Genomic DNA, 71,459 nt, shown 5'->3' with positions numbered 1-71,459 from the left:
GATTTTGTGATATCTCAGCCAGAATCCCAGCCAAAGCTCTATATATCGACGTTCTCTCACATGGGGGATGATTCTCTCATGGCTGGAGTCCTTAATTAGTCAAAGTGAACAAGACATCAACCTGGGAGGAATGTAACTAGTTCCCACTGTCCAAAAGCAACCTCACGCCCCTGCCCCAACCATGACTCATCCTCCTCGCCCATAAGAACAAATGCCCTAAGTTCCACCTGAAGGTCTGATGCAGGCTAACAGCCAGTGGGCACTGAACTTGTTACAATTACATGAAGACTTCAAAGTCTTCACAAAATTGTCCCTAAAAGGATGGCCACCTCATCTCCTGTGGTATAAAAAGTAGGTAGACTGTGAAAGCCCCCAAATGTCAAATTTTAGGCTAGATTTCAACTCAGCCTCCTGAAGCACAGACTCCCTGCGTCTGACAAGAAGCACATTTGCTCAGGGTCTCAGGGAATACATTTAAAGGGGAAAAAAATAAAGTACTGATCATTAAAACTAAAAAGGAGGTCAACAGAAAACATACACACCAAGGTTTGCTGCTTCAGTCTGAATCTCGTCTGACTTCACTTCTTTTACCCAAAGAGCTCTTCTTTCCTTCTGGATTCCCCGCTGTATTCCTGGTCACATTAGTTGGTCTGCTCATGAAGTCAGTCGTTTTCTGTGAGGAGCTGTCTTCTTATGGAATCACTGGTGTCAGCAGAACTCCTTTCTCCCAGAGTCATGTCCTCTAGCACAGAGACCCTACTTGGACACTAAGTAAACCCAAGGCTACACTGTTTGATAAAAATCAAAGAACTGGTGTAGCATTTTTCTCTTCCCTAAATGGCTGTAGTTTTCAGCTCACCAAATTGTCTTCTATCTCTTGCCTTACAGGAGTAGTGGAAAATATCTGTTTAGAAAAGAAGCGAGTAAAATTTTAGGTTGGGACATGTTCCATAGAAGTGAGATGAACATTTTTATGCATTACCTTATATTCCCAGAAGATAGAACTCATGTTATGTGGGTACCACCATTTTTTTTTCCATCCCCAGAGAAGAGATGAGGTCAAGCATATTAACTCTTTTCCTTTGAGATGGAACATAGCTTGGTGGTTTCAGTAGTGGATATTGGATCCCTAGGAGATTCAGTCTAGACCGTTTAGACACAGTCGCCTGAGACAGAATTCTCAGAGGCCTGATAATGTTCCTGTACATGTGATATTCTTGAATTAGTCTATTTGGTTAAACTTGCACCAATATTGTATAAGCACAATTAAAGGTTTCTAGTCTCGATATTGAAATTTTCAACTTTTTCTTCAAAAAATTTCTTACTCGGGGGAGCCTGGATGGCTCAGTTGATTAAGCATCTGACTCTGGATTTGGGCTCAGGTCATGATCTCAGGGTCGTGAGATTGAACCCCACGTGAGCTTGGGATTCTTTTCCTCTCTCACTGACCTTCTCCCCCATCCAAAAAAAAAAAATTCTTAGCTGTTCTTTGCATTTTACATTGCCAAAAATTTATAAGCTGTTTCTACATTTACAACCACACACACTTAGAGTTTTTGTTTTGATTGCATTGAATCGGTATATCAATATGGAAATATCTGATACCTTTATAATACTGTATCATTATATTATAAATATGATATACTATATTATTAATGTAGTCTTTTAATTTCCCTAATAATAAGTTTAAAAACTAACTCAAAAAGATATCTGTATATCCATATTCATTGCAGGAATATTCATAATAGCCAAGATATGGAACGTGTGTGTGTGTGTGTGTGTGTGTGTGTGTGTGTAATATTATTCAGCCATGAAAAATAATGTAATCTTGCCATTTGTGGCAACACAGATGGACCTCGAGGGCATGTTGAAATATGTCAGAAAGTGTGAAATATTGTGAAATATGTCAGAGTAAGACAAATATCATATGACCTAACTTATAAATACACAGAACAGACTTGTGGTTGCCAGAGGCAAGGAGTGAGGGGTGGACAAAATGGGCAAAGTGGTCAAAAGATACAAACTTCCAATTATGTAATAAATAAGTCTTGGAGAAGTAAGGTACAGCAAGGTGACTAAATTATAATTACTAACTAGACTTATTGTGGTGAACATTTGCAGTGTATACAAATATTGAATCATTGTGTTGTACACTCGAAACCAATATAATGTTATATGTCAATTATAACTCAGTTAAAAATACATATACTCTTTTTTTGTGGGATGCAGAATATTTGCTCTTTATAACTATTATAAAAAATTACCACAGATTCCATGGCTTCAAATGCCATAAATCACAGTAATTATCTTATAGTTTTGTAGCTTACTTCAGCCTAGGTCTAAATGAGCTAAAATCAAGGTGTTGAAAAGGCTGCTTCTTTTTTTGGAAGCTCTAGAAAAGAAACTCTTTCCTTCCTTTTTCTGGTATCTAGAAGCCCCCTTCTTCCATCTTTAAAGAAAACAATATTACTTCTGCCCTTCTTCTGTATTCAGTTCCCCTCCGATTCTCCCCTTGAGCTTTCCTCTTCCACTTTTAAGAATCTCTATGTTTACATTTGATCCAGCTACATATTCTGAAATGATCTCCGTATTTTAAGGTCTACTGATGAGTTTCATCTGATAGTCATCTTAATCCCTCGTGGCTATGTAACCTAACATAATCACAGAGGTTTAAGATGGGGACATCTACCACACAAAGCTTCAGAATTTGCAAATTATGTTTGTCAAACAAACTTACTGTTCTTGATTAATTTAATATCTAGTTATATTGACAATAATAGATGCATTTAAGCATCTATTTTGTTTTGTTCATTTCTCCTTGCTTCTTAGTGAGTATTTTGCATATTGAGGGTATATTGTAGTGTGCATATATAATGCCTCTTTTCACAAGTCCTGGTAGTTTGCAGCATGGTTCTGAGGGGGAGATTCCCTCTGACTTTTCTCTTTCTTTTTGACTTCTTTGGTGTGCTCATTCTTCTAGTTACCTCATCTGACTCTCCTAAGCACTCTGTCCTGAGCCAAAGCTTAGTGTGTTGTCTTCTGATCCTGATCAGCAATCATTTAATGGAGATCACTGATGGTCCTCGGGACAGATAGAAGATTTGTTCAGTTCCTTGGGGCAGAATGTGTCTCTATCTTGTCACATCCCTAAGTAAACCACTTCCTATAAATGTAGTTCTAGAAAGTGGTTTGATGCCAGTTTTTGGATGTGTGTGTGTGTTTAATTTAGATTTAGGGCAGGAATCCAATCCCTCATTCTTAGCCTCAAGTACTGACCTCAGTTTTCATCTTCTATGTGGAAGAACTGGTCAAAATCTACAGGAGCTAAATTTCTTTTTAGGCTACTACCTTTTTCTAGATCTGGAACACAGAATATTTAGGGATTTGTGAACCCTCTTACCCAAAATCCTTGTTTTATTTTTTTCTCTTGACCCACAAAATGTCATTAGTGTTTACATATCACAATTCCTCAGTATTTATTTTCCTGGAGCCTAAAAACAAATGTTTAATCTATTTTCCCCTTTTTTCTATTAATTTAAGGTGAGAGAGATAGTTCCATTTGTACTATTTACTTCTCATAGACTAAAGACAAAGTACCTGTGTTCATATCTAAAATGACCACTATCAAACCTCTCAGCTCTCCTTCCCCACTAGAGTGATGCCTTTGGGTACAGGGAGTGCAGTAGAGGAATAGCTAAAGTGTTCAGAAAAGTCTTCTCTTGCTTTCCAGGACATCATGTGTCTGATCTCACCTGCCACATTCTCAGTTTCCTATTGCTATTTCCTCTGCCACGTTGGAGCTGCTTACAATTTCTTTGAGAACTAAATCAGGTCCATATATAATGTCAAGGTGTCTTAGTGTCAGAACATGGGATGAATAGGAGGCAAACATTATGTTTCCTACGAATAGAATGTGACTGAAAGAGCCACAAGCAATGTGACTGCATGCCAAGATAAAAGCCAATGCTCTATAAGGAAAGTCACTAAAACAGATATTAAAAGTGAAAAATACAAATACAAAGTCTCTAGAAGAAAGCATAAGAGACCATGTTTACAATCTTGAGTAGTTAAAGATCTTTAAAAAAAATTTTTTTAAGCCCAAGATGGAGCCACTCCTGCCCCAGGTTCTGCAATAAGGCACGGAGACTTAGACAACTTTCATGTCCCTGTAAATGTTCTACTTGACCATACACAGTATATCCGGTCAGCCAGATCCCAAACATCAAGCTAACACTGGGCCTTCTCAACTTACACAAGGTTGAGTATGTGGTCCCTGGCCAGTCAGATATTTTTTATTTGCTTCTTCCTTGTTATTTATTCTTTGTCCCATGAAAGCTTTTTGCCTTCAGCTCCATTTTGTGGTTGTCTGAAAGGAGACTATCCACTTCATGAAGTATTTAAAAAGTTTGTATCACACATAATCACTAAATTGTTTTCTTTGTTTAAAAATTTTTTAAAGATTTTTATTTATTTGAGAGACAGAGACACACACACACACATATAGGCACACACACACACACACACACACACACTAGCACGAGAAGGGGAAGGGGCAGAGGGAGAAGCAAACTCCGTCATGAGCAGGAAGCTCAAAGCCAGGCTCAGCTGGTGGGGTCAACCCCAGAACTCTGAGATCATGACCTGAGCTGAAAACAGACACTTAACTGACTGAGCCACCCAGGCACCCCACTCAATTGTCTTCTTATTTTATTTTTTTAAAGATTTTATTTATTTATTTGACAGAGAGAGAGATCACAAGTAGTCAGAGAAGCAGGGAGAGAGAGAGAGAGTGGGAAGTGGCTCCCCACTGAGCAGAGAGCCCTATGTGGGATTCTATCCCAGGACCCTGGGATCATAACCTGAGCTGAAGGCAGAGGCTTAACCCACTGAGCCACCCAGGCACCCCCTAAATTGTCTTCTTTAATCATTTTTTCAACCAAGATTTTCTGAAAGGTAAACAGAAATAATTAACTTTTAGAAAATGATAAATTGCATAAGGAGTATAATCAATAATATCATAATAACTTCGTGTGGTTACAAAAGGTAACTACACTTAATGGTGAGCATTTTATAATTATGTAATTGTTAAATCACAGTGTTATACACCTGAAACCAATATAATATTATACATCAACTGTACTCTAAATCAAATTTTTTAATACTCCAATTCAAAAAAATTTTTTAATGGAAATATTTAGCAAAGGTTCTGATAATCTTTGCTTCTTTGTTGGGTTGATCTCCCACCCTCTGTCCCCCAAGTCAAACACAATCTCCCCCCCTTTTTTTTTAAAGATTTATTTTATTTATTTATTTGACAGACAGAGATCAGAAGTCTGTGAGAGGCAGGCAGAGAGAGAGGAGGAAGCAGGCTCCCCACAGAGCAGAGAGCCCTATGCGGGCTCAATCCCCGGGATTGGTCCCCGGGACCACCACCCGAGCTGAAGGCAGCGGCTTAATCCACTGAGCCACCCAGGCTCCCCATCCAATTCAAATTTTTTAAATGATAAATTAAACTTCAAAAATGTGAAAGTTCTTCTCAACCACAGGCACCTTTAAAAACATGCATATGTAAGCCAAAGAGAAGAAAATAGTCCAATATTCATCAAACATCTATTTGACAAAGGTCTTGTAGCCAGAATCTATATAGAACTCCACAAATTAATAATAAAAAAAAAACCCAAACAATCTAATTTTAATATGGACAAATGATTTGAATAGACATGTCATTGTAATTTTAAAATTGAGGAAGATTTGAACAGACCTGACGTAAAGTTATGAATGGCCAATTTGCACATGAAAAAGTGCTTGCCCCTATGAGTTCAGGAATATGCACATGAAAATCATAAGGAAGTAGAACTAAAAGTCACTACAGTGCTTACAATTACTATGACTTACAGTTTCACACATTGGCAAGGATACCCAGCAATCTGAAACTTCATATGTTTTTGGTGGGTGTTTAGGATGCTGTGACAACTTTGTAAGAAAATCTAACACTTGTCTTAAAGTGGAAATATATATCTACACAGCAACAAAGAAATGCAAATTTCAGGTATATTCTATAAAGAATTAAGCACATGTCCACCACAAGAAGACTTGTATAAAAATGTTCATAATAACTTGATTCATAATATCTAAAAATTGAAAGCACTTCAAATGTGTCTCAATAGGAGAATGGATAGACGGCATATATTCATACAATGTTATGAATGTTAATCAGCAGTAGAAGAGAACAAACCACTGATACAGAAAAGGATAGGAATAAAGAACAAAAATGTTAAGTTAGGTGAAAGAAAGTTTATACAATGAAGTTTATACTGTATGATTCCATTCATAAGAAAATCCAAACTGGAAAATTGAGACTCAACTTCAAGCAGTTGAGGAATTCATTCTATCAAGATAATCTTCCCATAGACAACTTAAAATCACATGGGGGGCGGGTATTGAGGGGAGAAGGGAAAAGAATCTGAAATCACTGTAAAATAATAAAAGAGAGTCAGAAACCAGAAGTGACTATGCTCTCAGTAAAAAGGAAATAACTGTGGGTGAGTTTCCTGTTTTTGTGTCTTTTCAACTGAGAGGTACAAGGTAACACAATTAATATTTATAGGAAAGCTCAATTTGTTGACTAGAAAAGTAATTTAAAAAAGAAAATGCAAGCATACCACATATGCTGGAAAGTGAAGAGAAATACCACAAAAGAAAGAGTTGAAAAATTCTATGTATAAATGCTGCCCACATATCTGAACTACATGTTTGAGGAAGACTCCATACAATCTAAGCAAACTTACAAGAGCTGAAGAGGTATTTTAGCTACCACATACTGAAGAAAAGAAGACGGAATTTGAGATCAGCCAAGCAAGTGGCCTGAAAAAAATAAATTTAATCCAGAAAACTACAACAGAATCCAGATTTTTTTTTTTAACAACATACCATTCACAATTTCTGGAGTACAGTATGCAATCTAAAATTATTAGCCATACAAGAAAAATAGAAAAAATATGACCAAAAAATATGACCAGGCACCAAAAAAAAAAAAAAAAGACAATGGAGAGTGATTCCAAGATGAGTCAGACGTTTGAATTAGTGGACACAGTTCTTTTCATTTCTTTTTTTTTTTTTTTAAGATTTTATTTATTTATTTAAAAGAGAGAGAGGGAAAATGACCATGAGTGGGGGAGGGGCAGAGGAAGAAGCAAGCTCCCAGATGATCAGGGAGCCAGATGTTGGGCTCTATCCCAGGACCCTGAGCAGAAGGCAGATGCTTACCTGACTGAGCCATCCAGGCACCCCAGTGGCCAGATTTTAAAGCAGCTGCTTTAACTATACTCAAAGACACAGGATAAATTTGTTTCTAATGAATAAGTAGGAAATCTCAGAAGAAAAATAAAAATTATTTTAAAATAATGAAAAGAATAAAACTACAAAAAGATTAACTGAAACTTTAAAACCACTAAATGGACTAAGGGAATGCTAAGAGATGAGGGAAGAAAGAGTAGGGAATTTGAAGATAGATTAATTACAATTATCCAATCTGAAAAAAGAAAAAAAAAACAAAAAAACCTGTATACCCGCCTGCAAAAGAAGGAAACTGGACCCCTGTCTTACACTATATGCAAAAATCAACTGAAAATGGAATAAACACTCATTTATATACCTTGAAATTGTGAAGCTCTTGGAAGAAAACATAGGGGAAAATCTCTCTGTCATTGACTTGGTCCTGATTTGTTTTGGATATGACACCAAAAGCACAGGAAACAAAAGTGAAAAATTACAAGTGGGATGGGAATGGGGAAAAACCATTACAAATCACATCTCTAATAAGAAGTTAATACCCAAAGTAGTACAGGAGGTTCAAACAATTTGAGAAACAAAAACAAACAAACAAACAAAAAAACCATTTTTAAAATAAAATAACATTCCCATAGATAACTTCAAATCGTGTACTTGTGTGGGGGAGTTAGAGTTGCCAGCAGCTGAGGGCTGAGGGAAATGAGGAGATGTTGGCCCAAGGGTCTAAACTTATAGTTATGTGGTGCAGATAAGTTATGGGGAGCTAATCAGGGCATGGTGACTATAGTTAATAATACTGTATTGCAGGGGTGCCTGGGTGGCATGGTTGGTTAGGCATCCGACTTTGGGTTTCAGCTCAGGTCATGATCTTGAAGTCCTGGAATCAAGGTGCCTTGTGGGACTCCAACTCAGTGGGGGAGTCTGTTCAAATTCTTTCTCCCTTTGCCTCCTCATTTACTCTTCACCTGCTCATGTCCTATCTCTCTCTCTCAAATAAAAAAAAAAAGTTTTAAAAATACTGTATTGTGTACTTGAAATTTGCTAAGAGAATAAATCTCAAGTATTCTCACCACACAAAAAAAGTAACTCTGTGAGGTGACAGATATATTAATCAGCTTGATGGCGGTCATCATTTCACAGTATATACGTATATCAAAACACTATTTTGTAGACCCTAAATATATATAATTTTTATTTGTCCATTATATCACAATAAAGAGGGGAAAAAATCCAACTTGAAACGGAAGAGGAAAAAAAGGAAACCAGTCTCAGTGACTTGTGGGATAAAATAAGAGAAATAATACACATTTAATTGGGAATTTAAAGTAATCCAGAATTTAAAGTAAAGGAAAACAATATATATTTTAAAATATTTAAAGCAATATTAGCAAAAAAAAAAAAAAAGTCCTCATTTTATGAAAGACCCTAATTAGAATAAATACAAAGAAAATCAGAGGTCGTGCAAAGGGCAAAGCCTGACAAGGGACACCTGGAAGATGAGAGGATCTGGAGCTCGGACGATCTGGGGAGGGCTAAGCATTCAGGCATGAGAGTAGCTGATTAAAAGCAATAAGGCAAAATGAAAGTAATGGTGAAGCCTTTAGTAGCATCAGGAAGAGGCTCAAACAGGTGGAAGTGCTCTTCACGTTCATTAATAACAGAAGTAAAACTGGTGAATTACTGAAGCGGTCATCAGTAGAAGTTTTTCGTGCACACATCAAAAAGACGGTTTGCAAACCAGGAACACTCAAACCAAAACATGGTATGAGGCATGGGAGTGTATGAAGCAGCTTATATGGGGGAAAGCTTTGACTGTTGATTCTTCACAGTGATTAGTTACAATTTTAGAATTGCCTTATAAATTGCAGGGAATTGATCAGTGGTTACCTGATATCAACCCAGGGAGAACAGTTCAGGTTTTGCTTATGATTTCCAAAAGCCTCAGCAAGAAGCGACCCGGATCAAGGTAGCCTTGCAAAATAAGCTAAATTCGACTTTCCATGGCTAACCTGGTTTTGTCTGCTTAGACAAAGGCTGAATCTATTACTGATTTTAATAGTGCCAACTTCCTCATTCCATCTCCCCCTCTGGGGTCAGAGAGATCAGGGCAGACTGCCAAAGAACCCTGAATGCAAGTCTCCTGCTGTTTTATGAAGCCCATGCCTGAGGGAACTTGAAGAGGGAAGGGCTAGGAGAGGAAGAGTACTGAGAACTGAGCCGGAGTAAAGTGTCCTCCCAGGTTCCCAATAAGGGGACGGCCAAGTGAAGCCTGCTGGGCTAGCCCAAGAGTGGCCTGCCAGGGGGGCCGGGTCCCTGAGCACAGCTTTCTCCTGAGACTGCCATGCATGGCTGTGCACCACATCATGTGTGGGAGGGGGTTTTTGCCCTGGGAGGCCTGCCCTCTGTAGTAGAGTTTTCTCAATCGCCAAGGGACAGGCCTGAGAAATTACACATAGGATGTCGGCCTGAGCTAAAATCCTTCATTTCATTCCTTAAATTTTCAGGACCCAACCAAGAAACAGGCTACCCCATCACGAACCCTAATGGGTGAGACTTGGAGGGGTTCTGTCAGGACCTGAGTAATTAGTCTGGGGTAGCAGGGAACCCGACAAGTATCAAGACCCCTCTGAGTAGGATGAGACTTGTCTGAAGAACTGAATGCAACCATGAGTCTCCACAGTTACCACACCAGAGAAAGATGTCTCATAGCCAATGGAGTTTACTTTAGAGAGCCAGGACGCTTCTATTATGCCCATGTTTTCACGTCCGAGAGACCACCAAGGAGCCAAGCACCGATGCAATCACAAGAGGGTTTATTTGACAAGCTTAAGCTTGGGCCCAATTATTCCTGACACAGCAGAGTAGGGACTTGGACCCCGAGCCAGATTATAGTCAGAGTTTTTGAAGGCAGAGTAGGGGTGGACTCGGCGGTGGGTGAGGACAAAGAGGGAGTTTAGAAGGGCTATCAGGGTAAAGAAGACTGTCAGGATATTGAAGGCCTGGTTACTATCAAGCCAAGGCCATTTTTCCCTTTAATGAGGCACTAGCATGAAGACAATTGGGAGTTTCCTGGTGGAATGTCACATTCTTGTTATCAAGCGTCCCCTCGTTAGTGAGATTTGGGTTTAGAAGAAATTTAACTTTATTTAGGGCTTGAGGAACTGAGTTATTTGCCTCTGGAAATTGTGCTATTGTTAGATAGATTCTTTGTTTGTAGATCTCTAGGACATTTGTAAACCAAGGGAGACTCCAGTCTTGCAGGATTGTGATCTCTGCAAGTTAACTATTTGTTTTTCTTTTAGGGCAGTTAGAGGTGGTTGAGGAATGTCACACATACTGCTGAGGGGAGGGGAGCAGGTGGAGAGGGGGTGCAAGGTGCCGGCTTTTGCTTTGCCAAGATGGCTGTACTTATGTCAGGGCTAGACTCAAGGTGGGTACAGCCCTGTTTTTCTTGGCCTCCGCACTTCCTCCCTGTTTCTATAGGAATCCTTTCCCATCTGGTCCAAGGCATTGAGTCAAGCACAGCACAGCTTTGGGCACAGCACAGCGTTCAGAGGGATTGAGGTGAGATCAGGATGGTCACGTTCACATACAAGAAGTATAATCCCAGGGGGCCCATGTGGTCACTTTAGAAACAGGGTTTACAGAGTGAGGGCACCCCAAGCAGGACATCTATCATCGTGCAGCAGGCTGACAGAGCTCCTGCCTTGTGGTTCCCAGTCCAGACCTAATCATTCCACTTAGAATTGATTGGTTTCAGAATGACCACAGATGGTCAGTTTCAGTCTGGTTTATGCGTGGTCCTGTTAGGGAACGGAGTCGACCACCCCTCAATTAGACAGAGAGCACTCTTGATAATGCAAGTCACACAGCAAGGTTTATTTCCAGCTAGCTGGGGTCCAAGTATCTGCCCGGCACAGCGGGTTTCAACAAGGACCCCGAGCACTCAAAGCCAAGGGTTTATATAGCATTTTCAAGGCACGTTTTCATAGCTACATACAGATCTTGTGCCCCACTTTGACAGTTTAACCTTTTTTTTGCCCCTCCCCCCCCCCACACCCCCGTGTCACCCAGGCACCATCCTGGCGGTTAAGTGTGATTTAGGTATAGAAGAAATTTAGCTTTATCTACATTTCCTTCTGCCTCATCCTTCCTCAGTTTTATGGTGGGGAGGAGAACCTTATGCCTTGAGGAACCTTGTGCCTTGACGAGAACCTTACGCCTTGACGAGAACCTTTCGCCATTTGTCTCTGGAAATTGAGGCACTGAAAAGATAGCCTTTTTGTGGTAAATCACCAGGACATTTGCAAACCAAGGGAAACTCCTGTCTTGCAGGATTGTGATCTCTGCAAGTTAACTATCTATTTTTCTTTAACATTTGGTCCCTGTGGCACCACCACCTCTTATCTCAAGTCTCCTACACAGTGTCAGCCTGTTAGGGACACTCAGTAAAATGGCTTCCTGGCCTACAGGATGGCCATTCTTATGCTAACCCACTCTTACAGTGCAAGGTGCCAGCTTTTGCTTTGCCAGGATGGCTGTACTTATGTCAGGGCTAGACTCAAGGTGGGTACAGCCTTGTTTTTCTTGGCCTCCACACCTGGAGCTGGTTTCCGGGAATTGTTTTTAAGTTCCCTGGGGGAAGGGGAGCAGGGACAGTAAAATAGGTCCTTACAGTACCAGTTCATCAGCCTCATGGCATGAATGACATCTGTGTGTTCTGTTGTGTGACTGCTGGCCCCACAGTCAGTCTGAATCCTGAGGTCCTCACAAGAGCTCAGAAAGGCAGTACCCTGAGCTTTCAATTCAGGAACAGGGCAAAGCTTTCAGGGTCCATTCTGAAAGATCAGAAAGACCACTGATGTCTTTCCCCCATTATCATGCCTCCCTAGGTCTCAGAGTTTAGGATTTTTGTCTGTTGTTTGTTATTCATTTTCCTATATTGTTGCTATCGAGTCGCTTTTTAAAAATGAACTTTATATTTCTTAAAATGCCCTATTTTCATCCAAAATTTTAGTCCAGAAGGATTCTATGTAAGGTGACAAAAGCATTTATACAGGAAACCATTTTTCCCATCTTAGTCAGCAAGACACATCATGTTAAAGGATTGGTTAGCACAAAAGTCTTAAATCTCTCGTCCCTTGCTGTCATATTAATCTTGTATCTGCTTGAATCTTTAGAAAGGGGTTGAAGGGATTCGATGGCCCTTGTAGAGTCCTCCACAAACACCAAGACATTAAAATTGTAAAAGAAGGATATACAACTGAAGGAAAGGAGCAAAAACCTGACCAAACTTGAGGTGCAAGTGAGAAACGTCCTTTTGGGGGAAGTGCGAAGCCAGATTGTTTATCTGAGATGTGTAGTCCAGGCTGGGGTTGTCTTATCTCTTACCATCAGCTGCAAAATCCCATCCATTAACTGTCCATGGAAATCCTCAGTTTCCCCTGTGGCTTGAGTGTGGCATGAAGCATGAAGAGTCCATTACACGTCCCATGATTAGGTCCATGATTAGGTCCATGATTTGTAGCTTGGGCTGCAAACCCAGGGCCATTATCAGAGACAACAGGAAACAAATGTGACATTGTAGGGTCTGGAGAGAGGCGCTTGAGTCAGTGGAAATCATGGAATGGCCAGGACACATGGAATGAAAGTGTCAAGTATAGGCAGGACCAGATGAGACCTCTGATGAGCCATGAGGTTTGATGTGGGGCAGGGCATTCTATCTGCCAACAATATACTCCACCCCTTAGTCTGGGGAATCTGTCCTTGGGCAGTGATGTAGTCTGAGAGGTGGGATGGGACAGGCTTTTTGCACTCTTTCAGCATCTTCTTGTCCCCCAGCAGTCTGCGTGGGTAGGACTGATGTAAGACGGTGTCTAGATTTTCAAAGGCCATCCTCACCTGAATTCAGAAGATTGGACACATACCTGTTGGCTCTGGGGTGGAGGACACTTTAGTCTCCACATTTAGTTGACAGTCAGGGTCTGCTCACTGATTGCTCCCTTGGACAAGTGTGGGGGCCTCTCTGCTGAGCATCCATATGAATCATAAAAACTTAGTAGGAGCAGAACAGGTTTTTCTCTAAATGCCCCATCTCCATGGGGAGGCTTGTTTTATATGCCAGCCTAAAGCTCTCTAGAGGCCCAATGAAAAAGCCAGACCATTTGCTATAGCCCCCAAATCAGGGAGGTTTGCAGTCCTCCACATGTCCACAAAAACGTCCCTTTGGTGGCTTGGGTGCAAAGGATTAGCAAAGATGTACACAGACAATTTATCTATACCAGTAATACATTCAGCAGTGGGGGACATCACAATATAAGGCTGCAGGGGCCCAGAGACACCTGCCCATTGTCAGGCTTGGGCAAAGTCTTGCGTGGTGACAATTCTCTCCTTGATCGAACTCAGTCAGGAGCCTCTGAACTCTCTTCTCGGCTGGGCCCTAACTTTCAGGCTTCCAGTGTCCTTCTCCCATTGTCTAGAATCCTGCTGCATTTTCTAGAAATTCCTACCCCTGGTCTGAACACCCTTCAACATCTTATCACCCTGGCCTGCCTTCAGCAAAAATTCTGTTGGTCATTTCAGCAATATGTACCCTTTTAGTGATTTTCTTAGTAACGTTAGTAATTTTCCATCTACTAACATCTGATCCTGCTCCTTGGCTATAAATCCTCACTTTCCCTTATTGCATTCAGAGTTAGGCGAATCTCTGTCCCCAACTACAGCACCCCATTATAGTAGCCCCCTTGGAATAAAGTCCTCCTTACCTTCCATCTTAACAAGTGTCCTGAATAGTTTACTTTATTTAAATGGTGGTGGCTTCTGACCCCAAATCAGACAGTATTATCTGTTTTTCCTTCATTTTGCTGCCGGGGATCACAGTACCCAGTGCATGGCTCTATAAAATACCTGAAAAATGCAATTCTCTTTAATCTTCCTATTGAGTTCTAACCTTGGCAAAGAGGATCTGGTCCTTACTAGGGACAGAAGGCCATCCACTGAACACCTAGTCTTGGTGATATATAAAAGCAGAAACATGCGGGCAAAGTGGCAAGGCCCTCCCACCACCCTGGGGACCACGGGAAGGCCTGGTCCCTGGATGAGTCACAGGGGTGGCCCTCAGGATTGGGACATAGGTCGGGACTGGAAAGCAGGTGGCACAGAGGGGGCAGACTGATGTGAGCTGAGCCCAAGCCTCCCCCATGCTTTGCTGGCCATGCCGGGGAGCACTGGCTGCTGCTGGTGTTCTGCTGGGCCAGCAGCTGCTGTCAGGGCCGCTAATGCCCTCTCAAGGACAGGGTTGCACTCAGGCAGCCACACAGTACCTCTCATGCTTACAAACTGCAGCAACATTCCCTGCCTCCAGAGAGGATCTAATTAAGGCTCTAACATCTCTTTAGGGTGGCTCGGTGAATGGATCCCAAAGGACTCTTTCTTTTGTTCTGAAGTATCAGCATCTGCCTCCCCTGCAGAGTGCCTGTCAGGGCCTGGGGTCTGTGTTCAGTCATTCAGCTCCTGGACACCCATGGGCTGTCCCCACATGGCAGAGGGCCCTGGGCAGTGGCTGAGAGACAGTTTCCCTAGCTGTCTTCAAACCCCTCTGGCTGAAGAGACCCCTGGTGTTCATGACTTTGTGCAATCCCTTCCCCTAGAGAGAGGGCAGAATTTGTGAATTCCTTGTGGTCAGTGGAATGTGGCAAAGGTGATGGGCCGTCACTACAGTGGGTAGGTGACGTTATCTAAGGCTCTCTCCCCAGAGGTGCTGTCTTTCTCCTGCTGGCCTTGAAGAAGTAACAGTCACATTAAGAGTTTCCTATGGAAGTTTGGACCCTCTGTACAAGCTGAGGATCTCAGTCTTGCAAGTGCAAGGAACTGAATGCTCCAAAATCACAAGTTAGTTTAGATCTAGGCCCTTCCCTGCTCTCGCCTGTATCTCAGGAAGCACCTTGTACACATCCCAGGGAGACACTAAAGGACAGAACCCAGAAAACTGTGCCCAGACTGCCGATCCACAGAAACTGTGATAGAATAACTGTGCATTCTTTTAAACCTAAAAGTTAAGCCCGTCAGGGAATTTGTGTTAGTTTGTTGCAAATCAGGAGAATATGAATACATTTTTACCTAATACGTTAAGTTGAAGGGGCTTACTATGATTATAGGAGATGAGGAGAATGAAGTTATTTTTACAATACTATTTACTTTAAAACTGGATAGAAGGAAATTTGAAAGATTGTGTTTTGTTACTCAAATTATTCTATTTCTTGAAATAGAGCAAAGTTAATGATTTTTAGAATGAATGAATGTGCTTTCCTAAAATCATTTATTTCAAGTCAGAAAAGAAACCAATAAAAAGCACAGATTGGCATGACTCTGGGGAAATGTTTATGTACTAGAAAACAGCAGATTATCACAAATATCCTAGTATTTAAATCCCACAACATCCCCATCTGGTAAGTTTTATTATTTTTATTTATTTTATACAGGAGAAATTGAATCCCATAGAACTTCATTAATTTGATAAGGGCCACAAAGGAGCTATATCATCATGATACAAAATTTGATCTGTTTTCATAGTCCCGCCTTAGGACCTCCAATGCCAATGTTCACCATCTACACAAAGGGCGGGGATATTGTCTTCATGTCATCTGCAGTAACACGCTGACCATGAAGAAGCTCACCATAATATTGTCTATGGTCATGACCTACTTCTGTCTCACTTAGGCTAGATGCACTGAGCATATCAAATTGCATTTCATGGCCCCTCCGGTTTTCCCTAAGCTGCACCGGGCTTCCCCTGCAGGTAACATTTCCTGGCTCTCCCTTCTTCCCCACACCCTGGGAGTCAGACTGCTGCTTTCTCTGTGGTGTGCTGCACAGGAGAGCCACAGGTGCTGGAGTAACACACAACTGGTACTAATTCTGCCCCTCCTACTCATTAGCCGTTGGACCATAGGAGAAAATTTTAATGGTTTATAAACTCCTTTTTTTTTTTTAGTGTATAAATTCTTCTAATCTCTTGATGTAAATTTCTCCCTCTTAGGATATTTGTTAGGACTAACCAGGATAATGTTAATATATGTACATGTATTTATACAAATGATTCTATGTATATATACCCATGTGTATATATGCACACACACATAGATAGACATACACAGATATATACATTGCTCCCATGCCAGACATATTCATTTTCATCCAGCATGGCCAAGATTCTCATCTTTCTGTCATGTCCTTCAAATCTTGATTCAAATTTTGTATAGTGGCCTAGCCTGTCCTAATTTATAAAGCATGCTTCTCAAAGAACAATCTGTGTTTTCACTCTCTTAGGTAGTTCTATCGTTCATTCATATTCTCTAATGAAGGAGAAGGAGGAGAAGATGGAGAAGGGGAAGGGGGAGAAGGAGAATGAGTAGAAGAGGGAGGAGTAGGGGGAAAAGGAGGTAATGGGGAAAGGGGAGAGGACAAAGGGGGTGACAAGAGATAAGGAGAAGGAGGAGAAGGGAAAGGGGGAGAAGAAGAAGGGAGAGAAGGCGGAGAAGCAGGTGAAATGTGCAGAGGGTGGTAAATGCAGTGGCATATTCATGTTTTGCACCATGAGGAAGAAGACTGAGCACCAGAAGGCTGTCTCTCATAAGCACAGATGATCCTAGTCCTGACCCTCTCTAGAGGACACATCATGAAAACTCATACTGTCTGCATGGGATTTGGGGACCTGAGAAATGAGACTTCAATAGAGTCAATTATCATTTATTAAAGCAAGACCAAACCCAAACCAAAAAAAAAAAAAAAAAATTCCATCAATACAGCTTATATTTTTCCAGCAATAACAGATATTTATTCTTACATATAAGACTCTTAGGTAAGTGCTTCACCTCTAATAAAATTTGATTTCTCAATGTGACCCTACGAAATAGGTACAATCTTTAACATCAATTTTTTTTTTTTAGGAAAATGAGACCAAGAGGTGCTAAGTGACTTGTTCAAATTTACACAGCTTATAACAGACAAGATTTGACCTTAGAAACTCTGAGTACCAAAAATCTACTCTTAGTATATATTTTACTTATGCACTTCTGCTTTAACTTTGTGATACATAAAGGGGTGTTATTGGTAAAGCAACACACTCTGAAGGATTCATTACCTAGTGACAGATTCCTATATACTGTTCTATGCCCTATGCACTTGGATAGAATTTATAAGTTTTCCTTTGTTAATTCCCTTAAACAACAGAGGGAACGAGGAAAGGAGATGTCAGAGGAGGTACAGCAATACTACTCTTTCTATAAAAGGGATTAGATGTGTTCCTTTTGCAAATAAGCATTCTCTCCTATTACTAAGTAAAAACTAATAAGGAAAAATAAAGCATTCTCCCCTAATGAAGACAAAATATTAGGAAGGAAAAGCTCAAGCTTTCACTGCATGGTAGGGATGTCTAAAAGACTGTTGAGTTGACTTGTGTTCCACCCAAATTCATGTGTTACAATCCTAACCTCCAATACTTGAGAATGTGACCCTTTGGAAATAGGGTCTTACAGGGGTGACTACATTAAAATGATGTAATTAGGGAGTGTCCTTTTCCAATCTGACTGGTGTCCTTAGAAAAAGAGAAATTTAGGCACATGGAAATGCACACTGGGAAGATGAGAATATAGCTTTCTACAAGGTGAGGAATAGATTCTTCCCTCACAGCCCTCAGATAAAACCAACTCTGCTGACACCTTGGTCTTAGACTTCCAGCCACCAGAACTGTGAGACAAGAAATTTCTGTTGTCTGAGCCACCCATTCTGTGGTATTTTGTGACAGCAGTCCTAGCAGACTATCTCAAAAACATTCTAAAATGAAAGATGGAGAAAAGAAGGAAGACATGTTCAGAATGGTGCAGATGAGCTCAGTTGTAGATGAACCCCAGGACAAGGGGACCTACACAGAAATGGGTGAGGGACTGAGAAAGTTTAGGAACTCGGTGGGCACAAGGTGATGGGGTGTTGACAATTCCAAGAATTGAAATATGGATAAGCAGTATGAGAAAACTGACAATTAGAAAACCTGTAGATGAGTGACCCATGGTTTGTGACATTGAAAAATGAGACAATACGTGCTTCATAGTCAAGGAAAACCCCAATACGACAGGGAGGAACAGGTATGAAAAGAGTCAATATCTTGGGATCAGAGGTGGAAGACTCCTCAAAAACCTTATACTCAGATTCATTCTGTAACCCAATAACCCAGTAGCCAAACTGAGGTTTGTATCTGGAGTAAACATCTGGACGATTTACATTTGGATCAAAAACAAACCCAGAGCTCTCTTTTCTCTTGAGGTTTCTTGCTTTACTGTACACCCCAAGGATCCAGGCAATCTTTTCAGACACATCTACTTCCCAGTAATACTTCCCTGAGGAAAAATGTTGGTAGCCCAAGACATCAAAAGCAGAGAAATCACATAGAAATACACTTTTAAGAGAGAAGTTGTGCACAGTTGTCATTTGTCTTTTATCAGCAGAAATGGCAATATTCGAAATAGCATTGACTGGCTTCAGCAGCACGTCCACTGTAGGAAAAAATGAGAGGGTCAGGTGATGGATACGGAGTAAGTGTGTCTTGTGACATTGTGAGGTAGGTTATCAGGAATGGACTGGCGGGAACTTATGTGGTGGGTCAGAGATGAGTAGAACACTTACGAACTGTTGTATGTTTGGGGAGGAATACATGAGGCTAAGATGACAGGACCTGATAGTACCCACAGTGTCTAAAAAGGGATCATAATATGGTGATTTGAAGAACCTGTTAACTCCTTCTTACCCCAGTAGCGTTGGACCTCTGTCAGCTCTGAAATGACAAAAGTTTCAATGATGTTGTTAGAAACAAAGGAGTAAACACTGATACCTATCTTCTCACTAGGATGAGGGTAGGGAGGGGAGCTCTGTGAGGCTATGAACTGGTGAATGAACCAGACAACTTGCCCATTCCGCCTTAGGTCTTTCAGCATAAGAGATCTAGCTCTCCTTGTCAGGCCTCTATCTTCTCTCATCTAGAAACATCCTCCCCTTTATTTTGCCTTATTTTGCTTGATACTACAAGAATTCCACACCTACAACCTTCCTCTGATTCCCCTTACCTCTAAACACTTGCAACATCCCACTCAGATCTGGAATTCGGAATGTACTCTTCAGTTTCTTGGGAACAATATTTGGCTTCTTCAAGGTCCACCTCTCACTCCTAGAGAAGACAAAAATTGATCACCCCATACTTCTGACCTTAAGTCTCGGAAAGACCACTGTTTCCCTTACTTTTTGCTCCACTGATGCACTTGAATCTTCTCCACTGGAGATCCTGGGGAAGGGAGGTTGGGGAGATCTCTGATGCTGCAACCAGAAGGAATATGCTTATGTCTACCTTTCCATTTACCCTGTGTGTGATCTTCAGAGGGTCTTTACCTCAAAGAAACTCATGTTCTTCCTGCTAAAATGGAAAAATTAACCACATACTCTATCTTTTCATAATAAAGTTGGATGAAATAATGGTGCCTTTAAGAGGTATTGATACCTCTTAAAAAAAAATTATTTGATATATGAAGAAGTCATTGCCATGTAGTGGTTCTACCAGGGACAGGCCAGAGATGTGAGCTCCCAGGCATGTGATCAGTAAGAAGCTCCAGAGCTTGGCTACGGAAGAATTTAGGTTATTAAGTATGGAGCTCCTGTATTAAAAGTGTGAAGGGTCTCCAAAGCCTTTTATCCCAGTACAGATGTCCAGATAATAATATTTAAGGTTATATTCTCTGGGGAAACATTACACACATCTGGAAAAGAAGAAGTTATGACAACCAAGTGAATAGTGGTCTGAATTTCATGTGTTTAGGAAGACCTTGATGCTGCCAAGTGGGTAGGCAACGTTAGACAGAAGACCGTATTTTCTACAAGTTGCTAATGTATGTAAGCAAGAAGAGATTAATTATTGGCATCAGGATGAAACCACTGTTCCCCAAGACTGGAGACTTTTTTTTTTTTGGAAGTGCAAATAAAACCACTAGAAAGACCTTGTTTCTTCTAATATCAGGAAGAAAATAAATGCAGAGGGGCTGTCCTTGTGGAAATTAGGGGGCTTGGCAGAGGGAGGATAGGGTCTTCTCTGAAATAAGATAGGCACCCATGAAATATGGAAACAAACTGCAGCAGAGACAGGTTTGACCAGAATGAGTGAAATCATGATCTCGTTGGCCCTAGCTCTGTGACCAAACAGCACCCCAATTCCACTGAAAATCTTCATCCATGATCAAAAATTTGAAATGATATAATTCCCAAATTCCCCAGCTCGGTGACTCTTTTTTTTTTTTTTTTTTAAATTCTGATTGATCCCAAGAGAACTGTCATGGCTATAATTCTGTCCTCACATTAAAAAAAAAGGACCATACCTGGTCTCCCACACATACCTTTTCATGACATTCATCATATCCTGGGGAGAAAAGAGAAAACATGACTCATGTATAGGATTACCAAATTTAGAAAATAAAAATGGCTGATTAAAATTTAATTTAAGATACTTTAGTTTAAGTACACCTCTTGCAATATTTAGGATACCAGAATACCCTTCTACTACAAGAAAACAACTTATTATTTATCTGAAATTAAAATTTAATTATGCATCCTGTATTTTGTCTGGCAACCCTCCAAGAGTTATAAGATCTCCTAAATTAAAAAGTTTTCTCCACCTTAGACCCCCTAAAGCTCCTTGATATGAGGTGAATAAATAGATTATCAGAGTATGGAAGACAAAATATAGAGATAAGACTGAGATCAACCATCCCAAGGGCTCATGTAAGGATGTTAGAAAGATGATTTCTAGTACTTGGAGATGTGATATATTTAACAAGTAGATAAGAGACTTTGACATTACAAAAAATACATTCATGAGGAGACCTCATTAATTCATCATGCTCTTATGTATTCCAGAGAGAAATAAAGGTGAAACCCATATTAGCCAGACATCATTCCAGGCTCTAGAGAGTCAAAGATGAGGAATTAATAATAATAATTCTCCAAAAGTATACTTTCTTTCACTGCAGGTACAAGTAATCAAGAACTTCAAACAAGTGTTTCTCTGGCTTCCTTCTACTCATTCTATATATGTCCTCTATACTGCCTACAGTTACCCTCTCCAATTTTTAAGCATGAAATAAGCCACAGAAACCAGAACCTGAGGAAGTCTAAAATGTAGGTTACTATTTCCCAACTATTTACATCCCACTGTCCAAAATGATACCAATATCTACTCAGTCACTGCTTTAGAAACTATAATATTCTACTCTGAATTCCAATATTGTATTAAGCCAGTCCAGCTTATATCCTCAAAATCTTTTAGCCATCTTTTTTATTCCCAGCATAGCCATTATTTGCCTAATTTGTTGAACAGAAATGTACCAATATATTTGGTTTCCCTCTCTCCAGCCTAACCCATTTATACCAACAAAGTCTTGACCATCAGTTGGCTCTACATCTTCAGATAAAGTTTTATTCTCTGTATTAGGCTTTTTTGTTATTGTATATGACTAAAACTGGTTTAAATTTAAAAGAAAGAAGAATCGTATTGCATGGAGCACTGGGTGTGATGCATAAACAATGAATGCTGCAACACTAAAAAGAAATAAAATAAAATAAAATGGAAAAAAAAGAAAGAAAGAAGAATAAATTCTGTGGCAGGTATAACTTTAGTCATAGCTAGGTTTTTTAATGAAAATCTTGTCATCAGAATCTGTTCTTCTCAAATTCTATTTTCCACCTGCAATATTGGCTTTCTTTTTAGACTCTGTATGGAATCAACTTGAATCTCCTGCTTTAATGATAATCTCTGATATATTACTTGCTGAAAAAGGGAACTTCTCTTTCTAGTCATGATAGTAAAATTCTAAGGCATAAAAATCATTGACCTAAATTGGGTCAGGTCCCTATCTTAAAATAAGTACTGCATCATTGGTGAGCATATGGGAATCTCATATTCTGATTTACCTAGAATTGAGAGACACATACATCCCCGATGCTACCAATTTTATAAACCCTAACCAACTCCATGGACTGAGGATGAGGATGGTTCCTTAATGGGTAATTCAAGAGGTTGTTACCAAGAAAAAAAAAAATGAATTAATTGAATTAAGATTGGACAGATGTCCCATACAGCCCATCCCTTTACTGCCATCTTCTCACCCTTTTTACCAAATTATATCTCCCCAAAAAGGCTCAATATAATACAACAGTTACAATAATATTAAACATGGATGACTAATATCACATATAAATTATGATGTAAGAGCAATTAAAGATCTAAACTTAAGATCTGAAAGTATAACACTGTTCAAAGAAAAATCTTCACAATATTGGATCTGTAATGATTTCTTGGATATGACAGGAAGAAAAGCACAGGGAATAAAAGAAAAATAACTAAGTTGGACCACACCAAAGTTAAAAATTTCTGTGCATCAAAGGACACCAGGAAGACAGTGAAGAGACAATGTACAAAAAGGGATAAGATATTTGCAAATCATATATCTGATAAGGTATTAGTATAGAAAACATACAACAAACTTCTACAACTCAACAATAAAAAGCAAACAACCCAATTGGAAAAATGGGGAAAGAATTTGAATAGATATTTCTCCAAAGAAGATATACAAATCTCCAATAAACCACATGGAAAGATGTTCAACATTATTGGTCTACACTTGGAAATGCAAATCAGAACTACAGGTTTGGCACAGTCTGGACTCAACAACAAGAAAATCAAACATAAACAAAGATTTGTGGTATTTGATTAAACTTAGTGAGGAGATGCCTTACAAATGCAGGAAGACAGATAATGGGAGCTTATAAAGAATTTATCTCCAAATTTTTTGCACTGTCTTTCATAAATTACAAACAATGGCAATTCCCTTTTCATTCATACTTTGAATTATCCCTATGACCCTTGAAATGACACAGGTGTACTAAAGAGCCCAAGAGCCTTGAATGTCGCCATGAGGAAGCAAGTTTGGGGACCCAGCAGAGAAGAAAATATTGTCTCTCTATTTACCCTGAATTTCATCATGTGGGAGCTCCAACCCAAGCCTTACCTGCACTGTGTCTACTGATGACCCCCATATCTGATGTTCCATATCTGAGATGAGCTCCCTTAAGCACTGCTTCTGCTGGGCCAGCTGGTCTCTGGCCACTACCAAGTTATCCAGCACATTCACTTCATCTTCCTCCAGCTTTTGCAGCACCCTCTTCTCCTCGCTGTCCAGGGTGGCTCTCATGTCATTAAACCCTTTCAGAATCCTTTGCCTCTCAGTCTGCATATGATTCTTTGGGGATGAGAAGAGAAAGAGGCAGTCAGTCTGTCTGGCCAAGAGCCTACATTGTCTGGGCCTGGGTGCCAAGACAAGAACTATTTTCTTCAGGGACTTCTCAAAGAGAAGGGAACAGTCAGAGAACAACTACTGAGTAAACCATTTCCCCACTATTTTCTTCCGAGTTTCTCCCAAAGGAATATATTAAAGTCTGCTTTAATGAAGCCCACCTCGAGACACAAAGCGACACCTGGATGAGGCTGGGATTGCAGACACCTGTCCTGCAATCCCGTAATCACGCCACACTGCCTGGGAACCCTTTCCACCCACAGCTCCTAAATAGGGAACACTGGGCTTTCCTTGGAGTGTTTTCTGGAAGTATTCGTGCCTCAGACATGAGGTTCATGAGTCGTTTTTACATTGCTTTCCTCCATGTCTTCACCTCCAAATATTTGGTTTCACTTGTGATATGTGTCCTCTCTGGCACCCAACCCTCAACAGGAAAGGAGTGAAATGAGGACCAATTGAGAAGCCCCCAAACTCATTAATTTGAGGTAACAAAGAGGAAGGGGCCTCCTTGTGACTGGACTGAGGTGCTGCCAGTTTTCTGTCTCAGTACTCCCTCAGGAAATATCTCTTCCTGCCTTCCAGGAAGCTTTCTCCTCTCTGATGTTAGCTTCCAACTCCTCCATTTTCGGCTGCTCCTTCCTCAGCTTCTTCAGAGCTGCCTGGAGCTTTTCCTGTGAGAAAACAATCAACAGAGTTAAGCTATGAGCTTTCTTAGCACCTGGATAGAGGGAAGAGATCAGACTCATCTCAGAAGAGAGGAGGTTACAGAAATGAAACTGGTGATTAGAATCCAGGATGTAGACAAAAATCTGAAGAGGTTAATATACTCTGCATCCCTGGATGATGCAAGGTACCACCCCTTGATCAAGAGTAACCTGAATCTCTCTCTTCCTAGAGGAAGAATTGATCCTGCAGCAAGGAAAGTCCTTTCATCTCATTGACAGGTTCCCCTCACCCAACCATGTTCTCCAGAAACCCTTCTGCTCAAAGAGGAAATCAGAATTTATCTTGGGGAGCATTTCTCCACTCATCCAACTTCTCTTTGTAGCCTAGACTTATTTCTGATCAAATGATAGAGTGCACAAAAATTTAATTTAAATCTCAAAAGCTAAACAAGGATATGGAAAGAGATCGCAGAGCTCAGTTCTACGATGACAAAGGGAAGAAAATAATTTTAAAAAGTGAAGGATTCACTTGAGGTAATTTTCTGCCACATTTACTTTCTCCTTTGGGCCTACCTGACAGTCCTTGGCCACCTTCTCCATGAAGAATATTTGATGACCATGGTGCTCCACAGACTGGGCACAGTGCTGGCAAATGAATTTCCCATCCTCCTTACAGAAGATCAGGAGTTTTTCTCCATGGTGCTCACAGAGCTTTTTCTGCCATGGGCTCATGTTCTCTTTGACTTTCTTCACTATGTTGGCCAGGGGCTGATTAGGTCGGAGATTCCAAAACTGGTATTTGCACTGGCACACTGGGCAGTTGCTTTCCCCTCCTTGGTGGACCCCTGAATCCTTACTCTTTGCAGTGATGCAAGCTTGGCAGAAGCTGTGGCCACAGTCCAGACTCAGGGGCATTGTCAGAAGATCCAGGCAGATGGGGCAGGTCACTTCCTTCTGTATGTTCATCTGTGCTGGAAAATCCATTGCAGTGCTCCCCTTGTTTCTTCTTGTCCTGAGAGTGGAGTCCTGCCTTGCTCACAGACTCCTGCAGGGCAGGGAATGTTGAAAGGGGCATGATAAGAAAGGCAGAAATAGAAAGGATACTGATTATGTAGAGATTCAGAATGGACAAAACATTTATATACAATAAAGGAATATCCAATAAAGGAAAGAAAACAAACAAGAGGAATAGGTAAGTATCAGAATGAAAAGGGCTCTTAGTAATAATTGCAAACACTTTCCTCTCATTTAATGTTACATGACAAATTTCACCCCACCAGGGCAAGCTTGCTAGTTTCTCTTCTACTGGCATTGAAGCCCTTCCTACCAAGAATCTTGTGCAACCCATCAATTTTTTTTCTGTCTTTTTTTTCCCCACCCCCAAACACATCCTCTCTGTTAAATATACTAAACCCACTATGATGAAGTTCTAGAACCTAGGTGGGGTTCAGTGGGCTGAGGTCCGGAGCCAATGACCAAGAAAGAATTCTTGAGATATCTTTGGTGCAAAATGGTGGTTTATTAAAGCACCGGGACAGGACCCGTGGGCAGGAAGAACTGCTGCCCTGGGTTGTGAGAGATGGCAGGTTATGTACCTTGCGGTTGGGGGAAGGTGAGGGGAAGGGAGGTTTCAACGGAGCTTTCATATGCTAAAGAGAGCCTACAAGGTACAGGGATACCGGAGACCTTGCAGCTTGATCAATGTTGTCTTTTGGCAAGCCAATCACATTTCTGCTATCAAGCATCTTTGTTAGTGAGATTTGGGTTTAGAAGAAATTTAACTTTATTTAGGGCTTGAGGAGCAGAGTTATTTGCCTCTGGAAATTGTGCTATTGATAAGGTAACTTCTTTGTAGATCTCTAGGACATTTGTAAACCAAGGGAGACTCTGTCTTGCAGGATTGTGATCTCTGCAAGTTAACTATTTGTTTCTCATTTATGGCAGTCAGGGGTGCCTGAGGAATGTCACATACATTACCAAGGGGAGCGGGTGGAAAGGGGTGCAAGGTGCCAGCTTTTGCTTTGTCTTCAGCCAGCCTCCTGCTCCCTCATCAATTATGGCCTCTGGGTTTTTGCACTGCTCTTCTCTGGTGTGGGTGATCCTACCCCTGATATTTGCATGACTCACCTTTTTTTTTTTTAATTAACATATAATGTATTATTTGCCCCAGGGGTACAGGTCTGTGAATCATCAGGTTTACACATTTCACAGCACTCAGAATAGCCCATACCCTCTCCGATGTCCACAGCACAGCCACCCTATCCCTACCCTCCCACCCCCCTGCAATCCTCAGTTTGCTTTGTGAGGTTGAGTCTCTAGTGGTTTGGCATGACTCACCTTTTAAAAACAACTTTATCGTCAATCGGAGAAAGACAATTATCCTATGATCTCCCTGATATGAGGAAGTAGAGATGCAATGTGGGGGGTTTGGGGGGTAGGAAGGGAATAAATGAAACAAGATGGGATTGGGAGGGAGACAAACCATAAGAGACTCTTAATCTCACAAAACCAACTGAGGGTTGCAGGGGATGGGGGGGGTTGGTTTATGGACATTGGGGAAGGTGTGTGCTATGGTGAGTGCTGTGAACTGTGTAAACCTGGCGATTCACAGGCCTATGCCCCTGGGGCTAATAATACATTATATGTTTATAAAAAAAATTTTTTTTTAAAGTTAATTCACCAACCAAAAAAAGATAAAAATAAAAACAACTTTATCAAGTTATGTTTATACCAAATGCATTCATTTTAAGAGGACAATACAATAATTCTAGCAAACTTAGGGAACTGTATAACTTTCCCCACAGTCCAATTTCAGAACATTTCCATCACTTGAAAACCAACTGAATGCCATTAGCCATCATCCCCATTCTGAACCTGAGCCTCGGGGAACCACTGATCATCTGTTTTTATAGATTTGCCTTTTCTGGTCAATTTGTATAAGTAGAATTATAACGTGATCTTTTGAGACTGAATTCCTTCACCTAGGATACTGCTATTGAGCTTCATCTATTCTGCCTTCCCAGTTTCTTAAAGTCAAAAGTACAAAAGCCACTGCGGCCTCAGAGAAACTTTGCACTTGCTTGTCCCTCTGCAGGGAACTACTCTCCCATCTCAGCCTGACTCACTCTTGTTTCATCAATCTCTTCTTCAGCCCTCTTATCAGGACCTGCTTTGACTTCTCTGCAGCAAAACTGCTGATACTATTGCTTGCTGTACATTTGCTATATTTCTCTTATTTTTGCTATGTAATACATAGCATCTTTAAATGTCTGCCTCTTCCTCCTAAAAAGCAATCCATGCATACATCAGGCATGGTTTTGTGCACTGACAGAGCCTCAATACCTAGAACACTGCATCATACACAGGAACACAAAGCGTCATGAATATATAAAGTTAGAATCTCCTCATCCCTCTGCACCTGCTTAGACCTTTCTCATCAGCTTTTCATCTTTTCTTTCTATTAGCAGTTCTCTAATGGTCCAGAATTTACCTCCCAATGCACCTGTTCCACCCAGAGCCTTTCCATGTCCTCAAATTCAATCCCCAGAGATACCTACAGACACAGCAAGGGCCACAATCAGGAGGTAATTTCATCACTAACAATTTTATAATCAGTTGCAATTTACAAATCACTTAGACCTATTTATCCCTTATATAAAAATCCTTGAGAAATAAGAGTACTCCCTTTCTTCAAATGTAGAAATAGAATCAAATGACCTACAGATCATTCTTTTAGAGTCCATAAGGTATGGTAGGCTCATCCCTGTCTGTCTCAAATTAGATCTCATCCAACTGAGTCTTTTACCTGAATTTCAGGAAAAGGTCCCCCACCAGTTTCCCCGACACTGTCATTCATCTCATACAATCTGCTTTCATCACTGTTCACACCACCAGCAAGAATGATTTTTTTTTTTTTAAGCATCCATTAATCTTACTATTTTTCCAGTCAAATGCATGTCGTTCAATTTGAGTCACTCTTTATCATGGTCAACTTTGGTCCACATTATACAACCCCTTCTGTTGTGTCATCCCCTCAGCCCAGCTCCTACTCCTCCCCCACCGACACTGGCTGCCTTATATGTTCCTTGATCACTCTGGGCAAAAATCCACTTAAATCCATCAATTCCTTGAAAACTCAGCTGAAAATCACCTTCCCACACTGAGACCTAGCCTGAAAACTATTGTAAATTGCAAAGCCTGCACGGGTATTATCTGTGACTAGTGAATCATTGAACTCTACATCAAAATTTCATGATGTACTGTATGTTGGCTAAATGAACATAATAATAATTAAAAAAAAAAAAACCTGCAAAGCACTTTACCAGGGTACACCATAAATATTGAGCCCTGTGATGGGTCTTTTTTGTCTTTTAATGCTATTGTTTCTTTGTTTTTGTCTTTTCTTATACTGCATCATTATTTTGTTGTTTACTTTCTCTCCACTCACCCAGATTATAATCCTTTATAGATGCTTAATATTTCCTGACTGTTCAGTAGGTGTTAATACAATTTTTTTCATCACAGTTATATGCTTTTGCTCTTGTGAATTTAATCAAAAGTATTCTTAAAAATTTAAAGCCCATTTTCTCCCATCAATTGGACACTGTAATAGCCTCCTGAGTAAACAATTAATATGCACCAGATACGAAACTTGTCTAGATGTAAGAGACAGACCAATGACTTTTGAAAAGGGAGAAGAAAGGAAAGTACACATCAAAATATTATGTAACACAGAGATATGATACAAGGTGTTCAGACGTAAGATTAAGATGGAGTTCTTTCTGAGAAACTACCGGCTCCTTTCCTTAGCTCTGTGCAGAGAAAATGGAGTAAGGAGTTTAGCAATGGAAGAGTAAGGAGTTTAGCAATGGAAAAGTATGTCCAAGATGATGGAGGACAAGTTCTAAGTCGGGAGTGGACACCAGAGTGTCGTGGGGTGCTGCTGAGGTGAGAGTAAGCTTTGTTCACTCAGAAGAGAACAAATTCCCTGTGTCTGAAGCCCCAGAGAGACAAGTGATTGTGGGGGAGCTGCAGAGGTGGACAGCAGTCTGATCATCCAGCCTCTCTCATCAGGCTGACCAAAAGTCTGGTGATTCATCAGGAAAGTTCTGGACAACTTTTCAGAAATTATCAGTATAAGAAGAGTAATAGGAGGAGTTACAAGAGTGTCTTCTCCTGGGCACAGGCCCTAAGATCCCTTTCCCTCCCACAAGTCCAGATAAGGACTCTTGTCTCTACTGGCTCTCTAGAGGAGCTTGGGCTTTTTTTTTTTTTCTTTTTAAGATTTTATTCATTTATTTGATAGAGAGGGAGATCACAAGTAGACATAGAGGCAGGCAGAGAGACAGGGGAAGCAGGCTCCCTGCTGAGCAGAGAGCCCAATGCGGGGCTCAATCCCAGGACCCTGAGACCATGACCTGAGCCTAAGGCAGAGACTTTAACCCGCTGAGCCACCCAGGCACCCCGGAGCTTGAGCCTTTATGAAGAGGGAAAACAGGGCTCCATCTCACACACTTCACTGGAGGAAAAGAAAAATAGTTTTTTCTATTTCTGAAAAAAAAGTTACTCTGGCTCACCTTAGCAAGGTAGAAAAGTCAAAACCTCAGAATAGAAAGAAGATGAGTGTAATTCAGCCTGAGAAATAGTGATGATCCATCCAAGAAGCAAACAAGGGTCTCAGTGTTCTTAAGTCTTCCTTTTCCAGCTGTCATGCCATCCCCAGACTCAATATATCTCTCTTCTGCAGAGAACATACAAGCAGGCTCTCTGCTTTAAGAGCAGCTTCAGAACCACAAGTTCATCCAAATACATTCAGTCTGTTCCTACCAAACTTCCTGCCCTTTGCCTTCACAAATTGCCCCACAGACCTTTAGGCTGAAGTGGAGGTGTCTTGGCTCCGTGGAGATCAGAAGCAGGTATGGGCAAGATTCACTCACCAAGCCAGAAAACTGGTAACTGAAAACAAGGGAGTTTCCCTACTGGAACTGGGTAGAAATGAAACTTAAAATCTGAGAAGGGGAAACGAAAGAAAAGAACCAGAATGGAAACTTAAAAAACAAGAGCAACGAGAAGACACCACATAGGGTGCCAGGAAAGGGTGTGTTCTAGGACCTGCACCAGCCAGGCACCCAGTCACTACATTCTTTCTCCTACCCTAGCTTACTCCAGCATGAATATTTGAGTAATAAAAAATGAGCAGTACAAAGATACAGCCTGAATACTCAGCATTTCAATTCAATCCTATAATTATTTGTTGAGCTTATGCTATATTCAAGCCCCAGTCAAGCCACAAAAGATAAAATAATGATCTGGAAAGGCTTGGCGCCTGAACTCTTGCAATGCAGACTGCGACGGGAAAGATAATCAGTCATAAAGCTCTGTAAATATGGGCAGACATAGTGACTATCAGCAGGCATCATTGTGAATAGTAAAAATCAAATTTAAAAGTTTCTTCAGTGTGAGCCTATGGAGAAAATTTTTCTAAAATGTCATTGAATTTTAGGAGTACACCAGTTAACTACCAGTTTCTATTTCTTATGCTGACAGGTCTGAAAAGGAAAGCTTGCAGAAATTAACCATAGTAGAACCAAGTCAATGCCTTGTTACCCAACAGCTAGGAGGCAGGTGAGAACATGGAGGTTAATACATGGTAGTATTCAAGCATAATCTTTTACTGAGTAACACTCCTCCATAATTTTTCTTTCTTTACTTCCTTTGGGAAAAGTTTGCCCTTTTTAATCTCAGTCAGAGGCAGGACTGGAACAACTTGTATTTCCTGCACACACTTTTGTGACTGAAACATCTTGTATTTCCTACACACACACTTTTGTGCCATTATCTACCTTGTTCTGATGACATGTTCTAGATAGGGAATTGCATGATGGTGGAAGCTCTACCATGGACCCTGACTGGCAGAATGGCAGAGCACACAAACTTCACACATGAGCCAACATGAGACCCCGTAGGGCAACTGAGAAACCAATGCTTGGAAAATTAAAGCACAGATATTTTTGTATTGTTGGTAACCCACAGAAATGTAAGGTAATCATGGCTTAGAAACTCCTTTTGAATCACTTATAGCTATGAAGCAGGAACTGAAAATCATGCAAGCATAATTACTGAACCATACTGAAGTAAGTTTTTCATAATAGTGAATAAAATTGTGATGCTTTTCAAGTGTAATCATAATCATCTAAATTTTGGACAAATTACATTCTGAAAGCTGGCATTTTTTAATCACCTTTGTCTTATGATCCTATCATCAAGTATCCTTCTTCCTGCAGCCCCGCACCCAAACAACAGTAAAGTTTTATGAAGGCAGGAAGGGAAATTTTCTATGTTGTTCCTTTTTGTCTCAGCTCTATTACAAGGTGCTGAACACAGGGAATGATTTTTCTTTTTATTAACATATAATGTTTTATTCATTTCAGGGGGACAGGTCTCTGGTTCATCAGTCTTACACAATTCACTGCACTCACCATAGCACATAACCTCCCCATCCCTCCCGCCCAGTCCCTTCCAGCAAACCTCAGTTTGCTTCCTGAGATTGAGTCTCTTATGGTTTGTCTCCCTCTCTGTTTTCATCTTATTTCATTTTTCCCTCCCTTCCCCTATGATCCTCTGTCTTGTTTCTCGAATTCCTCATGTCCATGAGATCATGATACTTGTCTTTACCTGACTGACTTATTTCACTTAACATAATACCCTCTAGTTCCATTCATGTCATCACAAATGGCAAGATTTCGGGGTGTTTTGTTTTGTTTTGCTTTTGATTTGATGGCTGCATAGTAAGGAGTGATATTTGAATAGAAAAACACGCAGTTATACAGCTCTAGTATTTTAATTGCATTGAACATGCTAACAATAATCATGGTTCTGTTCCACTGTTACTCTTGCAGCCAACATAATTGCTGTAGTGCATGTGAATTCTGGTATGAACCCTGATATCAATTCCTGTGCAGAATGTTAACAATTTTTCCTGTCTTCTCTGTTTTGTTTTTAAGGTTTACTCAGATACTTATCTCAATTCCTGTTGTTTACTCATTCTGTACCAGCGCAACTGAACCACAATACTTCTTGTGGCCTGTGTTTGGTTTTGTTTTGTTTTTCAGACCGAAAACAGTTAAAATTCATGGGCCCAAAGTGGGAGAGCTTTCATTTAGATTCTTTCCCAGCAGGAGATATAGGAAATGGAGGGGGACACAAAGCCCTAAGGAGGACTTTTTATTCCCTGATCCCCAAGAGCATAGTAAACTGGAATGTGGATCACAGCAATGCGCTGAGCTCCAGAGACAGACTTTGGGTGGTAGGAGAAGAAGTAAGGTTCATTCAGGTTTCCAACCACAAGCCCATGTTTCCTTGTACCAGCAAGCTTTGATTTCTTCACGGATTTCTCCCACCTGAATCTCATGTCTCACAGGTGGTCCCCAGGACATCCTCCAGAGCCATCCTCCTGCCCTCCTACCCTTCCACCTGCTCATCTTCTCTCAGGTCTCTGAGTCCCTCCCACATTTTCCAGATGAATTTTTTGTTATCTCTTCTCAGACAAGCTCAAAATCATCAGGTCCTCTATGTAAGTGTAATTTTCAAATTACAGATTGAGCCAAAGTTTTATAGCCCAAAGCTACCCTAGCTCAACTTACTCAGAAATGCATAATAGGTACTGGGATTTGAGTTTTAGAAGTAAGGGAGTTCTGGAGAGCTGAAGAGAAGAGATCCCGATTAAAAAGTCAGCTTTTACACCCCGTACTGCCAAAAATCTCTTTCTTCACATTTCAGAAGCTCTTGCCCTCACACAAACTTCTCACATGAAGTCTGGAGGGAAAGGTTAGGTGTTTGGGGCCAGGATGTGAGGTCAAATCAGAGATTCAAAAGGAATAAAAGGATGGATATGGGATTTGTAGGAGGCATGAGAAAGGAAGAAGTATTCGGAACTCATCTTCTTGGTCCTCGCAATCAACTAACCTACCCTGCCCCTGTTCACATCCCATAAATATACACACACTTGGAGCCCTGCGCTTCCCTCTAATTGTCAGCAAGATCTACAGAGCAAAAATAGACTATCCCAAAGTCCAGTCTACTGTAAATCTCTGCCTTCACCACCACATAGCAGATCATCCTTTCTCCTTTCTGACCTGATAATGAAAAAAGGGACAACCACTTTGAAAAACATCTGGCAGTTTGTTATGACATAAAATATGCATTAATTCTAAAAACCAGTAAATCAATTTACAGTATTCACTCAGAAGGGATGACTGGTTTGCTTTTTCGAGGAGTCGACAGATTTCATCCAAGCCTGCATGAGGAACCACTGCAGAACCAATTCTGGAAGAAAGGAAGGGAGAACCTGCTTTTATTCACTTGAGGAATATCAGAGTCCATCAGCTCACTGAGAAGAATGAGGCAAACCAGGACACATCGAAGTTTGGTCTAGGACATTGTTGAGAAATCCCACAAAGTACTCTGGACTCTTCCCATATAGTCATGAACAATAATTGAGTAAAGCCAGGCAAACAGAAGGAGATTTCTAGAGAAAAAGAATTACTGCAGAAACAGGGGAGGATATTAACTTTTCATTAGTATATTCACTTGAAGAGGCTATTATAATTATGAAATAAGACTGGGCAGCTATGAAGACGATAAGAAAAAACTCTTAAAATGCTAAAATATTTATTTTGCAATCAGATGAAATTCTTTAAAAAATCTGTAATTATGTAAGCAAGTTATTCTATTAGTTATGACAAAGCAAAGGCAGGGGCGCCTGGGTGGCTCAGTGGGTTAAAGCCTCTGCCTTCAGCTTGGGTCATGATCCCAAGGTCCTGGGATCAAGCCCTGCATCGGGCTCTCTATTCAGTGGGGAGCCTGCTTCCCCCTCTCTCTCTGCCTACCTCTCTGCCTACTTGTGATCTCTGTCTGTCAAATAAATAAATAAAAATCTAAAAAAAAAAAAAAGAAAAGAATTTTTTTAAAAAAAAAGACAAAGCAAAGGCAATAATTTTGAAAGTAAACTAATATGTGTTTTTTAAATAATTTATTTCCAAGTCACAGGTAAAGGGAATGTGAAAACTAACAGACATCATTCTAAATCACTGCTCATATGTTAGGAAATAATAACAATTATTTAAAATATTCTGTTACTTAATTTTAACCATAACTCATCAAGTGATTTTCATTGTGTTTGTTTTTTTTTAAATGAGAACACATATCTCATAAAATTTAGTTTATTTGATAAGGGCCAGTATGTGGCAACACCAGAATTATAATAAAAGTCCACCTCTGATATAGAGAAATACCGCATGATCTCACTTATATGCAGGATCTGCAACAGTTACACTAGGAAGTAGATATTAGAATGGTGGTGGTCCGGGCTGGGCTGAGAAGGAAATGGGGAGACACACACACACACACAGGTGTGCATATGTTTATTAGCCTGATTATGATGATCATTTCACAACATAAACATGTATTCAACCATCAAGTTGTATACCTTAAATATTTACAACTTTTATATAGCAAGGTATCTCAAAGCTGTTAAAAACCTGAAAATAAGTCTGCCTATAAAGGTGTGTGTGTATCCAAAGTAGAACTGGAATAGTCTTGACAGTGGTGCCAAGGATCTGAAAAATGAGGGAAATTGAGGAAAGTGTACAAGGCATGTCTCTGTATTATTTCTTACAAATGTATGTGAAGTTACAGTTATCTTTTATTTTTTAAAAATGTAGACAATTTTGGAAATTCTTCTCTAGGGTGCAAGTTTTCCTTTGGTTTTGCATCCTCTGCTGAGCTTTGTTTCCAGGTGGCAGACAGGGCCTAGGCAGAAGTGTGAGTATTCAGAAACCTATTGGTTTTTTGAGACAACTGGGCATGGGACTCAAGAAAGACAAGTGAAGCGAGGAGAGGTTGCAGAACTGGGCAGGGACCCTGTCATCAAGCCTGCTTTACACAGGTGAAGGGAGCACTAGGAATTTCTCCATAGGATCACAAACACACTGTATATTTACAAGTACAAGAAGCAAATGGATTGGCTTTCCTAGATCCCTCTGCCTTTAAGATCATGGAGTCTCCTCATTTCCCTCTCCCTCCTGAAACAGGGCAGACAGGGATATCATCTGCTATCCCTAACTACAGAAGTGACCCAGATGCTGAACTATCAAAAGGAGCACTGCCTCGTGTACTTTGGACACATCTAATTTCATAATTTTGCACACTTTCATTATTACGATCCTATCACATTTTCTGCTACTTCTAGAGGACATTTTTATATTCCTCAAATTATTCATTGTAGCGATGGGGTAGCAGGAAGGCAGAGGTCAAAGGGAAAATTTAGAAGATCAATTTCCTCCAGTTTCCATGGATGAGTCCCGAGATATAGGGGAGCTGTGTGTGCACGCACACACACACAGTACACACACACAGACTGTAGAAATATTCACCTTGGAATCCTTTGCGTCATCAAATGTCATCCAAAGATGAGGCCCATAGGGTTCTGGGGAAAAGCAGGAGTGAGAGCTGATACTGTTTAACCAGACAGCCCACTTTTTTTCTCCTAGCTCTGAATATAATTAAAGAAGAGTTGAGAATAAAAATGCTGAAAGACATAGGGATGTCTTTTATGAACAAGTCCCAGATGAACATCCATTGTAGTGATAACACACCTCCAATCTCACTGAAGGAAGAGAGCAAGATTTTCCTCTACCTTCCTGAGAACTTCCAAGTCACTGCAAAAGGAAAGCTGATCACGCAAGCAAAACACTTTCCTACACCATTGTTAAGAAATCCCACGATCATACCTCTCTTACTGTATCACTGTGAATAATAACCTTTTAAAGCTGGGCAAACTGCCCAAATCAAAATTCGAATTCAATGAAATAGAATTACTGCAGAAAAATTAAAAAAAAAAAACAAAAAACTAGGCAGCTATACAAAAACATTAGTTAAAATTTAAAGAAAATTGTAATTCTTTAACCCCGTTATTTTATTTCTTAACACAAAACAAGAATGTAAGAACTTATATTCTTAATGTAAGAATACATTAAGCTAATATGTATTCTTGAAATCATTTATTTTAGTCAGAATGAGAGGGGGGCAAAAAATAGACACATACTAGATCCCTTCTTACATGCTAGAAAACATTCTGTTGGTTAATTTTCACAATTCTACATCAGGTACATTTTTTTTTCTTTCTTTCTTTCTTTTCTATTTCTTTCTTCCTTTCTTTCTTTTTTTTAACAAATGAGAAAACTGAATCCCATAGAATTTCATGAGACACTAACATAGCTTGTATTTTTTAGTAGCAAATATTTATTAATAAATCAAGATACTCAGGGGTGCATGGTGGCTTAGTAGGTTAAGCATCTGCCTTCAGCTCAGGACATGCTTTTGGAGTCCTGGTGTGGAGCCTCATGTCGGGCTCCCTGGTCAGTGAGGAGTCTGCTTCTCTCTCTCCCTCTGCCCATCCTCTTGTTCTCTCTCTCTCTCTCTCTCTCTGTAAATAAATCTTTTACAAAAATAAAAAATAAAAACACTTAGATGTTTATAATGACATTTATTTTCTTACAGTAATCCTAAATATGCTGCAGTTTTCACACCAAGATGATTTTAAGAAAATAAACACAGCATTCATGTACATTATTCAAGGTTCCATTGAATTGTGTGGAGAGACAGGACAGGAACCCAGACACTCTGGACATGAAACTATCACTTTTAATTATTAATTTTGATATCTTCTCCTGAATGAAGGGTGTTCAAATGGAGGAAAGGAAGGCAGCAAGGAAAAGATGGTGAGAATGGCACAGATAAGCTTGAAGCATCAGCTGCACCCAAAGCAACAAGCACTACAAGGAACTTAGCAGGGGTGTAAGAAGGTTCAAGAGCTTGGTGAGCACAGACTACAGGGTCATTATATTTCACAGGGTTGAAATACGGAAAAGCATCCTGAGAAAAGGAACATGAAGAGAATTTATAGATGAGAAACCTGTGGTTTGTGACACTCAAAAATGAGACAGTGCCAGCCTCATAGTCTAGGAAAGCTCCAACACAGTGGGGAGGGGCAAACAGGGCCAGGATTAAGATGAAGGGATCAAAGAAGGATGACCCCTCAAAAGCATTATATTCAAGTTGATGTGGCACCTTTTAATGAAGTAATCACATGTGGTAGAAACATAGAATGAAGATGTTGATCATTTCAATCAAGTCTATCATGAAATTTCACATTGGGTTCTGGGCATTTTCCTTCCTATACCTCCAGGATCTACCTCCCAGTAATGTTTCCCAAAACCCAATAACCAGGGAGCCCAGGACAAATTAATTGTTATTATATGCATTATTCGGTTTCCAACAGCACATACATCTCATTTGTCTTTTATCTGTAGAAACAGGCAGTATATGTTGTATTTTGGAGATGATTTGGAGTCATGTGAGCTGCAGAAAAATTGGGGCTGGGTGAAAGACATGACATAGCTTTATTCGTGACACTGTGAGAGGGATCTTGGGAATAACTTGAGCGAGAACTGGGAAGAATTCTGTTCTGTTCTTGGGGAGAGGTATAACACTACAGAAGCAGAATATATATGTATGTGTTAGAAGGGAAAACATGGGTGTTGGAACATGAGACCTACTAGGAATGAAAAATTCTGAAAGGTGATGAGAACAAGGTGGCTTGATGACACTGATTTCTCCTCACCTCAGTAGCACTACATGTGTCAGCTCTCAAATAATAAAAAAAAAAAACATAATCAAGACAAGAAAAGGAGGCAGCCCTGAAATCTCTTTCCCTTAAAGTATAGGGGAAGGACTGGGGACTATGGCGAGGTAGTGAACTGGTGAAGGAGATTATGCCCCAGACACCTGGCCACTCCCCATCAAATATGACCATATCATCATGTGATGTCCTTTGTGTTCTCTCTCCATACCTAGAAATGGTGCCCTTTTCTCCTTTAGGCCTCTGCCCACAAGACTCCCACAGCCACTTACCATGCTCTAGCATTCCTCACCTCTAAACATTTGCATTATCACTTCCAGATCAGGAATTTGGGACACTTTCACTTTCTTTTGTTCCTTAAGAAAAGCTTTTTGTTTCTTCAGAGTCAAGTTCTTACTCCTAAAGATGACAAAAATAGAAACCCACACTTCTGAATTTTTGTTCTTCCAAAATGACTGTCTTCCTATTCACCCCATTGAAGAGTTTGAACCCTCCTCTCCAGAGACCCTGAGAAAGAGGACAGCAGACTCCTGACCTTGGAGCGAGAAGAAATGTGTTCATGTCTACATTCCCAGTCACCCTTTGTGTGACCTTAGGAAAGTCTTGAGGTCTCAGAGACACAGTTTCTTCCTTCAAAAATTAAATCAACCTCTCCCTCTTGATCTCCTAGGAAGTTTATGAAATAATGGATATAACAAAACAAAACTTTGGTACCTTGAAAAAAACTTAATGTATGGAAAAGTCACTGCATGGATGTGGCTTCACTGCAGGGATGTGGATTCCCAGGGCAGATGATCAGAAAGTGAGGTTGCAGAACCTGACTCCTGAATGTTTGGAACATATCACGTGTGGGAATATTATCTGGGAAGGACCAAGCTCTTTAAACTCTGCCCAGTAGGGAAGCCCTCAGAATAACATGAGCTTTTAAGTTCTCTGGGAAAATTTGCAAACACTCAGAACAGAAGACACAAACACCAAACTAATGATGGCCTGAATTTCATGTGTTAGCAAAAAGCTTGATGCTGTGAGGTAGGTGTGCAAATTTAGACACAAGGATGTTATCTTTCCATTCTGGCTTCTAAAGTATGTGACCAAGATGGATCACTTGTGTGTACTAAAGCCAAAATATTCCCTGAGATTCAAGTCTGTTTTTGGAGATCTAAACAGAGCCATATAGAAGGTCTCTTCAATTCCCAGGGCAGAAGTTTAAATATAAGGAAATTTTCTCCAATTCCAGGTGCTTGGCAGGTGAAGCAGACATAAACTTACCACGATAAGCCAAACACCTATGAAATAAAAGTACCTGAGTTAGATACGGGCATGCAGGTGGATAAAATTTAAGAGGTCTGCCACCTCTTATTCTCTGTACTGCTTACTGACCCACACTGTGATTTCCCACTACCCACATTCCCTCCTATAGTACCTGGTCCAATCTCAATAGTTACAGAACACTCAAACCATGATTTGTGAACAGAAATTTGGCATATAACTACACCCAAATTGTCCTGCCCTGAGAGATGTTTTAGTCTAACTGATCATCACAAAACTTTAATGATTTTAAACCTCTTTTTAGTGCACGAAAGGACCATCTCTTATCCCTCACACATACCTTTCCATGACGGAATGCACATCCTAGGGAGAAAAGGGAAGACATGAGTCAAGAGGTAATAGAAACTCCCCCTTACAAAGCTTCATCACATCCTCACCAGCCCCATGGTAGGAGTAAAGATGGTCCCAATGTGAGAGCAAATAAGTAAACATAAGATCCAGGCTAATCATTCCAGAAGACTCATGTGAGGTTTTCAGATTTCCTAAAAGGTAGAAACAGCTTTGAGCCTTGAAGAATTATAGCATGAAGCTTCTAGTATTTGGAAATGAGACTTATTTATGAGGAAAACAACAGTTCTGTAATTTTTTCCTACATGCATGAGATGGTTTGAATAATGCAATGCTTCTTTCATTTACTCAGTAGAAATGTAAAGTGATACACTATTATTTGCCAAACATCAGCACAGGTTTTGGAGACTCAAAGATGAGTAAAAAAAGAAAAGAAAAGAGTAAATAATTGTAGTATCCCTCAAGAAGTTTACATGGCTTTGCGGAGGATACAAGCAAATATATTGTTAGGTGTTTTTCAATTTTCAATTATCTCCTCATTTTACACACTATCTACAGATGACCTTGTCCAGTCTCTTAAATTCAACACACACATATGTGCACTTATTTCCAACTCTTTGTTTTTACTCAGTTTTGTCTCTTAGATTCTTGTTAACATAGGCAGTAGTAAAGAAGCCACAGGAACTAGTAGGTTAGGATGTCTAATATGTAACTTACCACTCACCCACCAAATCATCTCCTCTCTTATACTCCATTGTTCATAATGTTACCAATATCCACTCAACCACTGTCCTAAAATTATAATTTTTACCTGTACCTCAGGCTCTACTGAGCAATTTAATCCACATTTTTTTTTGTTATTGTTTTAATTTTTTGAAGTTTTTATTTAAAATTCCAGTTAATTAACAATGTAATATTAGTTCAGTTTAGTGCACATTCTTAACAGTTTTTAGCTATCTGATTTTCTTTATCCTCACAGGTATTGTTTTGGTTGTTTGAACATATATCTACCAATATATTTGGTTTCCTTTACCTCAGCCTTACTTCTTTCATGTCACCAAAAATAGGCCAACAGGTGGGTCAATAAGTGCAAAAGAGAAAAAACAACAACAACAAAAAAAACACTCTCTGTATTAGGGCTTTTATGTTGTATATGCCAAAAAAGAAAACCAGATTAAGTGGAGAAAAGGATTTGGGAGGGCTGTTATAACTTTAATCAAAGATGAATTTTGAACCTCAAACCCTATCATCAGGATCTGGTCTATGTCCTCCAAATTTTATTTATTCCCTCTATATTGACTTTACTCTCCATTCATGAAGGAAACATGAATCTCCTGATATAAACTCCAGAAGAAAAGAGAACTTCTCTTCCCAGTTAAAAACAATAACAATAAACAATAAGAATAAAAACAACAACAAAACACAAACAGAAAACAAAACCCAAAAAACTATTACTCCTGCATGCCATTGCTCTGCATTGATTAGGTACCCATATTAAATTATGCCTGTGTTGGAGCTGGAAGGAAATGAAACAACGTTGGAGTTTCTATATCTTACTGAAATTAATTTAGTATTAATTTGAAGTAGACCACGAGAGAGTAAGATGCATACTGTAATCACTAGAACAACCACTAGGGAAGGAAAAAAAAAAATGAAAAAACAAACAAACAACAACAACAAAAACCCCCACAGAAATAGGAAAACTTAACATTTTATACTAGAAATACTTAACTCAAGCAAAGCAAGTTAAGGAGAAAGGACAGTGAAAACTACAGGTGACACATGGAAGAAAAAAAAACAGCAATATGAAAAATGTAAATACAGCTACATCAGCATTAGCACTAAATGTTACTGTCTTAACACCCCCATTTAAAGGCAATGATTGTTGGACTGGATAAAAAGCAAGTTTCAACTATTGTGATCTGTAAGAGATGATTTTGGATCCAAAGACACAAATATGACCAAACTAAATAGATAGAAAAATATACACGATGCAAGCAGTAATCATAAAATAGCTCAAGTGCCTATATTAATATTACATAAGATAGACTTTAAGACAATAAATATTATGAGAGAATGGGAGGATAATTTCAGAATGATAAAAGGTTCAGTACATCAAGAAGGGATGTAACAATTACAAATGTAAATGTACCCAACAGTAGAACTTCAAAATACACAAAGCAAAATCGAAAGGATTAAAAAGAAAAATAGAAAATTCAGTAGTTATAGATTTCAATAGCTCACTCGAAATAATTGATAGAACCGTGTGTATGAAAATCATCAAAGATACAGAAGACATGGATGATACTATTAACTAATTTGACCTAACAGACATCTATAGACTATTTAATCTAACAAATATAAAATACACATTCTTCTCAATTCACATAGGAAAATTTTCTGGACATACAATATTTTAGTCCATAAAACAAGTATCAGTATATTTAAATACTGAAAAAATATGTGTTTTCTGGTTATGAAGAAGTTATATTTGAAATACACATTAAAAGAAAAAGTAAGAAACCAAGTATTGTTAAATTAATTTGCACACTTTATAGGTATTTAATCAAAGAATACAAAAATACTAATTCAAAGGGATACATTCACCCCAATGTTTCCAGCAGCATTATCTACAATGTTCAAATTATGGAAATGGCACAAGTGTCCATCAACTGACAACTGATAAAGAAGATGTGTTGTATATATATTATAATATATAATAATTTATTTATATATTTTATATATATGATGATGTGGTATATATTTGTGTGGGGGACATGCATAGATAGATAGATGATAGATGATAGATAGACAGATAAAAATACATATGCCATGGAATATTACTTAGCCATACAAAAGAATGAAATCTTGACATTTGCAACAACATGAATGGAACTAGAGAGTATTATGCTGAGTGAAATAAATCAGTCAGAGAAAGACAAATAACATATGATTTCACTCATATGTCAAATTTAAGAAACACAACAAATGAGGAAAGGGAAGAGAGAGAGAGACAGACAAACCAAGAAAGAGACACTTAACCATAGAGAACAAACTGATGGTCAGCAGAAGGGAAGTGGGTGGGGGATGGGTTAAATAGGTGAAGGGGATTCAGGAGGGCACTTGTGATGAGCACCTGGTAATGTATGGAAGTGCTGAATCACTATATTGTACATCTGACACTGATATTACACTGTATGTTAATTAACTGGAATTTAAATAAGTAAGTAAATAAATAAATAATATAAAAATAAAAAATATATGGAATGTATCTAAATCACTGCATTTATATCACTAAATACTATATCAGAAATGATGGTCTCAAATAAGTAATCAAAGTTTTCTCTTTAAGAAACTAGGGAAAAAATGGCAAACTAATCCTAATATACACACAAACTTTTGTTCATATGTGTGCACACTCATGTTCATGTATGCATACATTCTCAAGTTCATACATCCATATACACATTCACTCACAAAGTAAGAAAAAAGGCGGGGTGCCTGGGTGGCTCAGTTGGCTGAGCAGCAGCCTTTGGCTGAGGTGGTGATCTCAAGGCTCTGGGATCGAGCCCCTGTTGGTCTCCCTGCTCAGTGAGGAATCTACTTCTCCCTCTCCCTCTGCTCCTCACCCCACTCATGCTCTCTCTCTCTCTCTCAAATAAATAAAGTCTTCAAGGAAAAAAAAAAAAAAAAAAGAAGGAAAGATTAAAAAAGTCAATGAAATAATAAAGTTTATTCTTGAAGAAAATGTTAAAAAAAAATTGACCAAAGACAACTAAACTGTCCGAGAAAAAGCTCATCATCAAAATCAGGACTAAAAGAGGGGACATTAGTGTGTGTGCTATAGAAACCAGAGGGATTATAAGAGATTATCATCACTACCTTTATGTCTCCAGATCAGGCAACTTTAGAGTGGACAAATCCCTACAAAGACATTTATTATCAAAATCTGACTTAATAATGGTAAAAAATATAAGTAATCCTAATACATATTTTTAAATATTGTTTTAACCCTTTTGAAAAAGAAATAGGATGAGATGGCTTCACTGGTGAATTCACTGAATATTTAAAGACAAAACAATACTAGTACTTCACACTTTGTTTTTTGTTTGTTTTTCAGGAAATGGAAAAAGAGGGAGAAAAATCTTAGTTTATTCTATGAGGGGGAAAAATAGGGTCTTGGAATGTGACATTCACTTGTTTGTGATCAAGCTGATTCATGAAGAAGTACCTGAGAAGTCCCTAGCACTAGATTACTGATCACAGAGGCCTCTAGACTATCCCTGGATACCATGCAAATTCAGCCTGCCAGATTTCTGCACTGCACTTGATAAATAAATATGAGATTGTCCCTTGTTATTCATTCCTATAACCTCTGTCACAGATACAGGAAAGGGGATACTGCAAGGCAAAAGGAACCTTAGTGTCATCATCAGGAAGAGCAAAGAAATGGGAGAGAAGGAAACTCGGTCTTCATTTTTTCTCAAATCTCAGATGCTGGGGTTTCTTCCTGAGTCTTACCTGAAGCATGCCTACTGTTGACTCCTGAAGCCGATGCTCTAGTTCTGAAATCAGGTCTTTTACCATCTGCCTGTGCTGGGCCAGCTCATCCTCCACTGAGTCCAAGGAGTCGAGAATAGTTTTCTCCTCACTGTCCAGCTTCTGCACTATGTTCTTCTCCTCATGCTCCAGCATAGTCTTCAGTTTTTTAAACTGTGTCTGGTTATACCTTTTCTCATTTTGCATATGATTCTTCAGGAATGAGAAAGAGAGAGTGGTAGTCAGGCTATCAGCCAGAGACCGGGAGCCAGAAAGAGAACTATTTTCTTCGGAAACTTCTTACTGGGAAATGAGAGAGAAGCAAGGGAACAATTCTTGGGGATCCTGACTTTTCCCATTATTTTTTCTCCATCACATTCCAAAATAATGGCCTCAAGTTTACATTATTGAGGCTAACCTGAGCCCAAAGAGGATCCTTGGGTGTGGCTCTGCATTCACACAGCTGTCCAGGACAACCAAGTTCTCTTTGCTTTACTCCTGACTCCCATCCCCTCACCCTCGGCTGAAAGTTGAACAATACAGACAGAACCCTGAGTCATTGCTAACAGTCTTCCCCCAGGAGGGTCAAAGACTCAAAATCACAACAGGAATTTATCACAGAATTCACTAGCTATCCTCTATGTGAATACCTCCCTTTAAATGTCTGTGTTCATTTATAACATATTCATTTTTCAAGCCCCACCTTTATCAGGGAAAAGATAAAGGACTAACCAAATGACTTTTGGACATAAGGACTATCAGGAAACAAAAAGGAAGGGAGCTCCTTGTGACTAACACCCAAGGTCCTGTCTATATTTTTGTCTCACTCAGGAAGGATCTCTCCCTACCTTCCAGGAGGTTCTCTGTTCTCTGAGGTTAGCTTTCAACATCTCTGCTTCCTGCTGCTCCTCCCTCACCTTCTGCAGAGCTGTCTGGAGCTTCTCCTATGGAGAGGAGTCACACCAGAGTCAAGCTGTCAGATTTCTAAGTATCAGCATAGAGGATAAATGGAGAAAATATTAGGCCAATGTCCAAAGAGACCAGAGTTTATAGAATCAGTGAGAACAGCAATTAGAAACTATGACTTGGAAGAAAACCTGATGTGATAAATGTGTTCTTTAAGACCCAGGTGATGAGCACTGGGTGTTATTTGCAACTAATGAATCATTGAACACTACATCAAAAACTAATGATGTACTTACTCTATGTTGGCTAACTAAACATAATAATAAAAAAAATCTTTTCAGCCTCTACAGAAATAATCACTTTTTTATATGTAAATGTATCAATTATATTAACAAAATTGCATTCTATTCAGAAAACTATATTAAAAGATTTCCCTGTATTTAATTATTGCATTTAAACAAATAAACCAAAATTAATCAAGAGGAAAAAAAAAGACCCAGGTGATAGACATCACCAGCCCTCATCAAAAAGAGGGGATGATTCTGTTTGTAATATTACAACAAACCAAGCCCTCCAGCAAAGAAAGAACTTACATCTCCATCTACCTTCCTGTTCAACTCAGTGATGAGGGTCTCTCTTGGGCACTACATTTCCGCCCATCTAGCACAAGGTACAAAAGTATCTACTTTTGACTAAATCTGTACTGTAGGTTTATCCTTTTGTAATTTAATAGAATGCACAAAAATGTCCTTCAGACAAAAAAAAATTTTTTTAAATGTTCAACAGGCCTTTAGAAAGTGAGAATCAAAAGAAAAGACATCAGAGGCCTCAGGTCTATGATGACAAGGTAATGAAAGTTGAATGCAAAGTGGAGATTTCTCATCAAGTTCCATTTTCTGCCCTATATTCCCTCTATCCTGGTCTCTTACCTGGTACTCTTGGACAGCCTCATCCATGGGGACCGTTTGGTGACCACGGTGCTCCTGAGACCGCTCGCAAACCCAGCAAAGGACCTTCCCATCCTTCTTACAGAAGAGCAGGAGCTTCTCTTCATGGCGTTCACAGAGATTTCTCTTTTGCCCCTCCTCAGAGCTCACCTTGACCTCTCGGAACCTCTCCACTATATTGGCCACATGCCAGTTAGGCCGCAGCTCCTTAGCGCAGTAATGGAATTGGCATACAGGGCAATTGGAGCTCTTCTCTTCCTGGCTTGTCTTGGACTCCTTGTTTGCTGCAGTAATGCAGGCTTTGCAGAAGCTGTGGCCACAGTCCAGGCTCAGGGGTTCCTTCAGGAGGTCCAGGCAGATGGGGCAGGTCACCTCCTCCTTTATGTTTGTCAGGAGTTTAGAAGCCATAGTAGCTGCTCCCTTGCTCCTATCTCTCCTGACCTCAGTGGTTCCTCTTGCTCACAGATCCCTGCATGATTGGGAAGGTTAAAAGGGGACAGAGTTGGAAAGGTAAGAATAAAATTACACTAATTGTGTAGAAATTAAGGACAAGCCCAAATCATAATATTGAAGGACAAGAAAGAAAAGGTAGAGAAGGGAGGAGTAGCAGACCCCATTTCAACCAGTCCCCTGAATTTAGCTGGCCTACCAGACCATTCTAAACACCTGCAAAATCAGCCTGAGGTGTAAGAATGTGCTGGGATCTCTGCAAGCAGAAAAGCAGGGCCTGTCACAAGGTGGGAAGGGCAGAGTCATGACTTGTGACTCTGTGGGAATATATCAGAAGATAAGCAGAAGAGGGCAGGAACCACCATAAACTGGCTTCTGGAAAGAGATATAACACTGGAGCACAAAAGCATAGTGAGCCAGGGTCCGCAAAAACTTTCAGAGCAGTAGCAGCTCGGAAAGGGCTTTAGAGCAGTGACCAGACATGATCCAGGAGCTGAGGGTGCATGCACGAGCCCACGGCTCCTTGACATTTTAGAAGCACAAAGGGCAGGGACATGCGGGGGCCCCCTGGGATGACCTCTGGGAGAGTCACTGTGGACATGCACCACAGGAGGCTGCAGTTTTCAGCAGCACATACAGAAACAGAGATTCTGTCCTGGAGGGCTCTGTGAAGAGCAGACTGCAATTTCTCTGTTCTGGGACAGAGGTTCGGGTGCAGCCATTTTTGCTCTGACCCTCTGAAGAGGTACAGAAAACCACCAGAGAACAAAAGCTCAAATAAAAACAAAAGCTCCAGTGAGCCCATCCCCTGTCAGGGGCAGCTCAACTCCTCCTAAGCAGGGTTGCCTGAGAAACAGCATGGAGGACCCTCCCCCCAGAAGACAGGATGGAAGAATAAAGGGACAACAACACTATGGATCTCGTAAGATTGTAAAATCCCAATATCAGGGGAAAATATATTAAGCTCCAGGCACTGCCTCAAAGCTTATTTATTTTTCAAATACAACTCTCTATTTTTTGTTTTTCTTTCTCTTACACGTCTGTTTTTTTCTTTTTACCTTTTTTCATTTCAACCAGATCTTTAATACAACAACTTCTATTTCATAGCAGTTGTTACTTTTTAAAAAGATTTTACTTATTCATTTGACAGAGATAAGAGCACAAGTAGGCAGAGTAGCAGGCAGAGGGAGAGGGAGAAACAGGCCTCCTGCTGAGCAGGTAGCCTGACATGGGACTTGATCCCAGGACCCTGGGATCACAACCTGAGTTGAAGGCAGATGCTTAGCTGACTGAGCCACCTAGGCATCCCTCATAGTAGCTTTTTAACCTGTACTTTTTCACACCTATATTTTTTATAGGTATATACTTCATTGTAGTCCTTTTTTCCCTATTCAATATGACATATATAAGTTTTACTTTCCCTGTAATTTTGAGAAGTAGTGTCCTCTAACACAGACCAAAATATGCCCAGGAACAAATGAAACACCCTACTTTGCCCACACTGAGTGATTATAGCTCTCCTTCCCCTCACCCCCACTTTAAAAAAAAAAATTAATGTTTAAAAAAATTTTAATTTTATAAATTTTATTCTTGTGTTTCATTTTGGCTTTGTTTATTTGGTGGTGGCTTCCAACTGCTCTGGAGTTTCCATCTTGCTAGGGTCATGGTTGATATTTTGGATTCTGTACATTCCCTCAACTATCCCTCAACAGAATGAGTATGAGGAGGAACTCCCAACAAAGAAAAGAACCAGAGATAATGTCCCCTGCCACATATTTAATGGATATGGATATAAGCAAGATGTCAGAGATAGACTTCAGGGTAGCAATCATGAAGTCAATAGCTAAGCTTGAAAAAAGTATTAATGAAAATACAGAAACTCTAAGGGCAGAAATGAGATCTAATCAGGCTGAACTTAAAAATACTATGAATGAGATGCAGTGAAAACTGGATTTTCTAGCAGCCAAGGTAAATTAGTCAGAAGAATGAATTACTAATCTAGAAGATAGGCTGATAGGAAGAAAGGAAGCCAAAGAGGATAGGGATAGGCAGCTGGAAGCCCATGAGAACTGACTTAGAGAGATGAAGGATCCCATAAATGTTCCAGTGTCAGAATTATTGGTATCCCTGAGGGGGTGGAGAAAGAGGGCTAGTCGGTATATTTGACCAAATCATAGCTGAGAACTTCCCTAATCTAGGGAAGGAGATAAGCATCCATGTCCAAGAGGCAGAGAGGACCCCTTCCAAGAACAATAATACCAAGACCCAGTCATATAATAGTGAAACTTGTGAATCTTAGAGCCAAGGAAGCTATGCTGAGAGCAGCTAGGGGAAGAGATTTCTTATGTATGGGGAGGGAGGAATATCAGAATAATCTTAGACCTGTCCACAGAGACCTGGCAAGCCAGAAAGGGCTGGCAAGACATATTCATGGTACTAAGTGAGATGAACATGCACCCAAGAATATTTTATCCAGCAAGGCTGTCATTCAGAATGGATGGAGAGACAAAGAGCTTCCAGGACCAGCTGAACATAAAAGAATATGTGAAACATGAAAGAATATGACCACCAAGTCAGCCCTGCAAGAAATATTAAGGGGGATTCTATAAAAGAATACCCCAAGAGTAATATAGACCAGAAATTTACAGAGTCATTCTGTAGAAACAAAGACTTTAGAAGCAGTATAACGGCACTAAATTCATATCTTTCAATAGTTACTCTCAATGTGAATGGCCTAAATGCTCCAATGAAATGGCAAAGGATTTCAGATTGATAAAAAGACAGTACCCACCCATATGCCCTCTACAAGAGGCTCACTTTGAACCTAAAGACACCCCCAGATTGAAAGTTAGGTGATGGAGAACCATTTATCGTGCCAAGAGACCTCAAAAGGAAGCTGGAGTAGCAATTCTCATATCAGACAAACTAGACTTTAAACCAAAGACTGTAGTAAGAGATGTAAAGGGACATTATATCATACTTAAAGGGTCTACCCAACAAGAAGATCTAACAATTGTAAATATCTATGCCCCCAAGTGGGAGCAGCCAACTACATAAACCAGCTATTAAACAAAATAAAGAATCATATTGATAATAACACATTAATAGTAGGAGATCTCAACACTCCACTCTCAGCAATGGACAGATCATCTAAGCAGAAAATCAATAAAAAACAAGACTTTTGAATGATACATTGGATCAGATAGACTTCATAAGTAAGTACAGAACATCCCACCCTAAAAAAACAGAACACTCATTCTTCCTGAGTGCACATGGAACTTTCTCCAGAATAGACCACATACTGGGTCACAAGTCAGGTCTCAACTGATACCAAAAGATTGAGATTATTCCCTGCATGTTATCAGACCACACGCTTTGAAACTGGAACTCAATCAAAAGAAAAAAAAAATGGAAGGAATTCAAACATTTGGAAGCTAAAGAACATTCTGCTAAAGAATGATTGGGTCAACTGGGAAATTAAAGAACTTAAACAATTCATGGAATATAATGAGAATGAATACACATCAGTCCAAAACCCATGGGATACTGTAAGGTGGTCCTAAGGGGGAAATACATAGGCATGCAAACCTCTCTCATAAAATTAGAAAAACAAATGCACAAGCTAACCTTACACCTAAAAGACCTGAGAAAGAACAGCAAATAAAACCTAAATCAAGCAGGAGAAGAGAAATAATAAAGCTTAGAGCAGAGATAAATGAAATAGAAACCAGACGAACAGTAAAACAGATCAACAAAACTAGAAGCTGGTTCTTTGAAAGAATTAATAAGATCAAGAAACCTCTGATGAGACTTATCCAAAAGAAAAGAGAAAGGACCCAAATTCATAAAATCATAAATAAAAGGGGAGAGATCAAGACCAAGACCAAGGAAATAGAAACAATTATTAGAAATTATTATCAGCAACTATATGCCAACAAATTAAACAACCTGGAAGAAATGGATGCCTTCCTGGAAACTTAAAACCACCAAGACTGAAACAGGAAGAAATAGATATCTGAATAGTCCAATATCAGTAATGAAATTGAAGCAGTAATCAAAGACTTCCCAAAAAACAAAAGTCCAGAACTGGGTGGTTTCTCAGGAGAATTCTACCAAACATTTAAAGAAAAAATAGTACCTATTCTACTGAAGCTGCTTCAAAAAATAGAAACAGATGGAAAACTTCCAAACTCATTCTATGAGGCCAGTATTACCCTGAATCCAAAACCAGTCAAAGACCCCACCAAAAAGAATTACAGACCAATATTCCTGATGAACATGAATTCCAAAATACTCCACAAGATCCTAGCCAATAGGATCCAACAGTACATTCAAAAGATTAATCACTACGACCAAGTGGGATTTATTTCTGGGAGGCAAGGGTAGTTCAACATTCATAAATGAATCAGCATGATAGAGTACATTAATAAAAGAAAAGGTAAGAAAAATATGATCTTCTTAATTGATGCAGAAAAAGCATTTGACAAAATACAACATCCTTTCCTGATTAACACTCTTCAGAGTGTAGGGATAGAGGGAATATTCCTCAATACCATAAAAACCATCTATGAAAAGCCCACAACAAATATCATCCTCAATGGGGAAAAACCGAGAGCTTTTCCCCTAAGGTTAGGAACATGGCAGGGCTATTCACTATCACCACAGCTATTCAACATAGTACTAGAAGTTCTAGTATCAGCAATCAGACAACAAAAAGAAAAAAAAAAAAGGCATTCAAATTGGCAAAGAAGTCAAACTCACTCTCTTCACAGATGACATGATACTTTATGTGGAAAACCCAAAAAAGACTCTACCCTCAAATTACTAAAACTCATACAGCAATTCAGTAATGTGGCAGGATACAAAATCAATGCACAGAAATCAATTGTTTTTCTATACACTAACAGTGTAACTGTAGAAAGAGAAACTAAGAAATCGATTCCATTTACAACAGCACAAAAAAACAAAACAAAACAAAAAACAAACAAACAAACAACAACGTAAGATACCTAGGAATAAACCTAACCAAAGAGGTAAAGGATCTATATCTAGAAATTATAGAACACTTACAAAAGAAATTGAGGAAGACACAAATGTAAAGACACAGATGAGAAAACATTCCATGCTCATGGAATGGAAGAATAAACATTGTTAAAATGTCATCCTACCCAGGGGAATCAACACTTTCAATGCCATCCCTATTAAAATACCACTGACATTTTTCAAGAACCTGGAACAAACAATCCTAAAATTTGTATGGAGCCAGAAAAGACCCCAAATCTCCAAGGGAATATTGAAAAAGAAAAACAAAGCTAGAGGCATCATGTTGTCTGACTTCAATCTATATTACAAAACTGTGATCACCAAGGCAGCATAGTATTGGCACAAAAACAGAATCATAGACAAATGGAACAGAATAGAAATTCCAGAAATGGATCCTCAATTCTATGGTCAACTAATCTTTGACAAATCAGGAAAAAAAAAATTAAAAAAAGACAGTCTCTTCAATAAGTGGTGCTGGGAATGTTGGACAGCTACATACAGAAGAATGAAAATGGACCATTTTCTTACACTAAACACAAAGATAAACTCAAGATGGATGAAAGACCTAAATGTGAAACAGGAATCCATCAAACTCCTAGAGGAGAACATATGCAGTAACCTCTTTGACATCAGCCACAGCAACTTCTTTCAAGACACATTTCCAAAGGCAAGGGAAACTAAAGCAAAAATGAACATTTGGGACTTCACCAAGATAAAAAGCTTCTGCATAGTAAAGAAAACAGTCAACAAACCTTAAGAGGCAACCTATGGAATGGGATAAGATATTTGCAAAGGACATTACAGATAAAGGGCAGGTATCCAACAACTATAAAGAAGTCCTCAAACCCAACACATACAAAACAGATAATCATGTCAAAAAATGGGCAGAAGACACGAGCAGACACTTCTCCAAAGAAGACATACAAATGCCTAACTAGGCACATGAAAAAAAAAAGTTCAACATCACTAGCCATCAGCGAAATACAAATCAAAATCATAATGAGATACCACATTACACCAGTTACAAAGGCAAAAATTAACAATGCAGGAAATAACAAATATTGGCAAGGATGTGGAGAAAGGGGAACCCTCTTATGCTGTCGGTGGGAGTGCAAGGTGGTATAGCCACTCTGCAAAATTGTGTGGAGGCTCCTCAAGACATTAAAAATCAAGCTACCCTACAACCCAGCAATTGGACTACTAAGTATTTACCCCAAAGATACAGATGTAGTGAAAAGAACCCCAATGTTCATAGCAGCAATGTCCACAATAACCAAACTGTGGAAGGAGCCAAGATGCCCTTCAGAAGATGAATGGATAAAGAAAATGTGGTTCATGTATATAATGGAATATTCCTCACCCATCAGAAAGGATGAATACCCACCATTTGCACTGACATGGATGAAACTGGAGGGGATTATGCTAAGTGAAGTTAGTCAAGCAGAGAAAGTCAATCATGTGGTTTCACTCATATGTGGAACATAAGGAATAGTATGGAGGACCATGGGGAAGGGAGGGAAAACTGAAGGAGAAGGATCAGAGAAGGGGTGGAACCATGACAGACTATGGACTCTGGGAAACAAACTGAAGGTTTTAGAGGGGAGGAGGATGGGGGAATGGGGTACAGGGTAATGGGTATTAAGAAGAGCACATGTTGTGATGAGCACTGGGCGTTGTATGTAACTAATGAATCACTGGACACTACATCAAAAACTAATGATGTACTATACAGTGGGTAACTGAACATAATAAAATAAGATTAAATTAAATTAAATTTAGAAAAGATACCACATTTGGAAAGTTATTCCTTTGCCCCTGATCTCTTGGGTGGCCCCTGTTTCTGGGTGGCAGATATGGCCCTGGCAGAGGATGAGTAAGGTTAGTGACTTGGGCTTGCCAGCTGGCAGCCCATCAAACTCCTAAGCACGGCCAAACCAAAGTGATGAGAATTTATCTAGAGTCATGCAGAAACGCTACGGTGTTACCAAGCAGGCACTAAAATGTTAGGATTCAAAGATCCCTCTGTCTTTGTTCTTGCTGTGGAGAGAAGGAACTTTCTACCTCTGAAAAACAGAGGATTCTGGTTGGTCCTCAGCGACATGCAATTCAGAATTATAGAATGGGAAGGAGAATCTCCAGGCTAGATTCAACCGGTAGAAATAATGGTTAATTCCAAGAAAGCACAAGGCCTTTCAAGCCTTCAAACTTCCCTTCTTTGAGGACTGCCCTTCCCCCAACTTCCCCAGGCCTCTTTGCACCCACCCCACCCCTACACTCTTAGCAGGAAGCTTGCAAGCTAGGCGTTGTCCCATCTACCCTTCACCGCAGCTGCTTGAACACACATTAAACTCACTCCAAAATTCAGTTCTCCCCACCTCTGCCCTCCACAAACCAGTCCACACACCTTCAGACACCAGTTGAGAAGTCGTGGCTCCTTGGGGGAAGCGTGGAGGCAGGCCAGAGTGTGGTCAGGATTCTCTCAACAAACTAGTGGCCAATCTCCACCAAGCTCTCGAAGTGCTAAGTGAAAATGAAAATGAAATTCTCCCAGACTGGCAGGAGAGGAGGAGAGATGCCACAGACCAATGGGAGGCCTGCGCATGGGACCCCAGAAGTGACAAGGCTTTGTGCCCAGGGCCAGTCTGATGAACCAGTGGTTGAACTCCTTGTTCCACTCTTAGAGAATGCTCTCATGTCTTTTCAAGGTAATCAGTCCTTTGGAGCACTAGGCTTACCTGAACAATATAATTTCACACAAATCTGCCTAACTTTTTATCCCAGAAATGAGCTTTCCAGTAGAGGTGAATAAAATTCTTCCTTTACCACAAGGAGGGACCCATGCAGAAGGCTGCCCTGAGGCAGCCCTGGGGACATGCTCTCTAGTCTTATGTATTCACCTAAAGTAAGTTAATCCTATTAGGCATGTGAGAGGGAAGAGCTACGGGACTCTGAAATTTCCTCCATGGGACAGTCAGTGACCATCCCAAACTGGCAGCACAGTGAGGTTGACCTTCAGAATTTGGATTCAGTACCGCCAAAATAACCCTTCTGCTAAAGATGCTGGGAAGATCCAACTGTAGGCAGTGTCATTTGCTGGGCAATGTCATCTACTATTATTTAACATACAATCTTTATAACCTTAGCATAATAAAAATGAATCAGGAAAATCATTGTGGAGTGGTGAGGGAACAGAAGGCTGGCTGAGGACAAAGCAAAAGCTGACACCCTTCAACCTTCCCCCACCCCCACTCCTGGGTGGGACATATGTGACATTCTCTAGGAATCTCCCATCCACCTTAATGTTAATACCTTGCTAGAGGGCAAAACGACCTTGGCAATGGCAAGGCCTCTGGTATCCAGTATCTTGTAGGTCCTCTTTAGCATACAAAAGTTCTGTCGAAACCTCCCTTTCCATTACCTTCCCCCAACTCCATGGTACATAACCTGCCACCCCTCACAACCGTGGGGGCAGGAGCTCTTTCTGCCCTTGGGTCCTGTCTCCATGATTTAATAAACCATTCTGCACCAAAGATATCTCAAGAATTCTTTCTTGGTCATCAACTCCGGACCTCACCTATATTCTAGAACTTCATCATTAGGATCTTGTTATCATGCTGCTACTTCTGAGATCTCTTCATATTAACAACAAGCATGCATCTCATTTTGTTGTTGTTGGTGGTGGTGGTCCTTGATCCCTGAGATCAAGACCTGAACTAAAATCAAGAGTGGAATGTTCAATCTGCTGAGCCACCCAGGTGCCCCTCATTTTGTTTTATTAAAAGTTGTCAAGATGTCCCTTATGGAAATTCTTCCTATGTGCTCTTCTAGCTGATCTCCCAAGTGAGGTCAGCTTCTGGGTGGCAGAAATGGCCCGAGGAGGAGGAGGAGGAGCAAGGTTAGTATATTTGTTGTTGTTGTTGTTGTTTCTGGTTTTTTGGTCTGCTGTAGATCCCTCAGTTTGAACTTGGAAAGCTTCTAAGACTAGAAAACACCAAATAAACTGCAAAGCACAGCAACCATCACCCCATTAAGGCTTCCAAACCCAGGGAGGACAGGGTGCTAAGAATTTCGGTGGACAGTCATGCAGAAATCCTACATTATTATACTGAGTCATTAAATTGTTAAGCTTCAAAGAACTTTATGACTTTCCTCTGTTGTCTTCCTCAAAGTACCTTTTTCATCCCTGAGCAGAGCCAGGCCTACTTCTCTTCTCTGCTGCTCTCAGGGCAGAACCGGTCCAGTAGCCTGGGATGTGGCCCACAGACACTCCCATAGGCGCTTTGTCTAGGGCTTCCCCTGTCAAAATTTTTCTGAAGTCATTGCCGAAACTAGGATTACTCTTAGAGGTGAGGACTCAGTCACTATTCCTTGAATTAGAAAATGAAAATGCATGAGTGGAAGGCAAGAAAGAGACGTGCATGGGAAACCTAGTGTTATTACTGATCTTATCAGTGGTAATCACCCCTACCTCACCCTGCACCCCTAACTCTAAGTTTCATGAGGTCAGGGAGGGACTTTCTCTATTCTGTTGCTTGTTGCCTCAAATCTATTAGAAGCTACTGCATATAAGGATTGATAGATAGATAGATATGCAGATATGTAACTATGAAAATATTTGTAATTGAATGGAACATCTTGATGATAAATCATACATTCTTGCTATGAACACAGTTGCTGTCACATCATATAATTCAGGTATTCTCGAGATGCCTGGGTGGCTCAGTCATTTAAGTACCTGCCTTTGACTCAGGTCATGATCCCAGGGTCCTGAGACTGAGTCCTGCACTGGGCTCTCTGCTCCCCAGGGAGCCTGCTTCTCCCTTTGCCACTCCCTCTGCCTGTGCTCACTCTTTCTCTGTCAAATAAAATCCTTTTAAAAAATTCAGTTATTCTTCTGGTATCAATAACATACATTAATTCCCCTTTGATACTTTTTTTATTGAAGTATAATTAACATACATTAGTTTAGGTATACAACATACTGATTCAACATTTGTATACATAGTGAAATGTTCACCACAGTAAATCAAGTTATCACCATAGGAGGTCATGAGAAAAATTTTTTTCCTGTGATGAGAACATTCAAGATTTACTTTTGTAGCAACTTTCAAATTTGCAACACAATACTATCTGCTACAGTCACCATGCTATACATTATATCCCCATGACTTATTTTATAACTGGAAGACTTTACTTCTTGATCCTCTTCACCCATTTTGCCAACCCCCAAAACCTGGCCTTTAGCAACCACCAATCTGATCTCTATATCAGTGAGTTTTGTGTTGTTAAGTACCAGACAGAGAAGAGGTCTTTGGCTAAGGAGTGCTTTCCTTCTGATCACTACAATCAATACCACTATGCTGTCCTCATCAGTCGGACTCTGAGCTCTCCAATCCCCTTCAATTTCAGCCAAATATACCGAAAAATACATCTATTCTTAATATCTCTGCATTGACCACCCAACTGTTTACCATCATTGTTCCCTTCCTGAATTTGTGGTAATCCAAAATGTTATAATCACTGAATAAAATCTGTCAGTTTCTGTAACAAAAAGGGAAAAAAAAAAAAAACACTAGAATTCAGCAACTGAACTTACAGCTTAAAATATCCAAAGCAAGCAAAACTGAGGTTGTTTCCATAAATGGAGGTATTTATTTGAACAAAACAGCACCCATAACCTACAGATCAACACTATAAACCATGAACAATTGTAAAAATGAAGCAAAACAAACAAAAACATGAAGGCACTAGAGACTGACAAAACACTTAGAATCTAGGGTGTAATAGACAATTGGAAGAAGGGAATACTACTGGACGAGTTTTCTGGTTTTATAGCTTTTTATTTGAAAGCAAAACTCAATTGGTAATGAGTGGGACAGTTAAAACTCAGCAGCATACAGACTTACTAGCTTAACGAGCAAGAAGAATGATTTGGGGCTATCACAACAGCTGAAAAATGGTAGGAAAATGTCTGTAAAAGAGAGATTCAGAGGAGGAAATCTCAAGTTGTACATACACACTGACCAACTCTTTGAACTACACGTTTGAGACAGATACCAAGCAGCCTAAATTGAGCTAAAGGAACTGACCAGAGATTTCAGCTTCTGCAAAATGCATGAGAGAATTTTGAATCTGATTTCAACCAAAGGCTTGAAAAAAAATATTCTTCAGAAAAATAAACGGAATCCAAAGTCTTTACATCTCATTCACAATTCTCCTGGGGGAATTTTAGATATATGTTAAAATTGTTTAACATACAAAGAAACTAACGTGGCCCATACTCAAGAACAAAGGCAATCAATCAATGGAGATCAACTCCAAAATAATGCAGATGTCTTATTTATGATAAGGATTAACAACAACAAGAAGATAAGACTTGAGAGCAGCTATCATATCTAGGGTAAATACTATGAAGGAAAATATGTTTATAATAATAAACAAATAGGACATGTCAAAAAACAAATAAAAATAGTTTTGTTAATTGAAATGCTAAAACTAAAAGCTATAATCACTCAAAGAAATTATCTAGGACTGGCTTAAGAGAAACTCAGGATCACAAAAGAAAGACTAAGTGAACATAAAGGTTAGATTAAGGGAAATTATCCTATATTAAAATGATGAACAGAACCTCAGTCATCTGTGGGGGAAAAAAAAAATCAAGGTACTAACAACATAGGCTTAAACAACAAACTAACTACTAAACTACAATGATAACAAAACTATAAAGGTACTTGAATTAGATGGAGAAAAGTTGCATGTTTAATTTCAATACATGTAGAAAAGCATTGCACAAAGCCATTCTGTAATAAAAAAGAGAAAGGAAGGAAGAGGTGTTCAGAAGGGTGCAGGTAAGCTAGGTGTAGGTGAGCCCCAGGAAAAGAAGCTCTACACAGAAGTGGGTAAGGTGCTAAAAAGGTTCAGGAATGTGGTGGGCACAGGATGATGGGGCCTGGACAGTTCCAAGGATTGAAGTATGGATAAGCAGTCTGAGAGAAGCAACATTTCGAAAACTTGTGGATGAGTGACCCATGGTTTGTGACATTGAAAAATGAGACGATGCCTGCATCATAGTCTAGGAAAACTCCAATACGATGGGGAGGAACAGCCATGGAAATAGTCAAGACCGTGGGTTGAGATGTGGAAGACTCCTCAAAGGCCTTATACCCAAATTCATTCTGTAACCCAATAACCCAGTAGCCACATTGAGGTCTGTATCTGGAGTAAGCACTTTGATGATTTGTGCCTTGTCTAACACCAGACTTTTTATTATGGAAACGTGTTCTACAGTATACCCCCAGAATCCAGGCACACTTCTTGGACACATCTATTTCCCAATAGTGTTTCCCTGAGGAGAAATATTGGGACCCCAAGATACCAAAATTAGTACAGTCCACAGGCCAAATTGGCACAGACATCACTTGTCTCTGATCTTCTGAAAGGACAAGGTTTAAATTTAAGTTGACTGGATTCAGTGTGATGTCCACTGCAAGAAAAAAAAAAATTAAGATCAGGTGATTAAATATGGAGCAGGTTTATCTGGTGATATTGTGAAGAGGGAACATGGGAAGTGGCTAGGTAGAGCTTGTATTGATGGATTGGGGAGGGGGTGAAACACTGGGGAATGTATTTCATATACATATACATATATATACACACACACATGTATACGTGAATATATATGAAATATATATAAATATATATATGAAATATATATATGAAGTATATATATATGAATATATAATATTATATATAAAGGCATGGACCTAGATCTTAACATCACACTGAAATCACAAGTTTCTGAAAACACATTAGAAACACAGGGATTCTTACCCCAGTAGCACTGGACATGTGTTAGCTCTGAAATGATAAGAGATTCAATGATGTTGATTGGAAGCAAATGATTAAGCACCAATACCTATCTCTTCTCTGGAGTAGGGCCAGCAGAGGGGAGCCCTGTGAGGCTATGAACTGGTAAATGAGATGATGAACTAGGCACCTTGCCATTCCCCCTCAGATATAACCAGATCTCTCTCAGTAATATCCCTCCTTCTCTGAATACAGTCCTCCTTTCTATCCTCTCTTTGAAACTATACCAGCTCCCCAGTTTAGTTGTTGACACCACAGGAATCTCACTTCCACCCTCCTGTCCTGGCTCTCCTCACCTCTACGCATGTGCAGCACTGTGCTCAGATCTGGAGCATGGAATACACTCGTCAGTCTTTTGGAAACAGTTTTTGGCTTCTTCAGTGTCCAGATCTCACTCCTAGGCATGACAAAAAATGTTGACCCTACATCTCTTACCTTGTATCCTTCCAATACAACAACTGCCTTTCTCTCTCCTTCCATGCTACTGATGCACTTGAACCTTCCTCCCTGAGAAGCCTGAGCTGGGGAGAAGGGAGAGTTCTGATGCTGAAGCCAGAAGAAATGTGCTCATGTCTATCGGAAGGTCTTTACCTCAGCGAAACAGTTTCTTCTTCAAAAAAATGGAATTATTAACCTTTTTCTTGATACCTCATGGACATAATAGAAAATTTGATAGAGTAACATGCAGAAAAAGCTTTTGCAACCCCTAAAAAAGATATGTAATATATGGGTAAGTCAATTGCAGTGGGTCTTTCATGGCAGCCATATATGTGTCTTCCCAGGCAGATAGATTAGTACTGAGGCTGCAGATCCTAGCTATAATGTGAGATCCGTAAGTCTCTTTCTGAGAGCCTGTGAGCTTGTGCTCTAGTCCAAAACCTGAACCCCACTGGTGAGACCTGCAAATAACATTCGAGATTTCAGGCGCTCTTGAAAAAAGTTAAAAACACTTGGCAAAGGAGAAATTATGGCCACAGAAGTACAAATGGTTAGAATTCCATGCATTTGTAAGGAATTTAATTGTCAGGTGGGTTAGCAACTTAAGCCACAAGAACTACAGTTTCCCATGTAGGCTTCTAACACGGGACTAGAAAGAGATTAGTTATGGCACCAAGGTCAATGTCACTAACCCTGAGGATCAGGTTTTGTTTTTAGAAATCTAAACAGAACCCTGTAGAATGACCTATTCTTTTATATTTCCATGTGAATGAAGTAAATATAAAGGAGCTGACCCTATAACCTATTTTGGGGCCTGATGAAGACTTCCATATGATAGGATAGGCACCTATAGAATACAGGAATGAGCACAAGGGCAAAGTCACAAGAATCTGATAGTTGAAATCCCTTGTCCCTATTATCCTTACTGTCCCTAATTCCATGAACCCCAACCACTGAATTTACTACCACAGATTCTGATCTATTCTCCATAGATAGGAAACACTCAAATCATTGCCCATGACCAGAGATTTAAAAGAATACTACAACCAAATTTCTCTGATTGATCGTCAGAACACTCTTATGGCTACAAACCTTTCTTCATAACACAAAAGCACCACTCTTGGTCACCCAAACGTACCATTTTATGATTCCACTCATGTCCTAGGAAGGAGAGAGAAAACATGAGTCAAAGAGTATATACAGATTAGAGCAAGATTAATGAAAGAAAGAACAAAAAAGAGTAGAGAATATCAGAAAAATCAAAAGTGAACTATTTGAAAATAACAAAATTGACAAATTTTTATGCAGACATACCATGAAAAAAAACAGAGAATACAAATTATTAAAATCAGGAATGAGGGCTTGGGTGCTTCAGTTGGTTAAATATCTGCCTTGGGCTCAGACAAGAGCCTCAGGTCATGATCCCAGGGTCCTGGGATCGAGTGCCACCTCAGGCTCATTGCTCAACAGGGAGTCGTCTTCTTTTGTCCCTCTCCCTGCTCGTGAACTCCTTTTCTCTCTCTCAAAAATAAATTAAAAAAAAAAAAATCTTATAATAAGGAATGAAAGTGAAGACATTACTGCCTACTTTTACAAAAATTAATAGGAATATAAAGCCTATGAACAATTGTATGCCAACAAATTAGATAATCCACATGAAATGGACAAATTCCTAGAAACACAGAAACTACCAATACTGGTTCAAAAAGTAATAGAAATTCTAAATAGTCCTAAAAACATGTCGTGATTAGACTGGAAATCAAGAACTCCCTGGAAAGAAGTCAGGCCCAGATGGCTTCACTACTGAATTCTGCTAAAGGTTTAAGGAGGAAATAACAGAAATACTTTACAAATACTTCAAAAAACAAAAACAAAAACAGAAAAGGAGGTTATAGTACCCAACTCGTTCTATGAGGCCAGTACTACTCTGATGCTAAAATAAGACAAAGACATCACAAGAAAAGTGAACTACCGGCAAATACAGATGTAAACTTCAACAAAATACTAAAAAACTGAATCCAGCACAATATGAAAAAAATATATATACACCACAGTCAAGTGGGACTTATCCCAGAACTTAAGGTTGGTTTAACATAAGAAAAGCAATTAATGTAATTCATTGTATTAACAGAATAAAGGTAAAAACCACATGACAATGTTAATAGACACAAGGGAAAAACGGACAAAATTCAGTATCCCTTCGTGATTAAAAAAAAAAAAAAAAGCAATAATAACAGAAATAGAGGGGAACAGAGAACTTCCTCAGGCTGATAAAAGGCATCTATGAAAAACTCGTGGCTAACATCATGCTTATGATGAAAAACTGAATTTTTCCCCCTGAGATTAGGTACAAGACAAGAATGTCTACTCTTACTACTTCTATTTAAAGTGGTTCTATTTAAAGAGGTTCTAGTCAAGGCAACTAGGCAAGAAAATAAAAGGCATTTATATTGGAAGGAAGTAAAACTATATTTATTTGCAGAACACGTAGTTTATATATAGCAAAGCTCTGCTCCATACACTGCCTTTAGGTAACCTCTTCCACTTCCGAAATTTCAGCTCACATGCAGTTGCTGTTGATCCCAAACTTTTTATAATCTAATCATGGTCTGTTGTCTCAAATCATGTATACAGGCTAATACAACACACAATGGAAAAGAAACAGGTACCAAAAGCTCAGAATATCTAAAATATAACCTACTACTCACCAAGTATATTGTGTCCTCTCTTACATCCACTTGTCAAGTATGTTACCAATACTCACTTAGTCCCTGTCCCAAACACTAAAACACCCTACCAAGCCAGTCCTTTCCACATCCTTAACTTCTTTTGGTTAGTCTGCATTTCCACATCATCACCACTGTGGATTTATTTGTTTTTAACAATATACACCAATATCATTTGGCCTTACTCTTAAATGCAACCAGCTGGATTTACAACCAAAACAAAGGAATGGTTTTGCTTCTCTGTATTAATATAGTTTGGTTGTACATGAAAAAGAAGTCAACTAACATTGCCTTAAACTACCCCCCCCACTTGCCACCCCCTCTAAAAAAAACCATGTGGCCAGAGAAATACTATTTCAGTCACGGATGGATCCGGAAGCTCAAATGCTGTCATATATCTGGCTTTTCTGCATCTCATAATTCTCTTTTCTTCCCAGTCTGTTGCCTTTATTCTCAGGCTTTAATTGATAGCAACTTGAAAAATCTTCTGGTTTAAATTATTTTCACTGATGTAATTCACATGCAAAAGGACAATTTTCTTCAATGTAGTTGACAATACAATTCTGATGCCTCAAGCCACTGACCAAAATTGGGTCATACGCCCACCTTCTAATGCCCAACTGTGTAGTTTGTGGAAATACGGGAATTAGGTAAACTAATTTATGTAAGATTAACCTATCCATCCTCCATGATGTTGATTATCTCAGCCCCAAACAAGTACATGGATAAAAAGAGACATGCTCTGTTTCGTCAGAAAGAAATCCCAGGTGTCGTTACCAGGAAAAGAGTGAATAGACATTGAGCAGATAAAAATAATTGGTGCCATCCTCACTCCATCATTTAACTGCCTATTGTCATTCACTCATGTGTCATGATACAGAATCTGAAAAACAAAAGTGGCCCAATGTAATAAAACTGTTACAAAAACATTAAGAACAGAAGTGCCTCCTTCCTAAGGTAAATAACCTAAAATCTCATCTGTTTTTATCCATTTTCAAGTTTGGCATTTCTCTGTTAGCTCTTTCTTCCCAGTCAGTGTTGAGTGTAGCCTTCATGCAAACAACAGCCCCTCTAGCAAACAAAAAGCCTATGATAAAATGACCCACCCAATCACTACAATGAAGATCCAGATAAAAGAAAAGCTGTTTAAGAACTCTTGGGAGGGGCTGCCTGGGTGGCTCAGTGAGTTAAGCCTCTGCCTTCAGCTCAGGTCACGATCTCAGGGTCCTGGAATCGGAATCGAGTCCCACATCAGGCTCTCTGCTGGGCAGGGAGCCTGCTTCCTCCTCTTTCTCTCTCTCTCTCTCTCTCTCTCCCCCCTTGTGATCTGTCAAATAAATAAAATCTTAAAAAAAAAAAAAAAAAGAACCCTTGGGAGAAGGTTAAGGGACATCACTACTATCAATTGCATGTATCTTAACAAGTTGGAAAGGAACACCCACATGCCCTAATCTAGTAAAAGAGTAAGTCCTAAGTCCCTTGGTTTAGCCCATTTGTCATTCTTTGAAGCTGTTACCTAAATAGGGGAAGCTAATCCCACAAAATTTGTAACATTTATCTACTGAGCACTGTTTTTATTACAAGTAACCAGTTACCAACTTAAGCTGGCTTAAGTGGAACAGATGCTTGGAAAAGTGACATAAACACAAGAGTCTTCGTGAAGTTGACAGCTGAAAGAGTTGTGAAGAGCTTGTGGATGTTCTACAAACCAGGGACAAGGAATAAGCCTGCAAAGTTTTTGTTTTTACTCAGATATAATAAAATATCAAAAAAAATAAAAAAAGACCTAGCACTATAAAGTGCACAATTTAGTAGATTTTAGTATATTTACAATGTACATTTACCATCACCACTATTTAATTCCAGAACATTTTTGTTATTGCAAAAAGAAAAGAAACCTTACTCTCAGTAGCAATCATTTCCTATTGCCTCCTCTCCAGTCCCTGGCAATTTACTGACCTAATTTCTGCGTCTATGGATTTATCAATTACAGACTTCATATAAATGGAATTGTACAATAAGGGCTTTTTGTGTCTGCCCTCTTTCACTTATATTTCCATGTGGTAGCATCTATTAGTGCTAATTTCTTTTTAGAGCCAAAAAATATTACATTGCTTGTAATATTTACGTTATCTTGATTCATTCTTCAGTTAATGGACAATTGGCTTATTTCCTCTTTTGGGTTTTTATGAACAATGCTGCCATGAACTTTTTTTTACAAGTTTAAGTGTGGACATGTTTTCATTTCCAGGAATGGAATTGCTGGGCCATATGGTAACTCTGTCTTCAACTTCTTGAGGAACTGCCAAAACAGCTTCACCATTTTACAACTTCACTAGCAATACAGGTAAGTTCTAATTCCTGACATCTTTGTCAACTCTTGGTATTGTTCATTTTTCTGATAGCATTATCCCCGTGGTTTTGATTGTACATTTCCCTGATGGCTAATGATATCAATCATCTTTTCAGGTGCTTATTTACTATTTATAGATCTTCTCTAGCAAAACAGCTATTCAAGTCCTTTTTAAAAAAGATTTATTTATTTATTTGAGAGAGAGAGAGCAAGTGAGTGGGGAGAGGGGCAGGGAGAGGGAATCCCAAGTAGAATCCACCCTGAGTGTGGAGCCTGACTCAGGGCTTAATCTTTTGACCCATGAGATCATGACCTAAGCCAAAATCACAAGTGAATGCTTACTTAACAGTCTGAGCCATCCAGGCACCCCTCAAGTCCTTTATCTATTTTTAAATTAGGTTGACTTTTTACGTTTTTTTTTTTTTTTTAAGTTATATTTATTTGAGAAAGAGCAGAGGCATGGGCAAGCCAGGAGGAGGTGGGGGGGAAGGAGCAGGGAGAAGGCCAAGCCACCTCTGCTGTGAGCACAGAGTTAGATGTGGTGCTTGGATCCCAGGACACTGAGATCATGACCTGAGCTGAAACCGAGTGTCAGATGCTCAACAGATATATGATTTGAAAATATTTTCTCCCATTCTGTGAGATGTTCTTTTCACTTTTACATGGTTTCCTTTGAAGTACAACAGTTTTTAACTTTGATGAACTCCAATTTATTTTATTTTTGGTTGCTTTTTGGTGCTTCTGTTTTTTGGTGCCCTATTTGTAAAGCTATTCCCTAATGCTAAGTCACAAAGATTGGTTACCTATGCTTTCTCCTAAGAGTCTTAGAATTTTTGACTTTTAACTTACGTTTAGATTTTTGATCTACCTTTGAGTTAATTTTTGTATGCTGTGTCAAGTAGGAGTCTACCAGCATTTTTTGGCATGTGGATATTGTTTTCGTAGCCCAATTTGTTGAAAAGACCTATTGTAGTTTTTATTAAAATATGTTTGGTATTATAACCACTTAAGAGCTCCTGGTTTAAAAAAAAAAAAAGCAAAAGCTATGTTACTACAATGTGTCTTAGGACCTAAAGTTTTTCTAGTACTCCAGGTGATTTTGATACAAAAAAAAAAAAAAAAAAAGATTTAGTGACCTCTATCCCAAAGTAATCTGAAATCAGAGAAAAGAGTAAAGGGAACTGAAAAAAAAAGAGAAAAGGAAAAAACTTAGATACAAGCATCAGAGACAAAGGAAAGAAGCCAACATGTGAAATCAATTATCCTGCTTTCTGCTTGACATCAAGAATTTAAAAAAAAAAAAAAAAAAGCGTTTGGAAATCCAGAAAAGAAAAGGGAGAAGATAGACAGAGAATCAAGCAAAAAATGTGAAAAGTCTGGAATTCTCTACTGTGCCTCAGGATCATAGTCACAATATTAAGGCTTAAAAAAAAAAAAAACAAAAAAAACCCTGTATGAATTTAAATTGTTCCCTCAAGTGTCTATAGATTTGCGCTAGCATGCTTTCCTGACACCAGCGGACTTTCTGGCACACACACTTGCACACAGACTCTCACCTCTCAAGTATATGCCTCCTATCTATGTATTTGCCCATCCTCCTAAGAAAAGACTCAATGTTCTATCTTTTCATGTTTTAAAAAAAATCTAACAAGAGAAGTTTGTAATAATAAATACAGATTTTTAATTTTTTTTTTTAAGGATACATTTCTTATACCTGAAAATGCATGTGTTTGCCTGTGGCTAAGATGAATGAAAAAAACTTGACAATTGTCCAACACTGGATCACAGATCCAGCAAATATCACTGGATACCATGGAACTTCTCTCCAAGGTCAAATGCATTCCCTTACTTCATTAAATAATAAAGTAGGACACTCCCCTGGAATGTTTATATTCAATGGTCCATGATATCGTGAATGGATGGCAAAGAAGGGCTCCACAAAGCCAAAGGAACCTCTCAGTGAAAACATGAAGATTAGAGCCTAAGGACACAGAAAAGAAGGTAGCTTAGACTATGTTTCAAGAACTCCAGATTGGGGCATCCCTCTTACCTCCAGCAGGTCCACTGGTGACCATTTACAGCGATGCTCTATATCTGAGATGAGATCTTTCACCAGCTGGTTTTGCTGAGCCAGCTCAGCCTCAGCCTCAGCCAAGCTATCCAATATCCTCTTCTCCTCTTCTTCTAATTTTTGCAGTTCTCTCTGCTCTTCACTGTCCAGAATGCTTCTAAGCTGATTGAATTCAGCCCATATCCTCTGTCTCTCAGTCTGTATCTGGTACTGCAAGGTTGGATAAACAAAAGAGGTAAAGAGTCTATCTGCCTGAAAACCTGCTGTATGAGGGGTTAGGAACCAGGAAAAGAAGTATTTTTTCTCTGAGTTCCAACCAAGAGGGAAACAGAGGCATGGGGGGGGGGCAATTTTGGGGAAAGCTGGACATTTTTCCTATTTTCCCTTTAGCACCCATCAAAACAGGCCTCAGACTATCTTATCTAGGCCAACCCTGGGATGAAACGTAAAACCTAAGTGAGGTTTAGGTTGCAGGTGGCTGTACTGGACACTCACGCCTCCCTGCATTACCATACTTCCAAGTTTGAACTTTGGGGAAAATCTTGGTCCTTTGCCCACTGTCTTTCACTGGAGGTTCAGAGACTCACTGGAAAAGAGGAATGGAAGACAGAATTTTCCATCCTTCCTCACCAAGAGTCTATCTTTATTCCCAATTCCAAACACTTGTGTGTGCTTGTAACACGTCCACTCTCTAGTCCTCTGTGTAACAGGGACAGGACAAAGAGGAAAACTGATCAAATGGCTTCTAGATGCATTCTGTGTCAGGCAGCAAAGAGGAAGTGGCTTCCTTGTGATTGGGACTGAAGATCCTGCCAAGATTCCTGTGTAAACCCCTTAGAAAGAGTCTCTTCCTACCTTCCAGGAAATCCTCTCTTCTCTGATGTCAGCTTCCAACTTCTCAGCTTTCTGCTGCTCTTTCCTCAGCCTCTCCAGAGCTGCCTGGAGCTTCTCCTGTGAAAGAGAAGTCACATCAGATAACTCACATCAGGACTCATTATCACTCTATGAGCTTTCTCAGCAAAGAATAAATGGGGAAGAAATCAGGCTGATCCCTGAAGAAACCAGTTTACAGAAATTGTGATTAGAATCTATGATACAGAAGAAAAGCTAAGGAGGATACATCCTTTGTTCCTGGGTGTCACCATCCCTCACCAAGAGTAGCCTAGTTCTCTCTTTTCATAGAGGACTGACTCTGATGTCATGAGAAAAATCCTATACTCTTAGTGACACTTTCCAAATCCAATCCACAATGTTGAAGAGCAACCATCCTGCTGAGGAGAAAAATGAGAGCCAAGCTCTCTACCCACATAACAAAGGGGGAAAAAAAGGAAAATCTCTCACCCTTGGCCAAGAGTAGGCTCAAGACTTCAGGCTCATCTTTTTTTTTTTTTTTTTTTTTAAGATTTTATTTATTTATTTGACAGCCAGAGATCAGAAGTAGGCAGAGAGGCAGGCAGAGAAAAAGGAAGGGAAGCAGGCTCCCTGCCGAGCAGAAATAAAGATTTATTTATTTATTTAGAGAGAATGGGGGTGAGGGAAGGGACAGAGGAAGAAAGAAACGGGAAGCAGACTCCCCACTGAGCAGGGAGCCCCATGTGGGGCCAGATCTCATGACCCTGAGATCACAAGCCAAGCTGAAACCAAGAGTTGGAGGTTAAACTGACTTAGCCATACAGGCACCCCAAGGCTCATCCTTTATGTAAGTGGAAAGAATACGCAGAAATGTCCTTCACGCATTGGAAGCTGAGCATAGTGTAAGAGACAAACATGGAAGGAGATTACAGGATTCAGTACCGTGGGTGCCAAGGTGTGTACAGACAGATGGAAAGGTGAGATTTCCCACCAAGTACCACCCTCCTCTCTTTCCCCCTCCATCCTGGGCCCTACCTGACATTCCTTGACTACTTCCTCCACAAGGAATATGTGGTGACCACGGTGCTCCTGAGACCGCTCACAAACCCAGCAAATGACCTTCCTATCCTCCTTACAGAAGAGCAGGAGTTTCTCTTCATGGTGCACACAGAGGTCTCTCTTCAGCTTCTCCTCTGGGTTCAACTTGAACTTTCTGATTCTCTCCATCATGTTGATCAGAGGCTGATTCGGACATAAGTTTCTAAGTGAGTATCTGACACCACACATGGGACAGCTGCTTTCCTCTCCTGGGCTAATCTCTGCCTCCGTGGTATTCACAGTGATGCAGGCTTGACAGGAGCTGTGTCCACAGTCTAGAGTCAGGGACTCTGTCAAAAGCTCCAGGCAGATGGGACAGGACACCTCATCTTGTATGTTCAGGATTTTTGAAGCCATAGTATATCTCCCCTGGCTTCTTCCAGTTATTAGTCCTGGAGCTCTTCTTGCCTAAACGTTCCTGGATGGCTGGGCAGATTGAAAGGGGATGAGGTAAGAATGACAGGAATGAAAAGGATTCTAATTGTGCAGATATTAAGGATTGGCCAAAACCGAAATGCTAAAGGACAAAAAAGAAGAGGGGGAGAAAAAAAAGAAGAAACAAAATTCAGTGGCCTGGGTAAACTGCTAATGCCCCAGGCTTCTCATATGCTCTTCTTTAAGCCTGGAATGATCCATCCTTTGATCTGTGTGTGACTTCCTCTTATACTCCATCCAATGGTCTCCTTAAGTATCATTTCGTCAGAAGGACCTAATGATTATTTTATCTATAGCACAATTACCAATACATCATTTACTACACATTTGCCATCCTTTCTTATTATCACTCTATGGTATCTTTTTCTTAAATACCCTATGCCTAAAATATAATCCACACATAGATCAGGCCCATTGTTTTTATTCACTGCTGTATACTTAACGTTGGAAGGCACAGGAACACCACCTTTGATGAACATATAAAGAACCTCCTTGGGGCAGCTGGGTGGCTCAGCTGGTAAATGGGTGCCTTCTGCAGATGCCCTGCGTCTGGCTCCTTGCTCAGCGGGAAGCTTGCATCTTCCTCTCCCATTCCCCCTGCTTGTGTTCCCTCTCTCACTGTCTCTCTGCCAAATAATAAATAAAATCTTTAAAAAAAAAAAAAGCACCTCCTCATTTCTCCATAGTTGATTAGACCTCTTTTTTATCAGCATTCCATCTTTTTGTTCCATTAATTACCTGTTCTCCAGTAGGTAAATGTTGGTACCACAGATAGTTGCCACGTAAGAAAAGCCTACCTCCACATATTATCTGTCCCATACAGAACACTTCCATTACCTCGTATTTACTCCCAGAGACACTCACAGAACAGTCAAGGCCACAACAGGGAAAGAATTTTACCACTAAGAATTGTAGAACCAGTTACAATTTATACATCACTTTGACCCATTTATTCTTTATACAAAAGTCCTTGAGAAACAGAGTACTTTATTGAAATGTGTAAATTGAATGAAGTAGTTTATAAAGATTATTTCATTCAGTAAGTTGAATTAGGGTGAAAACAATGTCCCCAGAATTCTTTTTCAGAGGTCCGGTACGTGTGATAAACACTATCACCCAGAGGTCCCTGTTTAAAGGGAACTAATGATTTGCCAAACAGGAGAATATCAAAGATACCCTCCTTGAATAAGTAAGGATTGAACTAAAAGTAGTGGGAAAGGATATGGAATGAGGAAGAGGAAAAATACATTTTAGAGAGAAGTCGTCACATATATGAATGCCCTGTTGATGGAAGGCATAACATCTTCCACAGGTTATAAAATGCCCATATGGCTGGTATGCAGAGAGCTGCTAGACTTTTGGCATTAATGTGCCAGCAGAGACAAAAAAATGTGACACTTTCTAAACAATATAAAAGGCACAGTCTCTCTCCAAAGAGCAGGGATCAGTGACGGAAGTTTGTAGGACAGGCTATTGTAGGGAATGGAGAGAAGTAGATGAGGCTGACAGAGATGGTAAGATAAAAGGGACAGGACTGGGAGTTAGGCTGGACATATGGAAACAGAGGGTCATCATCAGGCTTAAGTCCTTTCTTCCCATAAAAAGGACACTGACATTACCTTCTCCTACCACTTTGTCTCATTTTTATTATTTTCAGTAAGCACAGACCTCCGCTTCCACAAGTGCGTTGTGGCTCCTGTAATGAAATATTTGCCTATAGGGTCCCAGAAACTATGCTCATGGCTCTTTTGTAAGGTAATCAGTCTGCTGGCGCAAGACTCACCCTAAACTATGCTAGTTTCATATATACCACATGGTCTTGTTCTCTCATAAATGACCTGATGAAGGGGATAAACTATCTCCTACACCATATGGACCTTCACTGAGAGCTCATATGAGGAAGCCATGCTGCCACGCTGAGTCTCCTGTCCTGTATGCTCCAGCTGAGCTTTGTGAACCTGACTGGTTTCTGCCTTGCTAAGTCACATGAGTGGGAGTGACAAACCAAACCCAAAACTATTGCTGGCGGTCAGTCAGAAGGCTATCACAGTGACAGCATGGAGACGCTGCTGATTCTCA

The 71,459-nt window shown here is 39.7% G+C and overlaps 3 protein-coding genes across 9 annotated transcripts; all 3 read right to left on the bottom strand.

Annotated features, from left to right (window-relative positions):
* Window positions 1-17,963: 17,963 nt before the first annotated feature.
* Window positions 17,964-25,385, bottom strand: TRIM22 (tripartite motif containing 22). Of its 2 annotated transcripts, XM_032853289.1 has the most exons (7): window positions 24,914-25,385; window positions 24,251-24,346; window positions 23,391-23,621; window positions 20,721-20,743; window positions 19,407-19,507; window positions 19,091-19,117; window positions 17,967-18,839 (listed from the first exon to the last, which is right to left on the bottom strand). In XM_032853289.1, the coding sequence occupies exons 1-7, from the start codon at window positions 25,322-25,324 to the stop codon at window positions 18,244-18,246; spliced, it is 1,485 nt and encodes a 494-aa protein (XP_032709180.1). In that variant the 5' UTR covers window positions 25,325-25,385; the 3' UTR covers window positions 17,967-18,243. The 2 variants fall into 2 exon arrangements, with proteins under 2 accessions (XP_032709181.1, XP_032709180.1); XM_032853290.1 differs by lacking the exon at window positions 23,391-23,621 and having other exon boundaries at window positions 17,964-18,839.
* Window positions 25,386-36,864: 11,479 nt separating this feature from the next.
* On the bottom strand, window positions 36,865-54,114 carry LOC116865134 (tripartite motif-containing protein 34-like). 3 transcript variants are annotated; one of them, XM_032853293.1, is made up of 6 exons: window positions 53,946-54,114; window positions 46,031-46,517; window positions 45,044-45,139; window positions 44,178-44,408; window positions 39,649-39,671; window positions 36,865-38,438 (listed from the first exon to the last, which is right to left on the bottom strand). In XM_032853293.1, the coding sequence occupies exons 2-6, from the start codon at window positions 46,454-46,456 to the stop codon at window positions 38,318-38,320; spliced, it is 897 nt and encodes a 298-aa protein (XP_032709184.1). In that variant the 5' UTR covers window positions 46,457-46,517; window positions 53,946-54,114; the 3' UTR covers window positions 36,865-38,317. The 3 variants fall into 3 exon arrangements, with proteins under 3 accessions (XP_032709184.1, XP_032709183.1, XP_032709185.1); XM_032853292.1 differs by lacking the exon at window positions 53,946-54,114 and having other exon boundaries at window positions 46,031-46,686; XM_032853294.1 differs by lacking the exons at window positions 36,865-38,438; window positions 39,649-39,671; window positions 53,946-54,114 and adding an exon at window positions 43,431-43,580 and having other exon boundaries at window positions 46,031-46,686.
* A 4,204-nt stretch (window positions 54,115-58,318) lies between these two features.
* On the bottom strand, window positions 58,319-69,448 carry LOC116865131 (tripartite motif-containing protein 34-like). 4 transcript variants are annotated; one of them, XM_032853276.1, is made up of 7 exons: window positions 68,883-69,448; window positions 67,851-67,946; window positions 66,975-67,205; window positions 60,984-61,006; window positions 59,704-59,804; window positions 59,372-59,398; window positions 58,323-59,024 (listed from the first exon to the last, which is right to left on the bottom strand). In XM_032853276.1, exons 1-7 carry the CDS (start codon window positions 69,300-69,302, stop codon window positions 58,459-58,461), a joined length of 1,464 nt encoding a protein of 487 aa, XP_032709167.1. In that variant the 5' UTR covers window positions 69,303-69,448; the 3' UTR covers window positions 58,323-58,458. The 4 variants fall into 4 exon arrangements, with proteins under 4 accessions (XP_032709168.1, XP_032709170.1, XP_032709167.1 ...); XM_032853277.1 differs by lacking the exon at window positions 59,372-59,398 and having other exon boundaries at window positions 58,319-59,024; XM_032853279.1 differs by lacking the exon at window positions 60,984-61,006 and having other exon boundaries at window positions 58,322-59,024; window positions 59,704-59,842; window positions 66,990-67,205.
* Between the last annotated feature and the right edge of the window lie 2,011 nt (window positions 69,449-71,459).

This window comes from Lontra canadensis, unplaced genomic scaffold (assembly GCF_010015895.1).
Source record: "Lontra canadensis isolate GAN:19392208 unplaced genomic scaffold, GSC_riverotter_1.0 scaffold7, whole genome shotgun sequence".
In the NCBI taxonomy this organism is placed as follows: domain Eukaryota; kingdom Metazoa; phylum Chordata; class Mammalia; order Carnivora; family Mustelidae; genus Lontra; species Lontra canadensis.
The sequence above is the reverse complement of the archived record's forward strand: the minus strand, read 5'-3'. Positions and strand labels throughout refer to the sequence as shown.

What these genes read in the sequence shown, in the direction of transcription:
- TRIM22 (XM_032853289.1), bottom strand. Translation starts at nt 25,324, where the DNA reads ATGGATTTTCCAGCACAGATGAACATACAGAAGGAAGTGACCTGCCCC. An exon ending in AGGTGGCCAAGGACTGTCAG is followed by an intron (nt 24,347 to 24,913) that starts GTAGGCCCAAAG and finishes GTTTTCTCACAG; the next exon opens with GAAAAGCTCCAGGCAGCTCT. An exon ending in CATCAGTAGACACAGTGCAG is followed by an intron (nt 20,744 to 23,390) that starts GTAAGGCTTGGG and finishes TTTTCTCCCCAG; the next exon opens with GATATGATGAATGTCATGAA.
- LOC116865131 (XM_032853279.1), bottom strand. Translation starts at nt 69,302, where the DNA reads ATGGCTTCAAAAATCCTGAACATACAAGATGAGGTGTCCTGTCCCATC. An exon ending in ATCGCTGTAAATGGTCACCA is followed by an intron (nt 59,843 to 66,989) that starts GTGGACCTGCTG and finishes GAAGGATACAAG; the next exon opens with GTAAGAGATGTAGGGTCAAC. An exon ending in AGTGCTGCACATGCGTAGAG is followed by an intron (nt 59,399 to 59,703) that starts GTGAGGAGAGCC and finishes TTATCATTTCAG; the next exon opens with AGCTAACACATGTCCAGTGC.
- LOC116865134 (XM_032853293.1), bottom strand. Translation starts at nt 46,456, where the DNA reads ATGGCTTCTAAACTCCTGACAAACATAAAGGAGGAGGTGACCTGCCCC. An exon ending in AACAGAGAACCTCCTGGAAG is followed by an intron (nt 44,409 to 45,043) that starts GTAGGGAGAGAT and finishes TCATTCCTGAAG; the next exon opens with AATCATATGCAAAATGAGAA. An exon ending in CAACAGTAGGCATGCTTCAG is followed by an intron (nt 39,672 to 44,177) that starts GTAAGACTCAGG and finishes TTTTCTCCCTAG; the next exon opens with GATGTGCATTCCGTCATGGA.